At 36.0% G+C, this 71,777-nt stretch overlaps 6 protein-coding genes across 11 annotated transcripts; 2 read left to right on the top strand and 4 right to left on the bottom strand.

Moving 5' to 3' along the window:
• Positions 1-1,902: 1,902 nt before the first annotated feature.
• On the bottom strand, positions 1,903-4,569 carry LOC117628285 (isoflavone reductase homolog). The gene is made up of 4 exons (XM_034360702.1): positions 4,230-4,569; positions 2,793-3,033; positions 2,437-2,640; positions 1,903-2,151 (listed from the first exon to the last, which is right to left on the bottom strand). Exons 1-4 carry the CDS (start codon positions 4,557-4,559, stop codon positions 1,988-1,990), a joined length of 939 nt encoding a protein of 312 aa, XP_034216593.1. The 5' UTR covers positions 4,560-4,569; the 3' UTR covers positions 1,903-1,987.
• A 4,618-nt stretch (positions 4,570-9,187) lies between these two features.
• On the bottom strand, positions 9,188-10,958 carry LOC117628069 (isoflavone reductase homolog). The gene is made up of 4 exons (XM_034360430.1): positions 10,617-10,958; positions 10,241-10,481; positions 9,663-9,866; positions 9,188-9,576 (listed from the first exon to the last, which is right to left on the bottom strand). Exons 1-4 carry the CDS (start codon positions 10,944-10,946, stop codon positions 9,413-9,415), a joined length of 939 nt encoding a protein of 312 aa, XP_034216321.1. The 5' UTR covers positions 10,947-10,958; the 3' UTR covers positions 9,188-9,412.
• Positions 10,959-26,076: 15,118 nt separating this feature from the next.
• On the top strand, positions 26,077-35,321 carry LOC117628151 (protein LOW PSII ACCUMULATION 3, chloroplastic). Its single transcript, XM_034360535.1, has 9 exons — positions 26,077-26,191; positions 26,280-26,483; positions 26,820-26,867; positions 26,971-27,010; positions 27,110-27,210; positions 27,938-28,130; positions 29,386-29,484; positions 29,771-29,888; positions 35,043-35,321. Exons 1-9 carry the CDS (start codon positions 26,138-26,140, stop codon positions 35,161-35,163), a joined length of 978 nt encoding a protein of 325 aa, XP_034216426.1. The 5' UTR covers positions 26,077-26,137; the 3' UTR covers positions 35,164-35,321.
• A 613-nt stretch (positions 35,322-35,934) lies between these two features.
• On the top strand, positions 35,935-37,867 carry LOC117627792. The gene has a single exon (XM_034360033.1). The coding sequence runs from the start codon at positions 36,080-36,082 to the stop codon at positions 37,727-37,729; it is 1,650 nt and encodes a 549-aa protein (XP_034215924.1). The 5' UTR covers positions 35,935-36,079; the 3' UTR covers positions 37,730-37,867.
• Positions 37,868-38,709: 842 nt separating this feature from the next.
• On the bottom strand, positions 38,710-56,275 carry LOC117627200 (protein ENHANCED DISEASE RESISTANCE 2). Of its 6 annotated transcripts, none has more exons than XM_034359149.1 (23): positions 55,687-56,140; positions 55,576-55,608; positions 55,403-55,477; positions 52,501-52,554; positions 51,195-51,260; positions 50,935-51,038; positions 50,552-50,619; positions 50,350-50,466; positions 50,178-50,218; positions 49,978-50,078; positions 47,984-48,079; positions 47,280-47,344; positions 47,119-47,190; positions 46,837-46,992; positions 45,703-45,911; positions 45,567-45,606; positions 45,314-45,468; positions 45,105-45,206; positions 44,431-44,475; positions 44,205-44,345; positions 42,569-42,664; positions 42,320-42,421; positions 38,710-39,537 (listed from the first exon to the last, which is right to left on the bottom strand). In XM_034359149.1, the coding sequence occupies exons 1-23, from the start codon at positions 55,825-55,827 to the stop codon at positions 39,430-39,432; spliced, it is 2,187 nt and encodes a 728-aa protein (XP_034215040.1). In that variant the 5' UTR covers positions 55,828-56,140; the 3' UTR covers positions 38,710-39,429. The 6 variants fall into 6 exon arrangements, with proteins under 6 accessions (XP_034215040.1, XP_034215041.1, XP_034215042.1 ...); XM_034359150.1 differs by having other exon boundaries at positions 38,737-39,537; positions 50,558-50,619; positions 55,687-56,268; XM_034359151.1 differs by lacking the exon at positions 55,576-55,608 and having other exon boundaries at positions 38,737-39,537; positions 55,687-56,275.
• A 2,643-nt stretch (positions 56,276-58,918) lies between these two features.
• LOC117627531 lies at positions 58,919-59,347 on the bottom strand. Its single transcript, XM_034359653.1, has one exon. The coding sequence runs from the start codon at positions 59,345-59,347 to the stop codon at positions 58,919-58,921; it is 429 nt and encodes a 142-aa protein (XP_034215544.1).
• Between the last annotated feature and the right edge of the window lie 12,430 nt (positions 59,348-71,777).

Below are 71,777 nucleotides of genomic sequence, written 5' to 3'. Positions count from 1 at the left end.
CTTGACCAGGCTCCTTATCCTGATGCGCTTCCCACTGTTGATAAGAAAAGCAATCTGCACATCCTTCTCTTTGACCATCTTCGTCAGTTTCATGACCGTTTTGCTCATATGGGCCAGCTATTCTTCAATAGACATAGCTCCCATCACCATGATCTGCATGGCCATAGAATAAGACTCACCTATGGAAGCCGAGGAAATTTTCTCCTGTTGGTCGTCAGGCGAGGATCCATGGTATGAGCCTATGCTCGAGTCAGCATCTGAAACAGGCGAGAGTGAACATTCTCTTGAATTCTTCGAGCCTGAAAAACTCCTTTCTTTGTTCCAAGAGTTTTTCTCATCCGCTCGAGAGGTATTCTTCTTTGCCTTGAGGGAGGCCAGATTGATAACCGGTTCACTCCTTCGGTTCACATCTTTCGCCTTGGCTTGAGTCGGTATGGAAGTGACATGTTGAGTTGCGGATATCGCCTTGGCCTTGCTCCGAGTGATGACCCAGCAGAGTCTCCACTTGAGAAGGTGGCACTCACGCTTTTGCCTCTCGTCGCGGGAACGGATTGAATCTTCTTGGACGCCATCGTTTTTAGTGCGTTGATTGATTTTGAACTGGAGAGAGAGATGAGAGGCAGAGAGGTCCCACCGGGCGTGCCAAATTTGTAAACACGAATTTCATACGACAAATAAGACAAGAACACGTGTACAAAATAATTTTGTATTAATGAAATTTAGGGTTACAATCTCTGTATTGAATCCTCTTATTCTCTCTCCAAAGTGTTTAAAGAAAATTTGTGTTTGATGCAAGGGTCGTAGAGACTTGATCTTGATCAAACGGGTAGCACAAGGCTTGTTTGGTGTTTGGATTTTTCTAAGGTGGAGGAACCGGCACGTATTTGTTGTGCTTAGTGGCGCTTCCAAAGTATGGTGAATAATGCAGAAAGTTTTTTGTTTTTTCTGAATGCTAGGTTTTTCTGAGCCCCTTCTTTCGTCTTGAGGCCTCCTATTTATAAGCTTTTGTAGGATGCTTAACCTAAATAACTTTCCCTATTAAAACCTTGTTTTGTGGGATTTTGATTTGATTTAAATCAATTCTCATAATCTGGCAATTTAACCAAATTATCTTCAATTGATTGACCTGATTAATATTTGATTTAAATCAAAGTCAATCATAAAATATTCTTTCTCTTAATTTTGTCTTCCTCTTGAACCGTTGGATGCACTCCGTCGGATGCACTCCGTCGGATGTCGACATGTGTCACTTTTGACAGCTAACTCGATTTTGATGAGTCATGCGCCACATGTGCGAATTATGAGGCCCACAATCAATCCATCGAACCCTAATTATTTTCTCATCCAATGGAATTTATTGCACCAAAATTTCTTTGTCTACAGTTACAATGAAGAACCCCCCTTGCTCTCTCCCAAACTCTAGCTTTCGTTTCTCTTACCCTTGGCTGAAACCCAATTTGATGCTTAAATTTTTTCTCTTGCACTCGTTAGATTAAACCCTAGTACTAAATTGCCTATTTATATGTTATGGCACTTTAGTACAATCATACAAAGGAATAGGAAACTTAAAAGACCCAAAAATTAGGAAGAAATCTACTCTAATTCGCCATGAATCCGCGCTGGATTCGCACCTCCCACTTGAACACATATGTCTGCTCGAGTTTGATCTCCTCCCCGTACATTAAAATAGTGGAGCATCAGCCTTACGCTGGATGGGGGAGCTTAACATGGCATGATAGATCCCATCTTAGATTTAAAATCATGCATTAAAAATGGAGTAATCTATTGACCCAAAAATTATGTCAAAACTTGTAAATAAAATAATGTCACTAATCCGCCCCCATTTATAACAATAGATAATACATGTTTAATATGCGGTATTACATACACAAAATAGCTGCAAGAAAGCTGTAATATCCTTCATGAAAGTGATCACAAGATAAATGTATTCTTTGAGAAACTATTATTAAACACCTTGTTTTGTTTCTCATGCATAAATTTTTAAGTATTCATTCATGCGGGTGTATTTCACTTCTGGGTAAAGCTTTGAAGCTTCTTCTCCTTCTTCCCCGATTTCAAAGTTTGTCAGAGCGCCTTCATAGAACACGTGGTAGAAATGCCCCGCTCCTACCTGGCCTGCAAAGTCCATACCTGAAATATAGTATTTCATATCAAAAGAAAATTACATATATAATTAAAGATAAAATGTAACTTTCAAATAATGGCTAACAGCATAAGCACCCACAGCTCAACATTTTACGATTTTATTTTGTAATTTCAAAGTCCATACCTGAAATATAGGTGTGAAATTTCTGCTTAGAGCTTGTATTAGGTTCAGGTTCTTGGAATTTTAATGTGCTGAACAATGAAATCCATTCAAGGAGCTGATTGATTGGCGAGGTTAACCATATAGATTTCATATGATGCCATGCGTACCTTTCATAGAGGCAAGGAATTCTTCTTCTGAAATGGAGATATGTTCTAGTTTCTTGCCTATGAGGTTCTCCCACATCTCGACCAATTGTTTTTGATTGAGTTCGTTTTCAGGTGGACGAAGGTATATAGTTTTGTTCAATGTTCGCGGATCATCTATTGTTTTGATTGTATATTCTGCGATGTCATCTTCATCCACTATAGATACTGCAAGGTACATGAAGATGATCAACAAAGATGACCAATTCTATGTCATATATACATAAACCAGAGTATCTATATACTATTAGCCTGCATAATAGTAAATGCCTATGGAGGTGAACAGTGGTGTTTAATTTAATTTATTAGTTTTGGTGTACCTTTAGCGTTACCATCTCCATAAATAAGAACTTTCTCCTTTGGAGGAACGAGTGTCCCTATCTGCGAAAGGTTGCCGGCTAAATAAGCAGCGACACCGGCACCACATACATAAGTGAAGGGGATTTTAGCATCTTGTATTGCCTTTCTCACTACCATTTTATCATCAAATGTAACTCTTCCAGGTTCAAGTGCATGTCCCATACGTGGTGGATCTAGACCAAACTCTGAAGGCAAAAAACGCTACACAGAAAAGCCAAGGCAGGAAAAAAAATCAGTATGTTAATTTGATCACGAGTCAGGACCAAAAACATCAAAAAGATCAGTCACAAGTTTCATTCATATGGAAAAGACAAGTCTCACTCCTATATAAAACATTCTCTTCCTCATCATAAATTGGATGAGGTATTTAAAGTCGTACGCTCTTATTATATATAGCAATCTTCTATTATAATATCAAGGGAGCTTTCACACTCCTCTTTTGTTCATTTACACTCCCTTTTTTGTTATAGTAAAAATATTAAAAAACAAAAGAGAGTATAAGTGGACAAAAGGAAACTGGGAAAATCAGTACCCTAATATCAATTGTAATTTTGAATATTGAAGTACTTCCCAATTAATGAAAAAGTTAAACCACTAATAATTATGCTAAATCATTTTGACAAAAAAAAATATAATTAAGCTAAATCGTTAATGCGGTCTAGCCCAATGGTTTGAACTTGAACACTAGTGATTTCAGGTTCAAACCACCATAGCACCTTGATAGTGTGTGTATGTGTGAGAAACTCCTTCCCTTTGTAGTTTAGACTATCAATTGCATTAATATGAAGAAAAAAAGAAGAAGAGATAAATCATTCATATTAATTGTACATATGCCACCTAACACGATCAATAATTACAAAAAAAGGTGCTCCTGCATAAGGAAAGACCTATACGGGGAAATTAAGTTGTCTTGCTAGATTATTTGAACCTTTTTTGATGTGATCGTAGCACCGTTATGTAAATAAATGTTGTAGTGTGACCGTCCCATTGTTATGTGGTACTACCAATCTTCTCAGAATTCGTATAAACCATGTTATGTGGTCCTATTAATTAATGTTGTATTCTAAGTTCATGAAATATCAGCCATGTCATCCAACTAACACTTGAATTAAATAGTAACACCACTTGTTACATACTCAAGAAATTTTATGTCACGTAGTGTTACTAATCCATGATATGAGTGCACAATAAACAAAACCGTAGAATAACATGAGAATAAAAACCTTTCTAAAAAAAAAAAGCACATAGAGCAAATGAGCACCATCCTTGCTTAATTCAAGTATATATCTAATACAAATAGGATCTTTGGCCATAGGTTGTCTGTGAATGACACTAGCACTGGCCACGACACGAGTGTATCCATGACTTATATGAAGCTTTTCTATTAGTGTTTGTACCTTAATATTTCCGGCTCTTTTGATAGCTTCAACAAGCTGGAGCTGCAGCAAAATGTTGTGACTCCGAATATGTACCCCAGATATGGGGCAGATGACAACATCAACAAGCTTGATAGCACGGACAAGGCTTTCCAGATCAGAAAATGAGCCCTCCACAAGGTGAGCCCCTTGCTTCTTGAACGCCAAGAGCATTTGGACCTTATCAATGTCAAGGCCAATCTCTGGCCTTTGAAGAACATACGTTGGGTGGCCTTGGGATAGGCTTGCAGAAACAATCCTACGCCCCAGGTACCCAGTACCACCAACCACAAGCACCTTGCTCTTTTCCATATCGATCTAATTGTACCACTTTTCCCTCTGAATGTGTATATATATATATGCGATAGACACAAGAAGAAAAACATGGACAAAAATGTCGAGTCAACGGACTACATCATGGACTACAATATTCCACGTATATATGTCAAACGATGACATTGCCCCAGCAAAGCTTGCCTAACCTAATGATGACCAAGACAAATCCCATTCCACGAAGGCGACAATTTTCTTATAAAAAATATATATGACCAACATGCGTGTAGGGTTTGCTTTTATTTTTTTTTAATTTTGGACTGGACTTATAACTTATATAGGTTTTATTTTATTTTATTTCATTTTTTTAATAATTTGGGCTGGGCAAACACCCAACCTGCCATGTGTACATAACAGCCCTTTGCATGTGTGTCATTACCACCTGATCTTTTAATAATATTTATTTTTAATTACCTGAACTATATAAAGTGTTGCAATCCACCACCTATGTCTAACTTCGTTAAAGTTTCGGGACATTTCTATCAATTAATTATAACTAAAAATAATTAAACGTATTTTAAAAAATAAAAATAAAAAAGTTAAGTTAATTACACCAGACTTCCCCTAACCCTTACTGATACGCCAATTGTTGCGCCCCCTATGTATGTACACCGTAGTCCATATTTCTGTTTGTCTCTTGGCGTGAGTTGTCTCTTGCCTGCATTTTTTAGGGTGTGGATCATAATAGCCTATGGTTGTAATGTTTTGGGGTATATATGCATGGATATTATTCATTTCTCCAATATCTTGCAAATACAAACACCCAATTCACAGTAACCTCACTCATTTAAGGAAATGATACCAAATGCTTTTTTTTTTTTTTTCCTTCCTGTCAAAGCATAAGAGAAGAATGCAGAGTAAGAAATGGCAAATAATTAATTTTATTGAAATAAACGTTTATATAAGATTGATAATATTTCCATAACCGTACAATATTAAGAATTCCGAGTGCCACAATGTTCTATCCTTGAATATATATATTTGTTAGTGCATGAGTTCATTTTATTTTAAGCTCTTTAGGCTAAAGTTTGATTTTTATAAGTTTAGGCATTATGCTAATAAAAGTATTGGAAACTAAATAACTACTTTCTCTTAGTAGGTCATTGGTGAGATTAATACCAAAAAAAAAAAAAAAAGAGAGATAAAGAGATAAAAAGATGAAATAAAGCAAGAAGTATGGCCAGCCACTAGCAAGCAATTACAAGCACATGCTCGTTGAAGTGTGGCAACCAAACAAATAAAAATGAAGAAGAAATGGAGTACAACCAGCAAAAGAGAAAGGTGTTGCACTCAACGTAAAAGAAATGATATTGAGTACAAAAGTAATGAAAGTGGTGTTGGATAAATTGATGATGAGAAGAAACAATAATGAAGAGATGGGCTACAATAATAACAACAATAATCATCCACACCATTCACTTCTAAAGTTAAAAAAATCAAAGTTTTATTTTTCCACAACAGAGACTTTAGTTTGGCCCTCTTGATATCCTCCCTTGGGTTTTCATGCATTGCTTCTTAGGGCTCATCACTTGAGCCTCCAAAGATCACACACTTCTCTCTTGAATCCTCTCGTGATCTCCCTTGTGCTTCCTTGGGTTCTCCACGGCCTCCAGCGGCTTTTGCATGTTTTTAGAATAAAAATCTACCATATTTGATTTTCATTCTCTTCCTGCAATATTTGAAGTTGGCGTCGGTTCTCCTCTGCCGTCTTACCTTATCCCTTTTCAATCTTTTGATGTCACGCTGATAATCATCAACCAAATTCTGCTATATCACCAACTGAGTTCTCAGTACTTGCACCTCATGAGATTTTGCAATGAGGCGATACCCCACACTTGTGATAGATGCCGCTGATAATCACCAACCAAATAATCCAAAAAACATACAAACTAGCCCTATACGAATTGGGCTATAATTATTTGGACCTACCTATTTAATTATGCCATTTTTTTAAAATTTATTTACGAATTCGGCATTTCGTCGAACACTTTGCGAGGGTCAAGTTTGGCTGCTTTAATGGAGGATTTCAGAGATTGCAGGGGTCAATTGACCACCCTTGCTCCTCTGTGGATCCGCCTCCGAGAAGAATGCATGGTAAAAAATGGCAAATAATTAATTTAGTTGAAATAAACGTTTAGATAAATTGATGATATTTCCATAACCGTACATTATTAAGAATTCCGAGTGCCACAATGTTCATATTTATATGGAAATTTGAAACTCATTCATTGAGGAGTACATGTGATTCTTGTATTGTACGTACATATGACCTGTTGTTCTGTCATTTGTGTTGCATTGTCACCATGTTATCGATATCACTTTCTCAAATGTCTTTCTAGTGTTCTTTTATATTCTCCTATTTTTCTTTTGAATATTTTTTTTATCTACATACATATTAGATTTTTTGAAACAAATACCTAAAAAAAGAAGGAGAAATTGTTACAATTTAAGCATGTTCCCTTGATAATATCCTTCCCCACTCTCTCTCCTCGTATTTTTCTTTATCTTGTACTTTTTGTGTCTTCATTTTAAACTAATTCATAAAAGATTTAAAGATTACTACACATATTTCATAGAGGTTTAGGCAAAACATGATACAGAAACATTATGAATCGCGATCACCTGTGTCTTACTGACATAGCCACTAGTGACCCATCCTTGAACCACTTAATTCAACTAAAACTAATCCAACATCTCTTTTAAAGTTAGTGTTTAAGGTTCACACAGAGACGTAAGGATTCCTATTCATTGTGGATTAGAAGTTCTAAACCTAGAGCGATAAAGAAAGGCTTAAGAGTTTTTTGATGGGTAAGACTCTCGACTGATGCCTATAAATACAAGTGCTCATTTCTCATTCGATCACACTATCACAAAAACATTCATACCCCATCTAGAATAAGTGAGTTAAATATCAAATTAAGTGGATAAGAGCACTTGTTCTTATTCTTAATACTCATTTGTACATTCATAACTGCAGTCCAAGTAGCTAGAATAGTGTCTAAACAGTCAGAACCAAGGTTAGTTGCTCTTTTACATGCAGTATGCAGAGTTTACATGTGATATCAGAGCTTAGGCTGCATGTTTTAGAACCAAAACGCACTTGTTCACATGATCAAGATGCCAAGCTCTTAATATGTGGAAGCAAACATATTAGATACTCAATCTGCATGTTTTCGATTCGATTAAAATTTGCATAACTTTTCTGACCAAGTTGAGTTCAAGGTTTTGTATTAAGCACAAACTAAATGTATCAGGTTCTAAAGCCAAAAATACCACCAGAAGGGCAAAACCTAAAACTAAAAGTTATAAATCGTATATGTTGGACACCAGGGGTCGCTCTCTTGTTATGCGAGGAGAGTCATGTGTCACATTAGGGTTTGTTTTTGCGTCCAACAGCCGTCTTCTCGTGCTTAGTTGTCGTCGCTATTTCTATCCTGCCAAGTTAGTGTATGTCATTGTGCTCTTGTAGCCCGCGCCCTATTGCATTCCTCTGCTCAGTCCACCCTCGTCCACATTCTCTCTCCAGTCTGTCGTCGCTGTGCCTCTTCCCAATTTTTGGGGTCGGGTTTGATCGATCTCAGATTTCCCTCCCTTGCTGTTCGGTGGCTCGTTTTCCTTGTGTTTTGGGCCTCATCTCCTCCAGTCGCTACCATGTCTACATTAGTTCTTGATTGTCCTTATTTGATTGCGCCCGTTTCTAGTAGTGATACCTTGGTTTATGGGTTAGACTTCATGGCTCCTAAGCGCCTTTGAATTGATGCCTACTCTGACAAACCTATGGAGACCAGTCTAGTGGGATCTCTTAGGAGCCTTCCTTAATGTGTTATTGAAGCATTCGTGGGCTTGGCATCCAATGAATGCTTTTGTGCCTGATTTTTGGTTCAAGTTAATTGGCTAAGGCCAATTTTGTTATTATTGCGTCGTATTTTCTCAGTTCTTCTCTCAGCATACCTTTGATTCTTCGCCTGTCTTAAGGACTATGGATTCATTGGAGGTTTCCTTGTCAAAGTTGGGGTGAAACAGTGTGTCTTTGAGGACTTTTTGTTTTCCTTTTTTTCCTGGCTTGCTCATTGTCTTGTCTCTTATCTTGTGTTGCTCCCTGCAAACTTCGCTATTCTCAAAGCCATTCGTTATTGGAGGTGGATAAAGCTGGTGTGCTTTGTGGGTTCTATCTGTCTTTTTTGGAGCTTTGGTGTGTTCTGTGTTAGATGCTCTCACTATCTTGTGGCTGTGCAAAAGACTATGATTTCATAGCATGACTCTTTTGATAGTTGGGTTGTTTTGATGTATTCTCGTCGGAGGTCTTTGTGTTGGTTTTATTTTGCTTTGCTTTTGTACTAGTCCTACGTGACTGCATCAGACTCTCTTGTTAGTCCATGACATGAGTGGTACTCTTTCCTACCATGGGGTTTGTTCCCTATCAAGGTTTTAATGAGGCCACTGTATCGTGTCGCTCTATGTCCGTTATTTTGATTCTATGAATGGATTCCATTTCTCAAAAAGGAAAAAATTTCGTATATGTTGTTTGCTTATTTTCTTTACACTCATATGTACGTAATTTGCTAAGCAGGTCAGAATATGCAATTTTTATTTCTCATGCTTGAAAGTATTAGACAAATTTTCTTGAGTTTTTGTATCAATTGAGCAAACTACAACAGCTTGATTGATCAGAATGTGCACTCTGAATTGTTGCAGACATAAAACATCTCATGTCCACAAATGTTATTATTTTTGTTTATAACAATTGATGAATTGAATTGGAGTCAAGGACTGACAATACATGATAGGTGATTAATAGAGCTCGAAATGTCCATAAACACTTTGTTTTGTTCTCATGCATAAATTTTTAAGTATTCATTCATGCGGGTGTATTTCACTTCTGGATAAAGCTTTGAAGCTTCTTCTCCTTCTTTTCCTATTTCGAAGTTTGTCAGAGCGCCTTCATAGAAAATATGGTAGAAATGCCCCACTCCTACCTGGCCAGCATAGTCCATACCTGAAATATAAAATTATAGATTAAATAAATTTTCAATAATTTTCTATAATTTTTCTTGCGTTCTATAAATTCCGTACGATACATACCTTTCATAGAGGCAAGGAAGTCTTGTTGCGAAATGGTGATATGTTCTAGTTTCTTGCCTATAAGGTTTTCCCACATACAGACCAGTTGTTTTTGAGTGAGTACGTTTTCGGGTGGACGAAAGTACAATGTTTTGTTCAATGTTCGTGGATCATCTATTGTTTTGATCGTATATGCTGCAAGGTCATCTTCATCCACAATAGTCACTGCACAGTACATGAGGAACATCATAAAAGACGATTAATTTTATGTCATTTATACTTTCAACCACACCTAAGTTGCATTTGCATGCATAAAGAAATATAGGAAAAAAAAAAAAAAAAAAGGACACGTATTATATATATGTAGAAATTCTCCTATGCGGACGTCCGGATATTATTATCTTGCAGACGCGCCTTATATTTTCTATTATCCATCCTTGCTTTCCTCCATGTTTACAATGGCATCCGCACAATAATAATGTGTAGACATCCAATGAATAGTAAATTTATATGTTATTGACCTGCATCTGCATGGTAGTAAATTTATAATATGAATGAATATGGTGATGTGGCTTTTGATTTAATTCTTTAACTTGCACCTTTAGAGTTGCCATCTCCATAAATAAGGACTTTTTCCCTTGGAGGAATGAGTGTACCCATCTGTGAAAGGTTGCCGGCGAAATAACCGGCAAAGCCGGCACCACAGACATAAGTGAAGGGAATTTTAGCATCTTGTATTGCCTTTCTCACCACCATTTTCTCATCAAATGTAACTCTCCCAGGTTCAAGTGCATGTCCCATACGCGCTGGATCTAGACCAAACTCTGATGGGAAGAAACGCTACACAAAAGAGCCAGGGCAGGAAAAAAGTGACAAATACAATGAGCAAATGAGCATCCATCCTTGCTTAATTTGTATATATGTGCCTAACACAAACATATATAGGATGTTTGGAGAGATTAAGCTTTTCCGTACCTTAATATTTCCAGCTTCTTTGATAGCTTTGACAAGCTTGAGCTGCAACAAAATGTTGTGACTACGAAAATGAACCCCAGACATTGTGCAAATGACAACATCCACAAGCTTGACAGCATCAACAAGGCTTTGAAAATCAGAAAATGAGCCCTCCACAAGATGAGCCCCTTGCTTCTTGAATGCCAAGAGCATTTGCAACTTATCAATGTCAAGGCCAATCTCTGGCCTTTGAAGGACATAGGTTGGGTGGCCTTGGGCTAGGCTTGCCTTTACAATCCTTCTTCCCATGTACCCAGTTCCACCTACCACAAGCACCTTGCTCTTTCCCATTTCGATCTAATGTCTTTGCTTTTCTTGCAAATATTAAGAACAGAAGAGACCTATTTATATAGACACTTCTCACAATATTATTTCCTTTTCAGTCACAATATTTCATATGCAAGCTAGCTAGGGTTTTTTCACTTTTTGTAGTACAGTACAAGTTACTCTTTATCAATCAGTTGGTGGGCTAGCTAGCTATGGACACAACAACAAAAAAACATTGACAAAAAACTGTCGACGGTGCACTAGACGCATAACACAAGGGTAAATATCACACAAGTTGTTGATGTGTTAGGTCATCAAGTTATGAACCCTTCCAAGTCGATGCCCTCCATTGATTTTAAATTAATTTAGATGTCAAATTTCAGATCACGTCCCAGCTAATAATTGATGTATTGCATAATATTTCATCTCTTTTTTTCTCTCTCTGACTTTTGTGGTAGACACAGTCGGTGTTTTCCCAGGCCGTTCAACTATAATTCCATGCTGGCTGAGAGAAATGTCTTATTACATGTAATCAATATTCGTTAGGTTAAATATTGACTATAAATATTCACCAACTGTGTCAGCCTCATATAATCATTGCCTAAATGTCCTGACGCGGCATGATCGAGTAGAGGTAAAAGCTATTTAGTGGTATTCATTTTCTAAAGTTGAAAGATGATTCAAGTTTCAAATTAACACCATGCAACCCATCAAATTAATTACTTGGTTAAAGATATCCATGAAGAAATTAGCTATATGTAAAGCAAATGCAATTGTTTTCATCTGCTTCAGCCCAAGTATATATCCAAATTAAAACAGTACAGCTGATAAAGAAGATTTATTTTATTTTCAACAGTACAGCTGATAAATAAGATTTTTCCTATAAGATCTATAGGTCATCGGCCAAAAGAACAACTTTGCACCACCCCTTGCTGCAATGCACTCAACTTCTTTCTTTGCCCAAATAAAATTTTAATTAGGGTTTTTAACCATAATATAGTATCTGAAATTTATACCCGAGTTCCTTTTTGGTCGTCCGACTAATTTTCATGTCATTTTAGCCCTCCAACTCTCTAATTCACGTCAATTTCACTATTTTGTTGCATTTAGTCTCATTTCGTCAATTTGACTATATATTTTAGGGGTAAAACAATCAATTCAAACACAAGCATTCTTCTAAAACGACTTACACAACTCTTGACCAACCACTTCCCCCATATTGAAACTTTAATTCACGTATCTATCTCATTTTCCTGAAATTGAAATCCTAATTCACCAAAATTCTTAGAACCCCAATTTAGCCATAATTTAGCCTATGATGACTTAGAATGGACTCAAAAGTCGAATTTAGCGCTAAAAATAATGTCGCTTGCTATTCAGTGGATTAAAATTAACAGAACATGTGGGACAAAATGAATGAATTGGCATCAATGAGGAGTTAAGAGGACCAAAATGGCACGGAAATGAGTTGGTGGACTAAAATGTATAAGTTCAGGGACAGGGGCCATTGCGATTAAAATTCCTTTTAGTCAATATGACAAGATTAGGAGCCGATCAGATTTGTTGTTCATCATGTTTTAGATTAATTATCGATTAAACTAAAACACCTAAACGGACTGAAAAATTATAGAAACAATTACGTACCAGTTTCTTTTCTAACAAAATTATAGAAAAGTTATCTAAAGTTGGTGGACCAGCAGCTATTGAAACATAATTAAAGTAGAGTGCTACTATTTCCACCCACCAATCCTATTTTCTCACTCACCTTATCTTCCCACCCACTATGTACATTTGAAAAAATACAATTTTTTCTTTACACCCATTATTATTCCTAAAATACCCTATAATTATTAATTATTTAAGTCCTACAAATTCTCGAATGAACAACTTGAATTTTACTGTACCATCAAAAACACCAAAAAATGAAACCATCTGGCCATTAACGTCAGATATAGTTGCCTCAAAATAATCCTCCATTGAAGGCCTTTTACCCTTGAAATTGGAAAATTCATAGTTGAACCTACGACTCCTTGTGAGAAAGCTAACAGAAACAACATAAACAATTATCACCACATTCTGGATTGCATTTGCTGCACAAAAACAACAATAACAAACCAACCATCTTCATCAAGTTGTACAACGATTAAAACCCACAAACTAAATCAACCACAAGAACACTGTGCAAACTGAAGTTCCACTTCAAAGTTCAAAAACAGGCAAGCATATACAGAGAGGGAGAGAGAGAGAGGGAACATCTTGAGAGGTAGGAGGAGACTGGGAGAAAGCTCGGAGAGGGAGAGAGTGAGGACGAAAGCGTGGAGAGGGAGGAGGGGCATTTGTCCTTATAAGTCATTTTATAAAGGAATAAATTTGTCTTTAAAATTTTGAAAATAAAGTGGATGGAGAAATAGGACAGGTGGGTGGAAATACAAACTCTCTTAAAGTATTAATGATTATTCTTGAAAAGAGAAGATCATTGCATTCCCAAATTTGAAAAACATTTTGCGACGTACGTTAAATTTTCTATTTTCACATTTGGTGAAATGCACAATAGATAGCAAAACTCACAGTCGGTCAACACAGAGCTATTCAAACCTACAACAATGGTATGTAGTAGGTATAGAATAGTGACGATGCATGTCAAGGTGCCCCATTTTGGTCAACAAGGGCAATTTGTTGGTAAACGAAGAATGGCGAACGACGACATTTGGCCATCCCAAGCCAAAGCTTGTCTAATCTAATGACCAACTTAAATCCCACTCCACAAAGGCCATTTCCTTATGAAATTTCACCAATTTGAGGTAAGTGTGATACTGTAGTACTGTTTGGGATTGCTTTTTTATTTTTTGAGAGCTTCACTAATATATCAAAAATAAGATATGAAATTATAAATAAAAAAATCTTACATGGAATGCACTTTGGAAACACACCTAAAACTTATTTACTACATAAGTAATTAGTGTTGAAGTTCCTATAAATTACGTGACTGCCATTGATCAACTTAAAAGAAGCCCAACACAAAAAAACTTAAAAAGCACCCAAAAAAAAGCCCAGCTCAATTTTATAAATAAATAAAAAAAACCCAAACAATTCATTACAAATAAAACGTCTTGAAAACCGTAGCTTCATCGCGTCATGTTTATTAATGACTATAATGTTCCAAACATTTACTGTCATGTTGATTAATGGCTGTAATGTTCCAGTATATGGTAATAACACTGCTAGTTTACTGTCATGTTGATTAATGACTGTAATGTTCAAGTCTAAGGTAATAACACTATTAGTTTCCTATGGCATCCTGTTTCTAATGCATCTCTACCCCTGTAATGTTCCAGTTACCCTAGTTTCCTATGACATCCTATTTATAATGCATGTCTACCCTTGTAATGTTCCAGTCTAGGGTAATAACACTTGTAGTTTCCTATGATATCATATTTCTAATGCATATCTACCCCTGTAATGTTCCAGTCTATGGTAATAATACTGCTAGTTTCCTATGACACCCTATTTCTAATGCATGTCTACCCCTGTAATGTTCCAGTCTAGGGTAATAACATTGCTAGTTTACTCATATTGATTAATACTTGTCACATTGCTATTTCTAATACATGTCCACCAAAGAAAAGATGAGGAAAGAACATACCAGACCAACTCAAAACAAGCCGAGCTCAGATTGTTAATATTATTATGTCATAGAAGTACATTGTTAATACTCTGTCATAGAAGTACATTGTTAAACAAAAATTAGATCCATAACTAAAATAGTAACAAAAAATAAATCGATCATCAAAGCTTAAAATACATTCCGAAAATCAACTAAAATCCAAAGAGAAACACATAACTGAAGCAAAAGATAAAAAATCTCAAGTCCAAAGCAAAACGACGACGATAACGACCACGACGATGATGACGACATGGCAAAAGAGGAGTAGAGCTAAGAGCATCTAATGGAGGTTCATTCGAGGTTCCAAACAATCCGAAAAAAAAAAAAAAAATTATGAACAGAAGCACAATTTTAGAACAAGAAATCGAATGTGAAATATTGAAAATTGTAGATCAGAGATAAGAATATAGTTGGATATGAGATTGAGCTTCAATGGATGCTCCTCTTGCTCCAACACTGAGAAAGCACAGAAAAATGAGAAAATGAATCTGATTTGGTTTTTTGGCAGATCTGATTTTTCTCTCTCAAAGGCAATATAGGTATTTTACACATACAAATAAACTAAAAAATAGCTATTAAATTTAAAAAAAAATTGACAGCTGTTGATTTTTGGGATTTTTTGTTTTAGGTGTGTTTATAGTTTTTAAATGGTATAGGGTTTCTTTATACAGTCCCCTTCTATTGAGGGACACCCTTTAGGGTCCCTTACAAATTTTTTTTTAACGATCGAAACAATCTATTTTTTAAGTCTTTATTCATAGATCATCCTTGCAAAAAATTAAACAAATCGGAAACTGTTTTGATATCCAATTGTGTCCTACAAAATCAATGAACACGGTGCTTCAAGAAAGTACTAAAATTTCAATAATTCAATTGAGTGGTCCAATGATATCGGATTCAAGTGATTTTTTGTAGCGATGATGATCTTTGAATGAGTATCTACAAAAAAGACGGTTTGGATTAATGAAATACAATACGTAGTGGACCCTACAAGGGTATCCCTCAAATAAGCTAATTTGAGGAATCCCTCGATGGAAGCTCTATGTTCTTTATAAGACTATGTCTAAGATTGGGTATATAACTAAATTTGTATTGTTTTTTCACCAAAGCTTTCCCTAATTTTTTACTATTGCTTCAATTTTCCTTGCCTATAACCCTTCATTTTTTGTTCCTATAAATAATACCCAATTTTTATAAGTAAAAACTCATGACTAGGATCCAACTCATCACTAAGTTACTTATCAAACTCAAGATATGATTTATTATAATTTTTAGATTCCCGAAATACCCGTATTTAAAATTCAATATATTATGTGGTAGTGTTTTAATTTTGATTCCACAATTTATTATGGTGATTCCCTCCAAAAATTATATCTAGTAAATCAATCATTATTAACTGTCCGTTTATAATGGGGTTGATTTGCATATTTTATTATTTTATTATAGGTTTTGATTGTGAGTTTAACCGTTTGGCTCATGCTGACAAAAGAAGAAACGTTTGGATCATATTCATATGCTCTTTTATTCAATGTACCTATTTTTTTAACATAGAAATAATGAAAAATAGGTATGTTACTTTTGAAATCTGTTTTTAATTTATAAAAAGTGTACAAAATTTTCTATTACAAAGTAACATACCTATTTTCTTGCATAATAGGTACAAAAAAATTAATTTATCGAGCTATGTATTTTTTTACCTATTTTTTGTAACTATTTTATTTATTTATAAATAGTGTACAAAATTTTGTTTTATACCTATTTTTCAAAATATGTTTTTAATTTATAAAAAGTATTACAAAGTAACATATACCTCATTTATCCGGGCTAGGTACGTTATTTTGTAAATATGTTTTGAATTTATAAAAAGTGTACAAAATTTCTTATTACAAAGTGACATACCTATTTTTGTATGAAAATAATGTACCTATTTTCTTTAACAAAAATAGGTATAAAAATTTCATTTATCAGAGCTTTGTATCTTTTTTTACCTTTTTTTTATTTATATAGAAATATTGTACCTATTTTTGCCTCTCATAATCTAATAAGTACAAAAACAAAATTCATTTATCCGAGCAATGTATTTTTTTTATACCTATTTTTGTTATATAAATGTACCTATTTTCTTACATAATAGGTATCCAAAAAAAAATAGGTGCATTATTTCTATATAATGTACGAAACCAAAAAAAAAAAAAATTAATTTCTATATAATGCAGCCAAAAAATATTAATCTATTTGAGCTATATATTTTTTCTTTTACCTATTTTTATTTTTACACAGTGTCATCTAATTAACATACCTATTTTTCTATGAGTATTGTCCCTATTAGAATATATATTATACATATACATCTATAATATTGGAGGATATTAGATAATGTTTAAATATAATTGGAGGATATTAGACATAATAAAATTCATTTATTCGAGCTATAGGAGGATATTAGACATAATAAAATTCATTTATTTTAAGAGAGAATATTTGAAGTAATTTGATTGTAGCCCATTATTTATGGGAGTGAAAACATAAATGTGCAGTGAGGTATTATTCATTTGCCTTAATTAGGTGATTGAAAAATAGTTAGCATCTTGTAAATAAACCAACCTCCATATGGACACATTTTATCATAATTTAAAATTGGATTTTACTTAAACATTGTATTATTGATGGGTTATTATCTATAGTTTTTGAATTGTAAGGATTATTTTAATATGACCCTTAAAATTAACAGAAAATGGGACAAAAATGAATGAATTGATATCAATAAGGAGTTAGAGGACCAAAATGGCGAGGAAATGAATTGGTGGACTAAAATGTATAAGTTCAGGGACAGGGGCCATTGCGATTAAAATTCCTTTAGTCAATATGACAAGATTATGAGCCGATCAGATTTGTTGTTCATCTAATTTGAGATTAATTATCGATTAAACTAAAACACCTAAAAGGACTGAAAAATTATAGTAAAAATCAAGGGCGGAACTATGAATTTTTCAACCGGTGGGCTAGCTAAAGTTATTAGCTTAAAATCTAATGTTCTTTTTATTTTATTTTTATACTTACAATTTCTATATTTTTCTAGAAATAAAAGTATACATCATATAAACCACGCACATAGGGTGACACCACAATAGAAAAGTGGGCCAACTCTCCGGCCCCAGTGCACTCAGGTTCGATTCGCTAGTTCATAACTCCATTGACTAAAGTTATCAGCCATCAAATCCAATTTTGATATATATTATTTGACATCTCCATTGGAGGTGCTTTAAGCTCTGAGTAAACAAATTAAATATAAGATGATTATAGGTTGAGTGGACAAAGAATTATTAGGCTACATTTAGGTGGACTACTAATCTTTTATAGAGTAAAATCACATAAAAATACATTTAATATTTTTTAAAGACTACCTGAACTAGAGCCCATGGTAGCCTTGTTGCTAATTCCTCCCATGGTAAAAATTAGATACCAGTTTCTTTTCTAACAAAATTATCGAAAAGTTATCTAAAGTTGGTGGACCAGCAGCTATTGAAACATAATTAAAGTATTATTGATTATTGTTGAAAAAGAGAAGATCATTGCATTCCCAAAATTGAAAAACATTTTGCGACGTACGTTAAATTTTCTATTTTCACATTTGGTGAAATGCACAATTGATAGCAAAACTCACGGCAGGTCAACACAGAACTATTCAAATCAAACCTACAACACTGGTATGTAGTAGGTATAGAATAGTGACAATGCATGTGAAGGTGCCCCATTTTGGTCAACAAGGGCAATTTGTTGGTAAACGAAGAATGGCAAACGACGACATTTGGCCACCCCAAACCAAAGCTTGCCTAACCTAATGATGACCAACTTAAATCGCACTCCACAAAGGCCATTTTCTTATGAAATATCACCAATTTTGAGGTAAGTGTGATACCATACCCCCGTGTTTGGGATTTGTTTATTTTTTTTGTTTTGCCAAAGCTTTCCTTAATTTTTTGGGAGACTTTGAAAAAAACTAAAGGAGAGAGAAAATTTTTAAAAGAAGTCAAAATGGACAAAATTGCCCATATTTATTTTTTGATTTCCTAAGGAATCCTTTACATTTGCATGTCTTTGGTTTGAAAGTTGAGAGGTTTTTCTGTCTTTTTTGAAAAAGCTTTGGCTTTTTCTAAAAGTGAAAGTTTTTTTATGGGCAAAACCTAAATTTACTTAATTTTTTTACCCTTTTTTTTTTCCTTCTAAAAAGATGCATGCACTATTGTCTCGTTTGTTAGGAGAATTAGACTAGCAAAATGCCTATATTTCATATTCAATCAAGGTATAATATGTAAGTGTTTCTCTCTTTTTGGATAAGATGGTCGATGGAAGGAACTTTTGGTCCTTCTTCTTTTAGATTGCGTAGACATGCCACCACCAAGCCACTGATTGGTTGGCTTGAATGGAAAAGGTTGGATTGTTGTGTTCGCGCTTCTGAGTTCTAACCAGCCGATTGATTGGCCAAGCAAGGAACCTCCTCTTGGCCTAGGTTTTCACTTCCTCAGGGTCGAGGATGGTTAGGTTTCGTAGGGGTGTTTTAGTATTTTTGAGATTTTTGAATGGTAATAATGCAAATTAAATTAAAATATGCGATTAAACTTAAAGACGAGTTAAAGTGCGATAAAGTAAATCAAAGCGATAGATAAACTTAAATTAATCAAAGAACGAAATAAGAATGATATAAATGATAAAGGCAATAAAATAAAGCAATTTGAAATTAAATTAAGCTTAAAGAAAGATAACAATTAACAATAAAGCAAGAAAATTAAATCTTAAAACAACGTAATGGAAAATACAAGAAATTAAACTTACACTAATGAAAGTGAAGAACTGATCTAGTCTACTTAGTTGGAAAATAAAAACCTAGTCTAGTGATAGAAAATTGAAAGACAAAAAGTAGGTTTTTGTGTCTGATGTCGGGGTCCTTTACTCTTTGTCTGACGTAGTTTATATAGGGGCATTCGTAGCCCATGGGCTAGCCATTAAATGGCCAACTATCAACTTCGTTCAAAATCTTTCTTTGTGTGGCTTCTCAATCCACGGAATTGACTCGAATGAGATCATCAAATTGCAAATCTGATCACTTGATTCTCTCCTCCTTAGGAATGTTCCAAATTGACATAACTTTCTTTGATTTCTTTCCTTGGATGGGTTTTGTCACGTGCATGAAAATATTTGAAGGTTTTGGGCCTACTTCCGCGAGTTGGGCTTAGACCTCCGAGGACTTGGGCTTGACTTCTAATGAGACGTTGCAACTTCCGGGGTTTTAATCTTGATTGGAAACAATCCACCGATGTTGGGTGACTTAGAATTCCAATGAGTCCATCCAAGAAACTTGGCCAAAGTCTACATGACTTCTTAGTTTCCAATATTGCCCCATATATATATACATTTATATATTTAGATAGAGAAAGAGAGTTCGTAGGCCACTCAGTTGGCCTTTAATTATTGTCTCCAATCTACTAGACTGTAAGGCCTCCATAACATATAACATATATTTGCATGGATCAATAAACTTTTCTAGCCCAGACTATGGGTAATCAAGTTTGGTTGGCCAAACATTTTTTAACATTTCAATGTCACAAATTCTTTATGTCAGAATATTATTTAATATGTCTTATCTCCGTTCAGGAATTCAAAACAATATTATGATCAATCCAGCTCACTTTGGATTGTCAAACAGGCACCCCTCCAGCTGCTATCTTCCTAGCCACACTTCTCCAGCCAACTCTTTGGCCATTACATTAGAACACTTCATTTGAGAAACGCCATTGACCAATATACATATTAAAATATTTTATTTGTTTTGGGAATGGTCATTGACCAATCACCACCTCCATTAGTATATATGTTTGGCCAACTATTCAATTCCAACCCAAGTACCAAGGTTAGCTTCTTTAATATACTTCCATCATTTTATCAAAAAGAAACACAACCCCACCTTTGTCATCGCACACCTCCAGCCAACTAAATTACAAAACCACACAGTAGAAGACTCCAGCCATTGCCTTATCCAGCCAATTCCAAACCAGCAATGAACCTTACCAGCCGCATCCTTCTGCGAGGAAAGTCTGATTAACTTGGCCTTGCGTTTGCCAGGAAGAGAGAACCCGGCCAGCCCAATTTTTGCAAGTAGATCTAGCCACTTGTTGAAATAGACTGGTGAAAGTTCCAATTTGATTTTTCACTTGACTGATCCTCTATCCCAACTAGTTGGATTTTATTTATTTATTGTCATTTGTTTGTTGCATTTTCTTACTTGGCTAGGCCTCTTGGAATTTGGTCTCCTTGACTTGGCTGGAATTTGTTGACCACATCCAAACATTGTCCCCTTGATTTCTTGGCCTTCGATTGGTGAAAGGATAAGTGAATCAAAATTCTTACGACTTTTTAGCTTTCTCCGGATGTTTCAACTTCATACTTTATTGTAGCAATTTATGATGCTTGAGTTAAATTGATGTTTAGGGAGATACCCTAATCAATTCTTGAGAGACCTTTGAACTTCATATCCGTTAGAAAACCTAGGCATTATAAATACCAATTTGGCTCCAAACATTTCTCCATACTCAAAACTCTATTGCCATTGCTCTTAGAAACTTTCTCCCACCAAACCTAAACCTTGCTTCCTAGATTCACCATTTGATAGGCCAAAAACCGTTCGAATCATCACCAAATTCGTTATTTTGCGAGTTTTCAAGTATGTTAAACTCTTTTCCGGTTGATATTGTTGTGATTTTGATGAATGGTGGCCATTGGAATCTCATATTTTAAAATTTTGAATGTTTGAATGTTCTTCATGTTCTTGGAAAATTTTTGCTTTTTTGCCACTATATTTTTCTTGATTCAAATAATATTTGTGTTTGTAGGATGGATCCAGAGTTGAAGTCCATTATCTCTCACTTGGCCAAATTGAAGAAGACCATGGCTGAAAGTAAACAACAACTCGAGGAAGCCTACGCCATCAAATTAGAAGGTGATGTCCCAAGCCACACAACCAACCTCTAGATGAAGTGGTGAGGATTTGGGCCGAACAAAGTGATGATCCTCCGCCTTTCACCATGGAGTTCGATTGGAAATCAACTTGGGAAGCTCTTTGACCTTTCAAAGGTTGGCCATGTAAAACTTATGAGATTGACTGTGTGGCTAAGAAAGAAGTCCAAAGCCAAGAAACTTCTGGATTGGATATGTCTGCGCTGGACTGGACTATCAACACTTTCAACTATCAAGTTTCAGCTATAAATTGATACCAATGTTCGAGTTTGGCATAGATTTAATCTATTTCAAGCCCTGGAAGGATTTTTGAATGGGCAAAATTGGACCCTCTTCAGTCTGGAAGGGGCAGAAGTGGCTGGACTTGATGATTACTGAGCTGTAACTGCACTGTAATACCTGTTCTGCTTGATCATGGCTCTCCATAAATTTGTTGAGGTTTTCATATTTGTAAAACCCCAAACTCTGCTTGATTTGGCTTATGCTGGACCAAATTTGTAATGAGAGAAATCTCGTTTTGAATGACTTATTTCTTTAAGTCTGAACTAGAGTTGAAAATTTTGATTTGTAGCTGACTTCTTTCTTGTGGCTCAATGAGCTTTTGGTTGTTTTAGCGTTTTGAAGGTTTTTGGGATCAAGTGATCATTTTGAGTTTTTGCTTTGGATTGATTTTTTTTTTTTTTGTCCTCGATCTTTTCACCTCCTCTCATATTTATAGAAAATGCTGGAGTGGGGCTTCTAATCTTTTAATAATGGGCGGCAAATTTTCCAAAAACGAGATCTTTTATTTTAAATGCATAGAAAAAGGGAAGTTATTTGTTCTGGCAGAGAAGAACCATCAGTAGTCAGTTTTCATGAAGGTCTTTTCCTTGCTTTTCTGAAGAAAAAAAACAACTCTTCTTTGTTCTTTGTTTGTTCTTAGTAAGGAGAAAGAACACAATCTGACATGATGGTCAGTTTGCTTTTCTTGTTTGAATAACTCCCTTGCTTCCCACTTATCTTTTGAGATCGTAATTTGTTTATCTCTTGGAAAGATCACCTGCTCTGATGCAGAATTATATACAAAAGGATTCTGATCTTTTAGTCGCAGAGTTTCAAAGATGTCTTTCTGCTAATGACTTGCTTTCATTAATTCTCAATCGACTCTCTTGTGATAGTTGAAATTGTTGACTTTTCAAAGTCAGGTAGTCACGTGGGTTCTGAGAATAGGCTTCCCAAAAAGATCTGCTGACTTTGTACTCTAGGTTTTGAGATCAATGGTGAGAATTCAGAAGCTGGGCCTAATCCAATTCTTCTTTCAATTTCTTTATTGATCTGCTTCAGTGGTCGATTGCCATTTAATTTTGACGTTTTTACATCTCTACCATTTTCGTAAAAGATATGGGAAAGCCCAGTCCTTTGTTCTTTTTGTTTTGTGGGCCTTTCTTTGCGAAGATGGGCTTGTGCATAGATTTCTTTTTTGGCCCAAACAATTAGTAGAATTTGTGAACTCCTTTATTTCTAATTATAGGTAGGAAGTTTGTATGTAATAGAATAAAGATTGGTTGACTATGTAATAACTATTGAATCTTCAAATTAGTAATAACTATTGAATCTTCAAGTTATATTAAAGAAATAATTTTTGATTGTATGTATTCTTTAATAAAGCATTATAATTGGTTTTCTAGTTAAAAATGTTGTATAGAATCATAGGAAACAAAAAACTACATTATAACAACAAGGGAACATATTAGACGACATATTTAAAGATAATAAAACGATGATTTTATTGGAAAAACCGTTGTTTGTATATATAATCAGTGACTGTTTTTAACACAATGTTGCCGTCTTTATATACAATCAACGACAGTTTTTACAAAATACCAACGTCTTTACTCATAAATGACTACGGTTTTAACAAAATACCGTTGTATTTACACATAAATGATGACGGTTGGTTTTATAAACCGTCGTCTTTACCAATACATAACGACGGTTTTTTTAACATAAACTGTCGTCTTTACATAAGAACAGCGATGGTTCTTTTTATAAACCGTCGTCTTTACCCATAAATAACGACGGTTTTTTAACAGAAACTGTTGTCTTTACATAAGAACAACGACGATTTTACTAAAAACCGTCGTCTTTATAGATAAACAACGAGGTGAAAAGCCGTCGTAGTTTGATACTCCAAAAGATGGCGGTCGATTTAACGATGGTTTTCAAAGCATCACAATAACGGTGAATCCCCGTCTTCTATTTCGTTTTTCGTAGTAGTCCATGCTCCAACAATGACGATGATACATGTAATGGTACTAAGAATAATTGTCATTTTCTTCTTCGTGCAGAAAGAGTATCAACACAAAGAGTTAAGACTAAATTAGACTGAAGACTAATTAAATAAATACAAATGAATGACCAAATTAAGCCTAGAGATTACATGATCCACACAATTCTATGATATCAAACCTGACAAGCAAATTAAACCAAATGCACTGCAACACAGATGCAATACAACCCTGAGTATGGTAATCATACAGTTTATTAATGAAGCTGGCCTTAGCATAGACATGCAACACAGATGCAGTACAATTTACTTTCATTCCTTTTCTACACAAAACTAATCTTTCAGATGGATATAGCGATTCATTGCAAACTGAAATTCCAGAGCCATGAGCATAATGCCAAGAAGAAGAATATCATATTAACACATAATTGAATAGTGAAATGATCATACTTCAAAACATAAAATTGGGTCTTAGAAAAGCTTAATTTCTCAAGAAACAAGATTTAGCTCCAAAGTGATTGAAAACAACGTTTATCCTAATTTTAAAACTTCCCCACCTTCTTTGTGATATTGAAACAGAAAATCAACTCTCACATAACATATAAATCCAGCCTATTTTTCACTACCTACAAACTGAAATAAAACAATCACAAATATACTTGTAAACCCACAAAAAGAAAAGGGAAAAAAAAGAAAGAAAAAAGCTAACTTTAAGCAATAAATGGGTCCTCTAGATTCAATAGCGTCAATAACAACCAAAAAACAAAAAGGAAAAGGAAAAATCACATATTGTAAACTGCAACTAATCAACAATACCATCAATACAAATACGAATATAACACATAAAGCACAACCAAGCACATAGCAGGGGCAAGCACAAGGAGAACTATAGAGAATTATTATCTTGTAAACAAAATTCAATTAACTGAAAAAGGAAAAATAGATAACTCAAAATGAGCAAGTACAGCCATGGGAAGAGCAGAGAAAAATGAGTCTGGATAGTTGAGACTCTTACCTTGATTAGAGTAAATATTCTTGTCAGATTGACAGGTAGAGAGGAGAAATAAAATAAAAGCATAGATAAGATAGATAGGATAAAACCTGGTTCCATAGATGAAAACAATCAGTATAGCAGACAAAAAAGAGGCCAACGACAAGGAAAGAAATTGAAAACTAAAACTCACCAGAAAAACTAAGCAGAACACCATCAAACGAATACCCATCTATTATGGGGCGCAGGCTTGTTCTCTTTGAAGAAGATAGGTTATTCCTAAAATTTTATGGAGGAGATTTGGCGGGCGAAGATGAAAATTCCCTCTCTATTGGGAATTATACAATTCCGCCTATTACCATCTAATTTCAACTCGAGAGTTTAGATGTGGAATCCCCACGATATTTTATGCGTGTAATTTGGCAATTCTTGAGTTGATGACTTTGTACTTTCCCTTTTCCACGCTCCAAATCCCAACTTTTATTAAAATCCCGAGTTATTTTACTGCATCCAAACACACTATAGAGATTAGTTAAGGACTTCTAATTTCAGTCATCGGGTCACGTGTATAGTACAAATTAAAAAAGTATTTCACTCACTAATGTATCGAATGGATGTGTGAGATTAAAATTGATTGACTAGCCATTGACATAGCTAACTTCTAAGAGCAGTTCCACCGGTATGTATTGTTAAGGCAAAAGGCCCTGTAGGCTACAAAAACACACTCTACCAATCAAGCCCAAGCAAATGGCAGGCTCTAGCAAGACTAGGTAGGCCCAAAAGCAAAAACAGCCCAAGCTGTTGACTGAGGGCAAAGAAAATTAGAAAAAATACCAAAAGATTTAGAAATTTTTGTTATAAGTACTTAGCAATTTTTTATTTATTAATCTCATACATATAAATAAAATTAATCCCATATAAATAGTAATTGTCCTTGGGTTGCCATGGTAATGGGTAGAAAAGCACAAAAAAAAAAAAAAAAATTTACTAGGGCAGAGACTATTCACATAAATAATAATCATCCTTACTTGCCATTTGCCATGACAAATGAATAGAAGTGCTCTAAGAAAATGAAATTTCACTTCAAATTCTAGAAATATTTTTCTTTTGATGGGCTGGGCCGAAGATAAAGTAAAAGGATAGAATCGCCATTGGCTATTATTATTGTCCAATCAAACACCTGCTGATTGGATCATCCCCGCCAAGTGGCGCCCCCAAACTCGACTGAGATACGCGCCTCTCTTTCCCTCTCTGTTACAGAAGAGAAAAGTGATCAATGAAAAATGCCTTTATCTGAGGTTCCGTTTTCGGTGGTGCCTTCTCTTCCAAGTCGCAAGGTAATTTAAATGAAACCCGTTGGTAATTTCGAAATGTGCAACCAAAGTCTTGACCTACCTCTTTCTTTTGTATTGCCGCAAGCTGTAGGTTGCTGCTGTTACTTGCAATTGTTTGCCACCAAAAACTTATGGCTGCAACTTTAGTACACGCAAAGTTGCTGCTGCATTCAGTGTCTCTAGAAATCTCAAATTTGTGGCAAATTCGGCTTCTCGGGATGACAACGATGCTACTGCTTCGGTTGAGTTTGATGACGTCTCAATTCCTAGCGACTATTCTGAGCTCCTTGAACAAGTAATCATGCGCTTTCTACTTTGCCACTAGTCTGGTGTAAACTTATATTTTTTATTTGAATTTTTATTTGGGATATTTGCATGTCTTATTCCACCTTATCTGAGTTATTTTATATTGAAACCTGCGAAGAATTTTGATTAATACTTACTTCATAATTATCACAAGCAGCACCTCTCTCTCTCTCTCTCTCTCTCTCTCTCTCTCTCTCTCTCTCTCTCTCTCTCTCGTACACTGTCAGCATTTCACTTGATTTGTTAGGTGTCAGGTGTGGCTTTGATTTCTAATTTACAACTATTTGGTGCTAAGTGTTTTCTTGGCCTACGTGACAATTGATAGGCTAGAAAAGCAACTGATTTGGCTTTGAAGGACAACAAGCAGTTGATGGTGAGTTAGAATTTTATTGAGAAATAATGAAAACGTAATACCAGGCCATTTGTGAAATTTTATGGAGTATGTTTGTTGGGATGACGACAAGTCACTTGTGCAGGAGATTGAGTTCCCTACTTCTGGACTTGAATCTGTACCAGGTTCATTCCACCAGCTGATATATATGTTTACATCTGTTTGTTCCTTCCACCATCAACTTGCATTATGTTTTTCATCTTAATCCATTATACACATTTCAGGGGATGGCGAAGGAGGAATAGAAATGACAGAAAGTATGCAGCTAATTCGAGAATTTTGTAACCGCTTAATAAACCCAGAGAAAGCCACCCGGACCAGAATAGTAATTTCTTCATCTTTAACCTCTCTATTTTTATTTTCTTTTTCTTTTTCGGAAGATAAATAACTGCAGTTTCACATTGCTTAGGGGACTGTAATGGACTCACTTATGTACATGAATTTGTTCTTGTGAGAAATTATACTACATTAATTTCTAAGAAGCAGAAACGGTAACCAAAAAAACGGAACTCTTCTAAATTAGTTTGTTAAAAGGAAGCATTCTTTTCTGTTTTAACAGTTGAAATCAATCTGTTACTGAAATTTGATGTTCTATTTTGTGGATTCTTCAAGATATAAGTGTGAACTACCATAAACTACAGGGAGGGGCTTTCGAACTCAGGTGCAAAGGGGCAGCACCTGCCTTGGCCAGCTGGCCTAACCCATGTCTGAGAATATGCAATACCTGTACATGCGTTGGTAGATGCATGTGATCACAGTTGAGCATAGATTTCTAAGATTTGTTTTCTATATCAAGTTCCACATGATACAAGCTTTCTGGGAGTGTTGCTGTGAAAGGTTTCACAGGATAGTTTGGTTCAAATGGCTTTATCTTTACTCCTTAAGGTGTTTGCTTGTCTTCTTGAACCACATAGTAGCATATATCATTAAAAATCCTTTTCTGTGATCCACAACTCTGTAGCAACCTAACTACTCTATTTGTTCCTTGGTTATCTTTTCTAAGTACCTAGCCTGTAGGTGAAGTGTATTAACCTTTTTATGAAAGCTTTCAGTTCTTCCCTGAGGCCAGCGAAGTTAAATTTGCAAGAGAATCAGTTTTTGAAGGAGCTTCCTTCAAGCTGGACTATCTGACGAAGCCATCATTTTTTGAGGATTTTGGTTTTGTTGAGAAAGTGAAAATGAAAGACCGTGTGAAGCCAGAAGATGAACTTTTCCTGGCTGCCTATCCATATTTTAATGTCAATGGTAGTTCCAAATATCCCTTCTTATAATTGTTCTAAAATCTAATGCAGAGGGAGGGAACACATTTTTCTTTATATGGGATGTGTGTAGTATATGATCATAGCGAAGAAGCAAAGACCAAATTCGAACCAATAAGAAATGGAAGAGAAAATTGAGCTCCTAGATATATAACAATAAGATGTGCTTTCAAACTTTTAATTCTCTTTCTTCTGTTCCTCTTATCTTCAGTGGATTACATGAAGGTTCTTTATCTAGACCATTAGCTAGGTTTTCCAATAACGCTGCATTTCTAAATACATGAGTTTACAATTTTTCAAATCTGAATGTTTTGGATTTTCTCATCACCCTTTTCTTGATGTCTGAGTTGCGTTCTAGTTCTTGCAAATTACCTTCAACACTTTCCTAATGATTTCTCCCTCTTTCTTGCAAATACGTCTATGTTCTCCACAATTCCTGCAACAAATAATTTATTCCAAGGCCTTCAACATATCCTTTTCTTTTTAAGGCCTGCAATCTCTCTTTACTTCTTTTTCTTGTTTCTTCTTTGACCGACTGGTAACACTATTACTTCCACGGCGATATGAGGATGGCCATGCTCAGGATGAGCTTTTACCCTTATATCCCAGTATTCTAAGCTAGTTCTTTTTGACTATTTGGTGAGAGTTCCAAACTAAGCTACATTGTTCTCATTCCTGCTTTTGTTTCATTTGCATTTCTTGGATTTAATGGAGGGTACATCTCTAATTTCAGCAGTTCTTGTTTTACCTCTTTGCTAGTCTTGTTCTTGTTCTTGTTCTTGTTTTACCTCTTTGCTAGTGTTGTTTTTGCTGCTTCTATTTATTGGCTTTGTCTCTTTTCTTGTCTTTTGGTGGCAAAACTTTTATTTTGGAACGGCCATTATATTTTGTGCTCTGTTTGGATGAGGGTAGGATTCAAACCATCAGCTCTAACATGTTAGAAAATATAAAACAGCGAAAACATAATCTACATAATGATTTTGTGGTGGTGTTTATAGCAAAGAAATATTACATCGACATATATCTAACAAAGACATAAATGATATGTATGGTTATGGCTATACAGAGTTTCTAGACAGCACTAAGATGACTTTTGAAACTATTTATCCTCTTCTATTTCTCTTCTCATATCAGTAAACCTCACATAATTGAATATACATTTCTGGACACATAATTGACTAAATTCTGAATTAATCTCCCAACAGTTAGTGATCAATTTGTACTTATTTCTTGCAATGCAGAAATGCTCGTGGTCGAAGAACTTTACAAAGAAGCTGTTGAGAACACTTCCAGGAACCTAATTATTTTCAATGGAGAACTTGACCGCATAAGATCTGGGTGTATCCTTTGCAAATTTTTTAGATGCTCTTAATATATATTCTCCATCCAATATAGTTATGCAAATCATTATTTATGCCCACTATTATATCAGTATTGGCGATTTTCTTTATATTTTTGGTATCAATCGATCAGTGCCATTGCATTCCTATTACAAGCCATGAATGCATTACAGCATTAGGATAATGCATTAAGATTTTTGAGAATCAAAACCATGAAGCATAATTCTTGAAACCATTAGTGATCTTTTCCGTGACATTCATGACCGGTTTTCTTGCATGAAATAAGATTATCCGCCTTTCTTCTACCCGAAGCTCGCTGCACTTTCCCAGACCCTATTTCCAGTTATGGAGACTGTATACTACATTCACAATTTTAAGGGACGCAATGGAGGGACCCTTTTCAGGTTTGCTAGCTACTCATAATCTGTTTCAGTTATGTACAAACCAAGAGATAGTTTGCTAAAATATGAAAACTATGAGAGAATATTTGTTTGTGGGAATTTTCTGTGTATTCTTCTCCTTGTAGGAGGTCATATTTATAATACAACGAAACCTGAATGGGCAAGTCAATAATAAATTCCTAAATCTATTTACAGTAGGAAATCAGGAATTAAAGTAAATCAATTACAATTATAATAGGAATTCTTGGTGTGTAAGGAAAGTAAGTCAATATCCACAAGTCACGCTAACACTTCCTCTCATAGGGATGGCAAAAATCCCCGCGGGGGAGGGTCCCCGTCGGGTCCCCGACCCTAATGGGGGGAGATTTCGGGGCCAAATGGTTATCGGGTATGGGGATCCCCGAACTTAAAAAATCCCCGACGGATATGGGGAGGGGATGGTATTGGCGTCCCCATCCCCGAATCCGACCCGAAAATATATATGTTTATATTTAAATAAATAAATATATAATTATAATATTTATGTTTAATCCTAAGCTAACCTCTCTCTCCTAATTCTTCCTAATCTTTTCTAGAATTTCATATTGATGTGATTTTGAATAGTTGAGTTGAACTTTATAGTTAATTTGGATGTGTTGAATGATAATTTAATATGAAACTTAATGTTAAAATATATGATAAATATTTTTTGTGCAAAAAAAATCGGGGATTCGGGGCGGGTATGGGAGATAGTCCCCCGACGGAAACGGGGACGGGGATTCCCCGAAACCTATTAAACGGGGATTGGTTCGGGGATGGGGGCGGGGATGGAGAGCGGGGACGGGGATGGTATTGTCATACCCGGCCCCTACCCGGCCCGTTGCCATCCCTACCCCCTCACGTTGGTGCATAGATGTCGCCAATGCCCAACTGATCCAGTGAATTGTGGAATGCTTTATTGAAAATCGCCTTTGTCAAAATATCCGCCAATTGATCCTCAGATTTCACAAAAGGAAACTGAAACACTTTAGCCTCAAGCTTTTGTTTGATGAAGTGTCGATCCACCTCAACATGTTTAGTACGATCATGCTGAACCGGATTCTGTGCAATGGCTATAGCAGCCTTGTTGTCACAAAAGAGATTCATTGTGGATGTAGGTTTATACCCAAGTTCAATAAGCAACTTTCTTAACCAAAGAAGTTCACAAATCCCTTTAGTCATGCCTTTGAACTCGGCTTCTGCACTGGATAAAGCTACTACATTCTGTTTCTTGCTTCTCCATGTCACCAAATTACCTCCCACGAATGTGAAGTAACCCGATGTGGATTTTCTATCTGTTACATTACCTGCCCAATCTGCATCTGAATAACCATCAATATTTAGATGACCATGCTTTGAGAACATAAGTCCTTTTCCAGGTGCAGACTTCAAATATCTAAGTATCCGAAGAACTGCATTCATATGGTCTTCACTTGGAGAGTGCATAAATTGACTGACAACGCTCACCGCATAAGCAATGTCTGGTCGAGTATGTGACAAATAGATCAATCTTCCCACTAACCTTTGGTATCTTTCTTTGTTAGTTGGAACTTGATCCGGATATTCTCCAAGATGATGATTCTGAACAATAGGAGTGTCCGTAGGTTTACAATCTAGCATTCCTGTGTCTGTCAACAAGTCTAAGACATATTTCCTTTGAGAGAGAAATATGCCTTGCTTCGATCGAGCCACCTCAATTCCCAAGAAATACTTGAGTCCACCTAGATCCTTCATCTCAAACTCCGTAGCCAGATAGTCTTGTAGCTGTGATATTTCCTGTTTATCATTCCAAGTAATAATCATATCATCAACATAGATTATTAATGCTGTTACCTTCCCTTTTCGATGTTTCAAGAACAGAGTATGATCTGAGTTGCACTGTTTGAAACCATTGTTCTTCATTGCCATGGTGAACCGTCCAAACCATGCACGTGGTGATTGTTTCAATCCATACAATGCTTTTCGTAACCTGCAAACTGTTCCAGTCTGAGTAGTATTATATCCAGGAGGAATGTCCATGTACACCTCCTCCGTGAGTTCGCCATGTAGAAAAGCATTCTTTACATCAAACTGGTGTAGTGGCCAATCAAAATTAGCTGCAAGGGACAATAAGACTCTGACGGTGTTTAACTTTGCAACTGGAGCAAAGGTTTCTTCATAGTCTATACCATAGGTCTGTGTGTACCCTTTTGCCACAAGTCTTGCCTTGTATCGCTCGATAGATCCATCTGCATTGTGTTTTATAGTAAACACCCATCTACATCCGATAGTCTTTTTTTCTCGGGGTATAGTCTCCAATGTCCAAGTCTGATTTTTCTCAAGGGCTTTCATCTCCTCTTTTATAGCTTGGACCCACTTAGGATCTTTCAATGCTTCAGAGACCTTGGTTGGAATATGGATAGCAGACAACTGATGCACAAAAGCCTTGAGTGGTTCAGACAGCTTCTCAGTGGATACATGATTTGCAATTGGATACTTGGATGTCTTGCCAATATCAGGTGAATAACGGTTTGGTGGCTTCCCACGATTTTGCCTGAAAGGTAATTGATATCCAATAGTTTTATCATCTAAATGCACAAGTCTAGTAGGAGTAGTTACCTCAAGGATATTCTCAGGAGATTGGTCTGTTGGTACTGTTGAGTTAGAGGGGGGTCTTCATCTTGTTGTTCTGTATTGTCTGTAGGTGTGAGACTCGGATCAGAAATATCTTCGCATGGATCAGGTGGGTCAGGCAATTGATCGCTATGAATGGGCGATTGGTCGCTTTTCGACAGAGAGTAATCTCGTGCTCCAGACTCGGAATGATCAATCATTTCTGTACAAAGGAGAATTTCTTTATTTTCCAAGTTGCTCCAATTCTGCTCTTCACTTCGTATCTCCCCCTGAAGTGTAGAATTGGATGATGGGTCATGGAAGAACAGCTCAGATTCCAGAAAGGTCACATCCAAAGTGACATAGGTTCGTTGGGTAGGAGGGTGATAACAGCGGTAGCCTTTCTGATGAGTGGCATAACCCACAAAAACACAACGAAGCACACATGGATCAAGTTTGCTACGTTGATTTTTGTGGAGATGAACGAAAGCCACACATCCAAAGATTCGGGGTGTGAGTACCAAAACAGAAGGTAGAGGTCTGTGTTGTGCAAGCACCTGTAAGGGAGTTTTAAAGGTCAGTACACCAGAAGGCATGCGGTTGATCAGATAAGCTGCGGTGACAATAGCATCATCCCAGTGATGGCGAGGAACATGAGCGCCAATCAGAAGTGCTCGGGCGGTTTCAAGAAGATGTCGATTCTTTCGTTCAGCAACACCATTTTGTTGTGGTGTCTGAGGACAAGTCGTCTCATGGATAATTCCATGTTGTTGGAAGTAAGTCTGAAAGTCATGATTGACAAATTCTCCACCATTGTCTAAGCGAAGAATCTGGATTTGAGCATTAAACTGAGTTTTCATCTGTTTGTGGAAGGACTGAAAAGGAAAACACTTCGTTTTTATTCTTCAGCAAATAAAGCCATGTCATCCGTGTACAATCATCGATGAATGTGACAAACCATCGAACACCAGAAGGAGCAGTGATAGGAGAAGGTCCCCGGACATCAGAATGAATTAACGTAAATGGAGTAGTACACTTGTTCGTACTCAACGGGTAGGGCACACGGTGACTCTTGGCCAAAATACAAGTATCACATGTGAAGTCGGAGTCCTTGAAACCTGAGAATAAATCTGGTATAAGATGCTTCATATAACTAAAAGACGGATGTCCCAATCGACGGTGCCACAACCAGATTTGTTTTTGTTTGCTATCAAAGTGATGTGTCACGCTGTTAGCCATGCCGGGACTGAAGTCATCGACATAATATAGCCCCCCTCTCTTAGTACCACGACCAAGAATCTCCTTAGTGTGAATATCTGAAGCAAACAAAAACTCGGGTAAATGAGTACACAACAATTCAATTGTTCAGTAAGCTGACTAACTGACAACAATTTAGTGGATAAAGATGGAACAAGTAAAGTATTAGACAGTGTGAGAGAGGATGAGAGTGCAACAGTGCCAGCCCATGTCACAGGATAAGTAACACCATTGGCATTTGCAATACAGGTTCGTCGAGGTTGTGTAGTATTCAGAAAATCATCAGGATCAAACGTCATATGATCAGTTGCACTGGAATCAATTATCCAGCTCCTGGAATCAATCTTATCAGAAGTATGGAATCCATAACCAGTACCATTACTGGTCATATTGCATTGTCCTCGATCTGTAAGAGTAGCCCAACAATTGGGGTAGCCATGCGATTTAAAACAAGTCTCACAAGTGTGTCTCGGATCACCACAATATGCACAATCTGGTCCATGTGTCGGGGTCGTTAGTCTAGAAGTCATAATCTGTGCAGCGGAAGATGCATAGGATACAAGTTGAGTAGGAATTGGGATCGGAATCTGAGCCTAAGTCGGGGCCGGAGTCGAAGTCGAAATCGGGATCAGGGTCTAAATCAGAGACAAATTCGGGGTTGGGGTCATCATCGGAGTGGGGGTTGGGGTCGTCTTCGGAGTCGGGGTCGGGGTCGTCGTCGTCATAGTCGGGGTCGGGGTCGGGATCGTCAAAAGAGGATCCTGATTCTGGATCGGGTTCGGGGTCAAAGTCTGCATCTGTAGGAACGGAGCCATCTGGGCACTCAACTCAACGATGGTTGGTGGAGAATGAGAGAAGGAGTCGGTGGTGCTACCGCCATGAGGGTTGAAAAAAATCATCAACCCCCATAGCAGCGGCGGGGGTTTGAAACTAGAGTCAGCAATTCCAAGATCGCCGCTCTGATACCATGCTAAAATATGAAAACTATGATAGAATATTTGTTTGTGGGAATTTTCTGTGTATTCTTCTCCTTGTAGGAGGTCATATTTATAATACAACGAAACCTGAATGGACAAGTAAATAATAAATTCCTAAATCTATTTAAAGTAGGAAATCAGAAATTAAAGTAAATTAATTACAATTATAATAGGAATTCTTGGTGTGTAAGGAAAATAAGTCAATATCCACAAGTCACGCCAACATAGTTGTGTGCTGTTTTTCTTTTCAACAGGTCTGTGATACGAAAAACTTATTAACCTTTTATGTATTGATTTATTATGCTGCATTTAGGTGCTACCCAGGTCCATGGAAAGTGTTCAGAAAAGTGAGGAACAGATACGTTTGTTTGCACCAGCAGGAAGCTATGCCATCGCTCAAGGAAGTGGCTTTAGATATTCTTCCATCGGCTTGAGTTTTTGTTGCCTAATCAGCTCATTCGGTGAGCCGTAAAGCATATCATCTTTGTGCCTTCTGTATTATAAGAAAAGTAGTATAAAGCTATTACTTACAGCATTTGCTTCAATGTTGTCAAAATTTGATGAGTATTTGAGAATGAACTACTAACAAAATATGCAGGATATGCTAGTTGTCTACATAAATATACATAAAAACAAGTTTCATCCCAAATCCGTGTTCAAAACGTATTTAAGTAGCTTGTATGTGTAAACTAGAGGTCGGCACATTTCGGTTTGGCCCACCTCCACGGTCGGCAATAACTTTGTAAATTTGTAGCTCAAGTAGTTAACATCTTAACCTCAGAAATTCAGTATTTAAATTTCCCTTCCTAATATCGCTTACGTCAAAACAAACCAATATAGCTGCTTTGACAAATCGATCATGGAAGCCAATCCATAATACACTACAGTCAGAATCTTTTCACCTAACTGTCTCTCCACATTATAATATGAAATTCACTTTTACATCACTTGTTCATGATGAATCGACATTCATTGCTTATCGGTGTACACCGACCTAATCTATATGGTCGGTTACTCGGTTTTAGAATTCCACACTCACAGCAATTAAAATAAAAATTAATAATCTAAAGAATAAAATAATAAAATAATATCACCGTTGCCAAGTGTCCTCGTTTCAAAGAGATCTCCTGCATGTTGGAAGTTTCCCCTTCAACTGTTTCAACGAACCTAACAGTCAAAACCCTCCTTTTTCATTAAAAACTTCAAAATCCCACTCCTACCAAGCAGACAGCCCGTGTCATCAGAGCTCTCTTTTGAACATCAATTCCTTCGTAGCTAAGCTTTCTTCTTCTCCATTCTTCTATAAAAACCCAGAACCATATCCAAATCCAAAACACAACCAAATTGAAGATGGCAAATGAGATATGGATCGTTCCATTTTTTGGGCAGGGTCATCTGTTCCCATTAATGGAGCTCTGCAAGCAACTAGCCTCCAGAAACTTCAAAGCCGTTTTCGTCATTTCCTCCAACCTCTCCTCCTCTGTCCCTTCATCTCTCCGCCAATTCCCACTTGTCCAAATCGCTGAAATCCCAGATGAAATCCCACCACCATCGTCGTCTGGTTCATCTCCGCTGCCTCAGCCCAGCTCTGGCCCGCCCCGCCCCCACCATGATCACCATAATCAGATGGGCGTTGGCCTTGAAAAGCTGCTCTCGACCCGATCCGATAATCCGGATTCTGCAACACCCATTTGTGCTGTCCTTGACGTCATGGTGGGCTGGAATGCCGAGATTTTTAAGAAATTTGGAATTCCAACTGTGGCCTTCTTCACCTCCGGTGCCTGCTCTGCTGCCATGGAGTATGCCATGTGGAAGGCCCAACCCTTGGATATCAAATCCGGGGAGACCCGTTTGCTCCCCGGGCTACCCGAAGAAATGGCCCTCACGCTATCTGATCTGAAACAACATTCTCGGGAGCCTCCGCCACCCATTCATGGCGGCAGTCCACCACCAGGGGCAGGTGCAGGTTTTCCTCCACCTGGTCCACCTCTTAGTGGGCATAGCGATGGCCCACCACTAAGCTTGGGTGGAAATTTTCCTCCACATGGCCTGCCTCCACCGTTAGGCCCAGGTGCAGATTTTCCCCCACCTGATCCACCTTTTGGTGGACCTGGGCAGCAAAGAAGGGGCCCACCCAAACCAGGAGGTCGACCTCCTTGGGTAGATGAAGCAGACCGCTCTATTGCCTTGATGATCAACACGTGTGATGATTTGGAGCGCCCATTTATAGAATACCTAGCCAAACAAATTGGGAAACCGGTTTGGGGAGTGGGCCCGCTTTTGCCTGAACAATACTGGAAATCAGACGGTTCAGTTCTCCGCGACGGCAAACTCCGAACCAGTAATCGAAGATCCAACATCAGCGAGGACGAGGTGATTGAGTGGTTAGATTCAAAGTCAAAAGGATCAGTACTATATGTGTCATTCGGAAGCGAGGTTGGTCCTACTGTGGAGGAGTTCTCAATACTGGCAGAGGCATTAGAAGCATCAAACCGGCCATTCATATGGGTGGTCCAATCCGGTTCAGGGAGACCGCCGGGTCCGCCCCATGCCGGTTCAAAAGCTGAAGAAGGATATTTCCCTCATGGATTGGCAGAACGGGTGGGTAAAAGGGGTTTGATAATACATGGATGGGCACCACAGCTGTTGATACTGAGCCACCCATCAACAGGAGGATTTTTATCACACTGTGGATGGAATTCAACTGTGGAAGCAATTGGGCGTGGGGTCCCATTTTTGGCGTGGCCAATCAGGGGCGACCAACACCATGATGCCAAATTGGTGGTGAGTTTTCTGAAAGTGGGGTATCGGATTTCTGATGAAATTTCAGAGAAAATCAAGAAGGATGATATAGTGAAGGGAATTGAGATGCTGATGGATGATGAAGACATGAAACAACGAGCTGTTAGACTTAGTGCCAAGTTTGAGCATGGCTTTCCAACAAGTTCGGTTGCTGCTTTAGATGCTTTTAGGGATTTTGTTGCTCAAAAAGCAGCTTAAGCTTACTGAATTTTCATGTGTTGTGTTTTATTAGTTGCTTTTAAGACTTGTTTCTCAATGTATCAATGTATCAGGGCATACGTATCTAACCAAAATTTACCTTATTTCACATCAATACCATCGTTTTTATGTGATTAATGAGTAATTTCCCTTTATTTTATTTAAATGATTTTTTATCATTTATTAGTTTCCTCTTTTATTAAAGAAGAAGTCTCGTATTTTTATTTTTATTTTCGAGGAACCAAAGTCTTGTCTTTCAATACGCCTATAACGCAGAAATAAAGGAATCCAATTGATGGGTAAGAAATCAAGAAATCTAATTGAAGTTTCTTTTCATCATACAATAATAAAAAATTATTGGACAAAGGCAACATGGTGGATTAAAGACTTTTAACATCCTCCACCAGATTCCCACTCTTTAAAATTAATATGTAAAACCTTTTTCTGTAATTCAAAATTAAAAATGAACATAATTATTTTTACATAATTCCACTCCAGTTTCCCATGCAAAGAGTACCAAAAGGATCCTTGTGCTTGAAGATATTAATATTCTTGGCATTGCAAAGAAATGGTTATCAGCATTACTGAATAAATTATAACTTGTGACTTAAGTAACCTAACTGCCAATTTGTGGCAAGCTGATTTTACGGTTTGGTAGTGTTATTTTCTTTCATCTTTTGGTCTTATCATTTATAAATTCCTGCAAGTAGAAATGGTTCCCTCCCATTAGATGTGCTAGTATTTAGATCAAGTAAACTTAAGAATAATGATCTTAATTTAGGAATAAGAGGCTTCTAATCAAGGTTTATAATTTACTACGAAACAACATAAACAAGACAATTAATAAACAGATCAGGTTTATAAAACTAACCCGAATGGCAAGTCATACTAATGCTTTTTTTCCTTTTTTCTTTTTAAAGAAACCCACAGAATTCAAGAGAATTGATAAGTGATACTATTGTAATAACGAACAGAAACAGTACAACTCGAACAACTCAATTGGCATCTCTAATTAAAGGAAAACTGTTTTTTTGGCAATCCGAAGAATACAATAAACGAATTAAACAAATGAAACATCTCCTGTTGGCTAGGGAATAGAGTTCTCTTATTGAATTTTGCGGGTAATGTACCTCAAACTCAATGACCAGGGTCAGCTGCTGTGCTATAAGTATTTACTGCAACTAACCTGTAGCCAGAACTCTCTGGATAAGTAGCCATGTCAAGAACTGGTTTGTGCCTCGGAACATACAAGGGCCGAGAGAGTCTGCCTTAATACATTATATGCTAGAGCACAAAACAGTTCCAAAAGGGACTTTATAACGAACTAACAGCCCTATGCGGTTCCCATTTGGTAAAATGTCCCACGAATACGTACTAAGATGGGTATCCCGCAAACCCCAATCTAGGGCCCTCAGGAATGGACATAGCCATTTCTTTACCAATGAAGATCACTCAGAAACACCTCAAGTATGCAACAGTCTTGAGAGGCTCGAAAGAGAAAAAAGAATTTACTTCGAAAAAAGAGTTACAGAAAACAATTTACCTAGTTATCATAACAGTCTGTCACTATTTTATGCAAAAATTGCACTTGAAACAGACGATCTTCATTCCTGAAATGGAATATGGCAATGAAACCCGGAGGCATGCATATCTGAACCAATGATTTTGTATGAAATCAGTAAGGGTTAATTGTCTGTCCGTCATGATGGATCCGGTTCCAGCTTTGGTACTATGGCAGATTTGAGATCTATATGAGAAACACGGACGGCACCAATTAGCCGCTCTGGCAATTCATCTGTAGTGTTTGCCTGTAGGTAACCATTTCCTAGTCAATATACAATGTAACATAACATTTGCCAACGATTGCTCACATGCATTAAATCAAGCAACGAAATACCAAGAAACTTACTATCTTCACGCCTGTGACATCTGTTCATTAGTCAATCAAACTTTTTATATCAACCAAGATAGAATATTAGCAATCAGAAATACTAAATAACTTAAGCCACCACTATTATTCTACTTAAATATTCATGACATCTTATCTATAAGAATCTTCAAGACATAAAAGCCTTAAAGCTCTTGAATAGTGCTTGACAAAATAGAATAAGTGAGCATTCTGTACAAAATGAAAGTGACAAACTAAGAGCATCCTATTGATATCAATTTCATTCGAAACAAATTAACTGAGGTTGTACGGAAATTGCCTGTGAGGATTTTAAAAAAAACTTAGAAAAACGAAAAAGACTAGTTAAGAAACTGCTGGTCTCTGTTAAGCGTTCCTTCTTAGCAATGACACCTTACGAAAGGCGATACAAGATACAGAGCGACCAAGCCAAAGTTACACAAAAATGTGGATCATTATGTTCTAGGAAAACCAAACAAGAACTTGATAGGAATTTTTTACTGGAACATCTGAGCCTTAATTAAAATTTCTGACTCCTTTTTTTTAGAAACAAAAGTTTATAGCATATAACAATAAAATAAAGTGGTGGCCAAGATGGCCACAAAAAGAAACCTAAACAGAGCTAAAGCAGCTATACAAAACAAACCCCTAAACTTCTAGCAAAACAAAACCATGGAAAACTAGTGAACGGCTGCTTTCCTAACCAAATAATCCATAAGGATAAATCTCTAAAGTCTGCAGAAGTCGATGCCCATAGTGAAGACCATAATCTAACTTTTTCCCATAACTCCTGTCTTTTGCGACAGAGGTAGGTTCTGTTAGGTGATCCTATTAATCCAAATCTAACAGAGGTAGGTTCTATTAAGGAAAAAAGACATTTATGGTCCCTGAGATTCCCCGAGTTTCCACTTCAGTCCATGTCATCTCAATTTTGGAAATTCAGGGCATATATACTTGTAATCAACTTCAATCCATGTAGTCTCAATTTTGGAAATTAAGTGCATGCATGTTACTTAAACTACAATCAACTTCAATCCACTCAATCAGTCAAATGGGAGGATGGAAAGATGATATGATGGATACACTCTTAGCATGTGAAAAGGGTGGGTCTTATGGAAAGCGTGTGTAGGTGCTGAGAACGTTATCTTTCCATCCACCCATTTCATAGAGTTTACAGATCGGAGTTGATGGCAACTTTAACTACGTACCCTTAATTGCCAAATTTAAAACTACAGGAATTAAAGTGGAAAATCAGAGAAACTACAGGGACTATAAATGTTATTTGGCTTCTGTTAAATGCAAGCTTTTGAGTGTGAAATTACATATAGAACATTTTATTTTTCTTGTATTGGATAAAAGACTGATGACTTTCTTTCTTTTAGATTAGGTCTCTCATTTGATGATTTTTCTATCTGTCTTTCCTGGGTTGACAATAGATTCTCTTTTATATAAAAATGCGCCAATTATAACATTTTGATTATAATTGGCAAAGTATGAAAATCAATTACTGCTACATTTCTCAAAATTCATAATACAATCATTTTCATTTTAATTGTTTGTTTTACATCAATATTATACTTTTGGTAGCATTCGTCAATATCTATCAAACAAGAACGATAATTAATATAGAATCTGTAGGCAAAGCTGAGGATAACGTATACGTAAGACCAAGACATCAAAAAAAAACCTATACTACAGATAATGCATCTGTGAGAAACATTGTACAAGGATGGTATGAAAAATTTAATTATATTGCATAAGGATATTGGAGACACATGCATTAATTCATTTTTTTTCCCACAAAACTTAATTTCCATCATCAGTTTGCTTGACAGATAATAAAAAAATGTTTCCTGAAAGTAAAAAATTCAAGTAAAGAAAAATGCAAAGAATGAAAGTTATGTTAGATTCTCAGAAAATGCAATAACAACTATATTTCATACTCTAAAAGATGAGAGCAAAGATTTAGCTACACTCAAAAGATTTACACTGGGCTAATACAAATAGGCAAACAAATCGTTGAGCGAGGGACCAAATCCATTCAGAAATAAGAGAGAACTATATTCTAATATTTATGGACTAGGGATGGAATAAACAATCCCAGAATTAATTGCATACAACGGTACCAGGAAAGACACATTCATAGGACTTTCTTTGATACCAAACTCTTATAGAACCAAAGATTGTTCAGAGACTGACTAGTTGGCTTCTAGCTTCATGGGTATTACAAGCTTTTGAAAATTGAAACTAGAGAACAGTTTCATCACATATAGCAGGTGGAGATGACTCTGTTGGCTGCTTCAGGGCATGATAGGAAAGCCTAATGCGAAACCATATCTAAACCAAATCTACCAACCTACTGAATTAAATTTGACCTTGATATAGTATTTAATAATATACGATACCAAAATTTATTATCTCTAGATCATGTAAATTAACTTTAAAATATATAACAGTAACTATGATCAGGTCAAAACACTACAGGAAAGAAGTTTACATGTCCCGTTGACTACCTGAGTGGGTTTTAGATTATTTTGGCCCCATAAACTCAAAACTTGTTTTTTATTCAACCCATCACTTATTCACTAGTTCAAATGTATTGCTGAATATGACGATGGTACACGGTACAGTATTCCATGGCCAATAAAAACTCAGATGATAACATTATATTAAGAGAAACATACCTGTACAAGGAAAGCCATGTCAACCACCAATGTGGTAATTACACCAATTACCAGCCCCAAAACCCCATTAGCAACAGTAGACGAACCAATATCCACATCAATCTGCAAACATATGAACCAACTTAAAACATAATAATGGCGTCAACCAAGCACCTCTGGGTAAGAAATTATAATCGAAGAACCTTGCCGAGCACAAGAGCTAACAAGTTATTTTAAAAATTCTGATAATCTCTGGCCAGAATATATTACTTCTAAATACTTAGGGCCACGGATATAGTTGCAATCAACAGCTTTTCCCAACAAACAAGGGGTGCTCCCAACACTCTGGCGGACAATCCACGAACCCTGCATGGTTCCATAAATAATATTTAATAACATACATCCCACAAAATAACCTCGTCCTATGGTATAAACAGAGATAAGAGAACGGGAACAAAAAATTATATATCAGAATTTACATCAAAACAAAAGAAAAAATTGTGGTAGGGAACACGAAAAGAACAACACCGTATTAAGGATAAGGAGAAAAAAAAGTACATATTTATCAGTAAACCTGCAGCTAAGATTTTATTAGCTGAAAGTGTATTCCAAGGGTTCAATCCATAAGTCACCCGAAGTTGACATTATCATTGACATATTGAGTATCCTAATACAAACCAAAGATGAACATATCAGTGTCGCTAGAAAGATTAGTAGTCCAGATTTATGAATGTCGGTGGAAATATTGCTATCAAGGAAAATATCAGTTAATATAGATGGACTAAGGACACTGACTATAAGATTATGACAGGAGTCAAATTCTGCAATATTCCTCATTCGCTTTGAAGAGGTGGTTTAAGCTACATTTCTAGAGCTGTGGGACACCATCTCTTTGCTGACAGGCTGACAGCCACACTTAATCTCACAAGAGGATATGAAGATATCCTATGCTGGGATATGCAGGGCAGATGGATGCTTCTGAGAAGCTTCTTGACTCTATTGACCTAACTTTTAATGGAGGTAGCTTGGATTGCCCCTCTACTCTAGTTGATATTATGGTTGACTTATTGAAGACCTAAGACCTAAGACTCTGTGCAGTGCAGGACCTTTGACCACTCAATTGTTGGAACAATGATAGTAACAAGGTGGCTCAGCGTAAGGAAGTGGATGTAGGAAGGGAAGCATCTTTTTGCTATCCTTAAGAAGTTATTTTTTGCCACAACTTTATGGAATAGCCAAATCTTTAGGGGAGTGGTTGAGAGCTCTTTCTTGTGGTTTTACTCCCCTTTCTTGATTGTGTTGTAAGCTTTGTTATGATTGTGCATGCTGTTTCCGCCCCCCCAAAACAAGGTGACCTGTCCTTGGTGCTGTGTTGGCCTTCCTTTCTTACCCAGGGGTGTGCCCCTAGAATTTTTGTTTCCATATACTTTTATTTTCCAAAATAAAATAACAAAGATAAGAATGATTTTCAAAGTGGCTCACTAATGATATGGTACAAATATGTCATCCAAATTAGCTCCCATTTCTATGCCCATATAATCCTGAAATTATGAACTGACATGTTTTGCAACCTTCATACAAATCCATCAAGATAATTATTTTTTTCCAACATTTGAATTGAAAAAAAAAAAAATCAAGATTAATGACAGTGAACAAAACAAGAATACAAACACATTGATTTATCTTTCTATTTTAGAGTGGAAAGGAAAATACAAGCCCACATACAATCATTATTGAAATTGTACACGACCACATTCTAAAGAAATTGAATCTTCTAAAAGTTATCAACATTATAATTCATATTCATATAAAATTCATGAGCCAAGAATGAAGAATGGCTGCAATCGCCCTGAATTTGACTGGTGCATATTCTTTTTTTCATATATAAAGAAACAGAGATTAATACCTTTGGAACAGATGGAATAAGCTTCAGTCTACTAGTACGAAATTCATCGTCGCCATCAACAAACCGTTGCAAGAGGGATCCAGGTACTAATTCTTTAGTTACAAAATAAAATACCATACTGTAATGTGTTGACCCCGGCACCTGTTAGAGTACAGCATTTCGTCACTTGCTGTCTCCCTGTAAATCAGGTGTAAAATTTTGAACCAAATAAAATAAAGCTACTTACTTGCAGATTAAAGATGATAGAGAAAAGCCCTTTCTCTGAAGCAACCTACACAAATTCACAAACAAGGCTTAGATGCTATTGACAACCTATAGAGGACTTAACAACAAGATAATATGTAATCAAACAATCATATACACATATTTGTATATATAACAGATTGATGGGCAATCTTCATGAGTAGGGTCGAGCTTTGATTTGATTGTCATTTGAGTTTTTTTATTTATAGAAATGAATACTCCTATTTACAATAATCATTGCATAGAAATTTCAAAGTGGAGGAGACAATACACCTAAACAACAAACCCCAATAAATAAACTCTAACCATCAACTCAGAGCTGCCTTCCAATCTAAATACCATAGAACGAAACTGGGGCCATCCTAAAGAGAAGGCCAATAATGAAGCCAAAATAAGGGCCCAAATGGACTGACTTTTGAGTTTTGGATCGGCTTCTTGCTCATCCTACTTAAACTCTTTCTAGTCGAACAAAATTTGAGCTTCTATCATTAAAAAATAGATTAACAAGGTCGGTAACTCATCAGGTGGCAATACAAGACAAAAAACAACCCAATTGAAGACCTCATTAAAATTTCATTGTTTTTACACCAAAATGCAACATCAGTTAAAACATGTTGTCAAATCAATCTAAGAAGGAACAGAGCTTCTAATACATACTTGTGCTGCACATCCTTGACGCCGAGCAACATGGTCCATTCTTTTTGTGTCTTTGAACCAATCAACAGCAACGAGATCCATTAGATGCTTCCCTGCAGGAATCTTCAGATACCAACAACAGTATAAGGGAAATTCTAACCGTCATTAATCAATAAATGTTGCTTCCCAAAAATCACAAACTACATACGATTGGGGAAAAATAAAAGAACCTTGGTCTTATCATAACAAAAATGCTTGCTACGAACTCTGAAATTGCTCCCATCAGAAACTTTCCAGCAATCACGAGCCTTATCATGGTCATCATGCCGTAGATTACCAGAGAAGCAGGATAAATCCATTTGATCGGCCGGTTCTTCTTCTACAGCTGCATGTCATGAGAAACATTGTGATAAGGTGTTACACTCAAATCCACAAAGAAGGATCTTAGACCAATAGAATGAAACAGAAATAGTAATTGCCTACCTGTCTTCTTCATATCGTTCTCAAGGCCATTTTGGTATGCCTGAAAAATGTAATAAAGAAAATCATAGTAACTCTAATAAAAAAATAACCTGAATTCAAAAAGAGGAAAGCATAAGAGCACCAGTTTGGATCAAACCTCTTGTTCAGCCTCAGCAATTTGAAATTCTTCATCCTCGTCCGAGTAGTCATCCATCATCACAGAATTTCTGTTTGCAGAATTAATAGAAGAATCATGCAACTTTTGCCCCTTTCGTGAAGAAACAGAAGCTGAGGACATATTGACCATCACAGGGATTCTTGGAGGAGCATTCCTTTCATCTGTTTGGGAAAACCACTCACGTAGTCCTGTCATAAAAAAATATATAAAAAAATACAAAGATTCAATTATACAAGAAAGAGATGACTTTCTGCTGGACTGTCAACTCAGATTGAAACAAGCTTTAAGAAAAACAGAATTCCTACTCATTACAACCCTTTTATGATTTGTTTTTTCGGCATCCAAGCAGTTTAAGCAGGAAGATTTCTATTGTTCTTTTTTCTTTTTCTTTTTTTAAATGAAAGATTTCTATTGTCCTTTGATGAAGAATATTGGGCAGTTTAAAAGTACTAACAGAAATCCATAGAGCATCAAAACACAATAAAATATAATAAGGAGAAACAAAACAATCGTAAATACAAATACACACCAAATACTGCCATAAAAGAATAAAAGTACAATATTGCACCAAGTATAGCCATTTTCTGTGCTAACAGAAATTCATAGTCTCAAAGCACGATCAAAATATAATTAAGGAGAACAAACAATCATAAATACACACACACCAAATACTGCCCCAAATAAAAATAAGTACAATATTGCACCAAGCATAGTGAGGAGAATCACAACTCGAACTGACCAAACTATCTACCAAGTTTATATTTTCAACCACTGCTACCTGTAGACTAGTCGAGGAAAATTTCAAATTTCATAGATCTATTGAACAATGAGTTTCATATCATATTCATGTCAAACCATTTCTTTAATATGTGTTGTCCAAAAGTTCATTTAACTCCCAATATAGCATAATAAAAGAAAACATGTCTCAGATGAAAGCAGAATGGGGATATAGACAAAGGGTATCTAGTTAGACAGGGCATGGAAATCAATGAGGAAAGTGATACCAAACTACAACACTCGAAACTTTGTGTATTATTAACGATTTTAAAAAAATAAAATAAAACACACAAACATAACTCCAAAGAAGTTATAACAAGTAAACAACGAACTTACCAGCAACACTATTTAACACCTGAAGGAGACAATGCTGTTGAAAGGATGGGGCATAACCCACACCCCATCCTTTCAGATCAATCTGCATCAGATGCTGCACCTGAGTTCTGGGTCTCCCATTTCGAGGTTTTAGAGGGGAAATGTTGAAACCCCCGCCTGGAAAAATCAATATACATGTTGCTGAGATGGCTAACTACAAAAATTAAACAATAAGAACAAAGATCCCAAATAGTTCTCATCCCTTGAATGATATAAGACCTCAAAAGAAGGTACAGAACTCACTCTCAATATGTGCCCGCACATATCCTGGCTGTGGACCACAGTTCTCATGCTCCCTAGAACGAAATAACACAACTGCAAAACAACAATTGAAACAACAATTTAAAACTTATATACACCAATTAACCAGAATTTCAAGCAAGGGAAGAAAGAGAGCAAATTACCATAGCTTCCATCATCATTTCGACGCCAATAGCGCACATAGCAAAGGTCACGAGGCCACACAAACCTGTAATATAAAGAATTCTTGAGAACCACTGCTAATTAGCACATTAGTCAAGCACCTTGCATCCTCTATGTCATAACATTTCTCAAAGTTGATCAGAAGAAATAAAGAGATTCATAATAAAACATGAAACATAAGTCATAATTCACAAAATTAAGCTCCCTTTTGGTAAAGAATTTAAAAACTGCTTTCCATTTTTTAAAACAAAACTTGTTTTTGGTAGAATAGTTTGTAAAAACAAGAATCAAAATGGACCCTTTTCATATAATGCAACAACAAAATTCAAAATAAGAGAAGTTATTTTAAATGGAAAAGTTGTTTTAAATTCTGAAAACCGGTTTCAAAATTAATACCAAACAAGTTTTCATATTTTAACAAATAAGATAAAATTTTGAACACAATAAGAATTTTCAGATTGTAACTTAGATTTTGAAACTTAATAGCCAACCACGAACCAAGCAGACCCTAAATTTTGCCAACACACCCATCCAGAAAAAAAAAAATCAGGAGGAGCCTGTAAGAAACAATCTACTCATAGACTGTAGTAAATATTGTCTGCTACTACATATTACTTGACAGAATATGAAACTGCAACCATGAACATGGTGACGGAAGTAATAGGGAATAGAAGTTAGAGATTACATTGGGAACCAGTCTAGCTGAAGCCTATGATAAAGTACTGCTGTATGTCCATCAACCTCCTCAACTAAGCTACCATACTGGAAACTGCAATCCCACCTGCAATGGAAAAATATGACTGCTCATGCTTTCTAAACTAGAAACACAAAAGAAAAGAAAAAGAAAAATGAACAGCGAACAACGAATGACATAATTACATACATAAAATATTATACGCATTTTCACTCATTGCCAATTGGTTTTAGGTTAGATGCTCTAACTTTAGTGTGGTACCAGAGCAGCGTACTCCTGAGACCCAAAAACAGCCACCACAAAGCCCTCTTTTGCCACCAAAAAATAAAAAAGAACAAAAAACCTGAACCTTACAACCACTAAACCCACAACTCACTCAGGCCATTTGCTTGTCATGCTTTCTCTCTAAAACAATGACTTTAAACATAGTGTTGCAAACAAGAGTTTAACCACCATCAACCTACTGCTTGATGCCACTTCCCTGTTTTTCTGATTCATCAACCCAGTGCAGCACAGTAGCACAAACAATGACGTCATCACAGCTCTCAGCAACCAGCCCGCCACTCACTATCAGTCTCAGGTATTTTTTTGCCTTTATGGATCTTTCAGATGCTCAGGTGTTGTAGTTCTATTTTTTTTTATAAAGAAGCAAAGAGAGCAGCTCTGATCAGGATTTTATGATATATGTTCACCTTGAATCTTCTCATCTGAAATCTCAGTTCTCGTCTCTTATGTTGTTTCAGATCTCATCTTGGCACTCAGTTTGCTTTTCCTATGGGCGATAAACGGACAAGAATAACTCATTCTTCACTAATACAAAATTAAAGGGCTCCAATCCTATCAGTTAGCCAACATCATTACTATTTTGGAGAAAGCTGGGAATAGTTAATATCTACTCTCCAGCTTGAGCACAGTGCTGGTAACATAGACGATTTACCTCGATTTTGGTCCTTAATTCTTGTCCCCATGATTCAAAGTTTATTTCTGGAGAATACTATTAGAAGTGATGTATTGATTTTCTATATAATTGATGCACATATTTAGCTCAATACGGTTCACACGTGAAGCGGTGTGTTCACAATATAAACTCCCACATCAGGAATTATAAGCCTTGGCTCGGGCCTCTCCATTCATTGCCAAAGGGTTTCTGGTTGAATTGTCTAACTTTAACCAAGACCATTTGGGAATTTTTGGACCAATGAAGATCCATAATGAATAAAAATGGTACTCTTAAAACAAATTACAACTTTAAAAGGGGGCTCATTATATGGCAAATCGTAGAATTTTGCTACAATAGGGAAACAGCAAAATCCTTTTTTTTTTTTGGGTATGATTAACCTCTTTCAAAAAATAACCCAATATAATACACCAATATTTACTCTTTCTTTCAATCTGATACCATTAGTTCAGGCCAATCAAGTTTAAATTAGATAACCAAACCAAAGCATGGTTAGCATACAAAGTCAAGAGCCTGATGCAGAAGCGTCTACAAAGCTCTCTAAGATTACTTAGGCCCGTCAGTCAATTAGGCTAGGGTTCTATTTACTTTAAATTATTAGTTACTTCTTTTGTTTTCCTATTCTTACTAGGATTTGGTTTAATTTCCTGTTTAGGTTTTTACTTTCCTATGTCAATTAGGTTTTCTGTATTCTAGTATAAAGAGGCTAGTTAGAGACTCTTGGTATGGAGTTTTTGTTGATGAAAATAATTTCAGACATTAGTCTATAGAGTTTCGTTGGGATTTTGCCCTAGAACTCAATTATCTTCATTCCAACTTCAATTCTATTGCTTTATGCTTCTATTATCTGTATTTTGGGTATGTTTGGGTCACTGGACTGCAGCTTATAGCCGCTGCCCTGCATCAGAGCCGTTTTATACTTCTGTTCTTATTGTTTCTGTTTTTTTTTTTTTTTTTTTCAAAAAAACAAGCTATTAGAGCAACTCTATAAAAATAAAAATAAACATTGTAGAAGGAAAACACCTACTCAAACCGTGTTCCATCCATGCTCATCACAAGCTCAAAAATTTCTTCACAAGTAGCCTCCACCACTCCAACAGCCTTCATGGCCCTACTACAGCTCCTTGGCTGCATATACCGAATTATAATTGTGGTTGCAACCTAAAACAAGCTGATATATAGAAATAGCATAACATACATGGAGTAAACAAATAAAGAATTCCATACAAGGTAATCTACTTCAAGAAGCTCTTCAAAAATGCGCAGGCCTGCCAAGACCAGAACAGAAAATAATAATCATTAATGCACCATGAATACCATTACCAAATAGTTGTAGTTTATGTTCCCAAATTTCATTTCTAGCATAATAATAAAAGCTCTACGACATGGCAGTGCTTACCATTTTGGCATTGGAGGAGACGCCAGTGCTTTCTTGAAAATGCTTGGTTGTTATTACTCTGGTTTGACAGATCTGAATCTAATTCTCTCGTCCAGTCAAATATTGATTCTGGAGGACCTGCACTTAACAAAGACAGTGAGATTCAGAAAGAGATGACACCAATCTATCTCGAACTCAATGGCGGAAAGAAATCAGTTTAGACCATTTCCAATTGTTGTTCTCCGCGACAAATTTGGATGGGCATCATCTTCATCTTCCTGGGCACTAAACCTGCAAAAAAATTATGAAACATAAAATAAATTAAGACTACACAAGTTGCATCCACAACTGGGGCACATAGATGACAAGCACAAGCATATCAATTTCCAAAAGTATATGCTGAGACATAAATTAATGATGGAACTGCAACCCACAAGTGAACAATAGGAACACTTTGAAGAAGTAATCCAAGAATAAAAAGACCACAGTTAAAATACAATACATCATTAATCAACTGCACACGTAGTCGCACAATAAAATACCATATTTGCATCCAGAAAATTAAAAACATTGCTGTGGTCATATTCTATAAGTTATATTACTCACTGGCTTTCATGGTCGGATGAGGAAGCAGTCCTCCCATTATCCATTCCAGATTTGTATTCGAAAGAAATATATTTGTTACCATTTGCAACTTGTGAACCTTGATGCTGCACACAGATCAAGATGCAATTATTCCTGTATCCATTAGCCCATAAGATGCAGGAAAGCATAGCCTATCTCTAGTTTAAATGAATTAGATATGGGGGGTAGAGTGGGAGGAAAGACCTTGTCGAACAAACAGGAGCTGGTACAAAAATAACTACCTGATCAATGACGTATTCAATTTTTTCCTTCCATATTAGTGCCTCCTGAATGTTAAATGCTGCCATCTGGAGCAGGAACATTACCCAAATGAATAAGTATTCCCCACAAAAATTCAAGCAGTATAACTTCCAGCACTCAGAAGATCAAAACGCTGTGTGTATATGTGAATGTAGGAGTTCAGAAATCCTGCCCAACAGCTACTCTTATAAAAAAACTAAATCAATATGTTGTCAATGAAATAAAGCACAGAAAGTGCTCTAGCTACTCTTTGCATTATGCTATTCCCAGTAAAATAAAACTCTCTCCCGTTTTAAGACTTGCTACAGAATTTTTTATTGGGCCCATTGATAACGTTCATGATAACATAATTTATAGATAAGCAGCTAGGAAGGATCCTGCACTATGATTACAAGTTTAGGAAGGAAAGGATATGAGAATAGGTTTTATCTCAAGGGAAGAGGAAAGGGAAGAAAAGGTGTTATCTCTCCTCTTCGTTGAATATTTAAGGAGAAAAGGATAGGTGTGTAACCACTCCTCTTTGATTAGATAGATAACTAAAGCGCATGGAAAGAAAAGGATTGTGTATATTTTACTTCACAATCAAACCCTAATAAATAAAATAAAAAACAGACTAAACTAAATAGAGTGTTTTTAGGTAATACAATATTCTTCATTAGACCACTTTCCTTTCCATCCAACTTTGAAAGGGAAAGTTAAAAATCAAATCAAATCAAAAGGTGGACACAAGAGATGCACCCTCCCCCACCCTATTATAAAGAACACCCTATGAATGCATAAGAACCATCCTTCCTTTGTTTTCCCTTCCTCTCTGCCCACCACCGAACCCTACAATCTTTTGGGGCAGAAAACACAAGCAAATTGCTTGATAGGTACCTTGATGAGTGTCAAACCCCGACCCCAAGGGGGGCCCAACTAGTCCCAACACCACGGGACTAACAACTCATTGGAATCATATTTTACCTCTTTTCCATAGCTATATTCGTCAGCAATAATAACAGAAAGGGAAAAGAGATGATTTTAATTGTAACCCCTTGAAAATGCAAGTTAAGTTGACAAAAGAAAATGAAAATATATGTACAGTAGAACCAGCTTATAAAACTCGATGTGCTCAATGAAATCAATTGTAAATGGGCATGAGTAAAAAGAAAATGAAGTTTATAAATGTACAATATACCAACTCCGGTAATTTTTCAAACTACACATACATGTGCATAGAAGATCAAAAGAACATCAAAAGTAGTATCTTCATTTAATTTTGAAAGAGTTAAGGAAAAAGGCCCTCACCGTAATTCGAATGTATTTCTCTTTCTTGTTGTAAACAGACAGAACATATACCATCTGCATCAAAATAATCTCTTTCAGAAACAGCTTTGGGAAGAATATGGAAAGCACTATAAGACTATCAGGGCAGAATGTAAATAAAAAAAAGTAGATGTATCAGAAGCAGAGATCAGCATGTGGCAAAGCCAACGATCAATTATAGCTAACTAAGTTTCTTCGAGGGAAACATGAACCCGCTAGTTTTCCAAAACAGATTTACATAGAAGGTTCAGCTTTCCAAAGAATCAGAAAATTTCAAAAACGATCATTTCTTTTTTTTTTTCGTTTATTTTTTTAGTGAAAACAATCTAAGGATCGGCATAGGCATGTTCACCCAACTGCCCCAAACTCATATGCATGGCTCAGAGAACACTGTACTTTGCTGGCATGCTCTTTAAAGGAGTATGATTATACATAGCACTCAGAGAACACTGTATAATCAATTACAACACCACTTTATACAAGATCATCCAACAGGATAAAAAAACAATACAAAGTATTTAGCAACCATCACCTAAGACCACATGATTTGACAATGAAATATTGGTTGTATTAAAAACCACAAAAAACCTAGCATATAGGCAGCACTTCCACCCTTACAAAATAAGATTTAAGAACTCACCACTTAAGCAACAAAAAACATACCAGAATTTCTTAAAATTGCAAAAAATTCAGAACATTGTTGAAGAATGATAGCATTAAACATGTTTCTTTAATTAATAAAAATAAAACATTCAGTTATACTACAGCACATTTTGACTGTTCTCTCTCTCATTTTTAAAGGCTAAGACCTGAAGATCACAAATTAGTATTGCAAAAGGAAGCAAGCATCATCAGTGAGAAGCTTTTAGCCTGAGCTACTGGATGCAGACTTCAAAAAAAAAAAAAAAAAAAAACAGACTTTATTAACTAAAAAGCTAAGGGCAAACTGGGGATGAGGCATCCGCAGCCAACTTGAAATAAGAAACAATATGACCAAACACTCTAATCTAACAACGTATTACAAGCCATCATGAAAAAAACAAACTGAACCTCAACAAGCAAAACATCACTCCACCACAGCTCGCAGATCCAACAAAAAAACTTGAATATGGAATCGCCCAAAAATCTTCAGAAACCGACAACCACAATGCAGACCAAATCTAACTCAATCCCAAAGATCTTCCACCACAGCTTTGTAATCCTCGAAAGTTCTCCTAGTATGCTCCAAAATAACCCAAAAGATGCAAACACCAAACAACCACCCAAGGTTTTGGCTTTCCTCCCATTCCAGAAGGCCTTGAACTGAATACTCAACAACTCAAAGCACCACTTTCGAATGACCCAGCACATATTGGCTTACTTAAGCAGCTTCCACTATAAATGTTAGAAGTAAGGACAGTGAAGAAACACATGATTCACACTTTTCTCCCCCTCTTTACAAAGGATGTGCCAGATTAATAAATCACCTTTTGGGATTCTAATCTATCCTTTTTGGACTTCTTGACTCCTTACATGACTTCCGCTTTAACCTGAACATGCCACAATGGGTCATGCTTGCAAATCACGTTGATATGCCCAAAACTTGTCTTCAATTACTAGAACCACAACTTTCGCAATAATAAATTGATTAAGAGGAGGGTGGCTCTGTTACGGATGGGGTAGTGGAGAGTTCTTTAAGAGAGGGAAGTCATTTGGCACGCTATTATTCAAAGTAGATGTGATCTTGATGCTAGCAGGCGGGATTCCAATATGGTGTTGAGAGGCTTGCTTATAAGCCTTTGGGAAAACTTTTCGCAGGGAATTGATTATCTCAAAATATTCATCTTTCCGTAGGGGATAGGGAAAGAATTAGATTTTGGGGATATAATAGGGTTGGGGAATTTCATTTGTGCTTATTGTTTTCCCACCTACTTATACTGTGTCAATTTCCAATTTGTCACTCTCATTCACTTAAATTTTAACTTTTGAAGAAACTTAAATGACATTGAAATTGTGGGGCTTTCCAGCCAATTATCTTTTATCAAAAATTTACTCTTGTATCCCTTCAGGTTTGGTAGAAGGGCTTGGAAACACAAATCTTCTAAAACCTATACTTGCAAATATTATTTGAATTGGTTAACTGATGGACCCTTTTACCCTTCTTCAAATCCATCTCAAATGATTGGAGGCTAAGGAACCTAGTGAGCTACTAGTGATTTAGTCATAAGCCATATTCCAAGAACAACAGAAGATAATATTATCCAGTGTATGCATTACATATACTCCATTTCCCCTAAGATACAACAAATGTAACAGAAAGGGCGATGCCCATGCCCCTAGTATTGTTTGTGTTAATTTCATCATGTACTCAACAGAACCAATGGTTCCCATGTCTTTGGGAAGTCCAGCAATTGAAACTCAGATATATCTATATATTCTTCATAAAAAGAACACCATGAGTATATACATGTTAGAATAGTACATGAAGTTCAAAAACTATGCCAACGAACCACACTTCCAAGTCAAAAATTCAACTATTGAAACAAGCAAGACTTAGAACTTCTAAATAAATGGCATATTCGGTATTAAACTAACTGACATCAAGTATCAAGCGTGCAAATATTCTTTATATGCATCTACATATATATTGGCTAATGTAAGACTTTTTAGCAAGAGAAAATATTCAACAATTAAAACAAGCAAGGGTTAGAACTTCTAAGTAAATGGCATAGTCGGTTTTAAACTAACTGACATAAAGTATCAAATGCGTAAATTTCTTATATGCATCTACATATATATGGGCTAATGTAAGACTCTAGCAAAAGAGAAATTCCTCATACATATACATGATGTTATTATATATACTAATATACACAGATATAAACAAATATATTGATCAACTCACATGCCCATGGTGAGTCTTCAAGCCTCGATCCTCCACTCTACAGTTTCCATCAATTAAAAGTGTCTTGATCGGAACCTAATCAAGCACACAGAAACACATTTACAGTCTTGCAGAAAAGAAATGGTTTGAATTTATATATAACAAAAGAATTACTAAAAAGGAAATCAAACCACCTCTTTTTTCTCTCCATATACTACCAACTTCAGCTGAAAGTTCACTCACCTAAACATTCAGTGCATAAATTAAATATGACAAAAAAAAATTAAAAAGTGAAAGAGACTTACCTGATTATCTTGAGGCTTCCTCTTGTAGTAGGCGAGAAGCCGAGACTCAAGCACAAAATACCGCATGTGAATAAAGGACCGGCCGAGCTTCCTCCGCCCATATCGTACCATCCACCCTTCGTACACGACCTTGGTCGACATCGTTTCAATTCAAATGCTACCAGAGTCAGGCTTGGAAAATCTACTTCTGAAACCGAAATCCTCACCGACTCGGAAGCTCCGATCGCAACCTTCGGTTCCAGCGAGACCACTCTGAGCCTATGTAATCTGATCACTCATGGTTTGGCTCCTGGCTCAAACCAGAACCAGATAATCAGCGAATCAGTCAAGACCTAGCAATCGAAATTCACCATTGGCATGAATTGGAAGTGGAATTGGAATTCCTTGAGATCTAGAATGTCAAATTCCACGTTTATATGAATCCAAAAGCTAGAGAGAGAGAGAACGAGAGAGAAAGAGGTGGCGGTGTTATTCAGAAGTGGGTGAAATGCCGGGATCAGGGACGACGATGCAAAACGACGACGTTACAAGTTTGGGATGTCAGCGAGGGAGATAGCGATGATCCCACGACAGTGAATTGAGGGTGCGATTCTGACTGCCAAAAGTGGCAGATCCCACGTAAGTAAGAAAAGGTGTGTCATCGAGAAAGTACGCCACGTGGAATAAATTGATTGGCTGGTAGAGGTTTCGGTGTATCTTGGCGCCGTGGACGCTTTCGCAAATTTTGAAAGAGTGTTGTGCCCCCTCGGTTTACTTAGAGCGGTTCTATCCATCAGCCCGTGCCAGGGCAGCGGGGGCCCAAGCCCCAAAACGCTCTTCTAGCGAGCCAAAGCTGTCCAAGTAGCTTGTGGGTCCCATGAAACAAGGCTGGCTAGAAGGCAGAACGAGCCCGTGCTCCAGTTCAAGGGCGAGCTGACGTCGGTGCACGGGTTTAAATTTTTTTATTATTGGCTCATGAAATGCCAACAGTAAAAAAATTTAAATTCAATGCGCTGATGCCAAGCTGGCGTTAGCCCTGTTTTTCCTCCAACGATTAGAAGCCAGGTGGTGGCCTCTGGGTTCCCCAATCCAGTTTTCTCCTCCAATCCAATGGCTGCCCCTTTTTTTGCATTAAAAATATGAAAAAAAATATTAGAAAAAATATTTTAAAATTACCAAAAAATTCTTGAATTTTTTTCTATAAATACCTACTAATATTCTTCACAACACCAAATCCTCATACATTTTCTTCTCTTTCTACTATTATTCACTTTCTACACAACATTTTATTCACTTTCAAATTTTATTTTTATTCATTATCTTATAGCATCTTCCATAGAAACCAGAGGGCCGTGGAGCACCATGGAAGATGTTTTGTTATGTGAGTGTTGGGTCCAAGTTGATCATTGTCCAGTCACGGGCAATGAGATGAAATTCTCTCATATGTGGAGAAAAATTCATGCCAAATTTTGTGAAAGATCGGGTTCGGCTCGTACAGAAATAGCCTTGTCTAGTAGGTGGAAAATTTTGAATAAAGAGTTGGGGAAATGGAGAGATGCATTGGCAAAAGCAAGGGACAACCATCGAAGCGAGGAAAATCTTGGCAATGAGGTAAATTATTTGTAATTTCCATTTTATTAATTTTAATGTCCTAATTTTTTTTCCTTTAATGTTTCTTGAATTTCCAATATTTTGTTAATGTTTCTTACATTTCCATTTTTTTTTTTAATGTTTCTTGCATTTTCAATATTTTTTTTAAATAGATTATGTAAGCACAAATGTGGTTCGGTGACATTGGGCAAGGCAACAATCTTTCAACCATGACCAATGTTGGGAGGCGGTGAAAAATTGTTTGAGATTTAGAATTATTTCCATGGGTCCGACTGTTGTGTTGAACAAGACGTCACTCCATAATTCAACGGCATTGAATTCCCCAATGAGTCAAGATGCACCAATCCAAAAGGAGCCGAGGCCTATTGGTCGAAAGGTGGCGAAGGCGAAGAGAGAGAGTACTTCCAGCAATGATACTACAAAAATTTTACAGCAAATTGCAAGGAATGGCACCATGAGAATTGAATTAGACATGAAAAAAGATGCGGACGAGAAGGCAATGAATGAAGAATATGCAAGAGCAATGAAGTATATATGCAAACACGACATTGAGAAGAAGGATCGGAAAACCATGGTCATGGATACAAGCCATATGCCCCCTGAAACAGAACAATTAAAAAAGCTAGAACGAATGGATGTTTTGAGAAGAAGACTTTTCTATGACGATGGACCTAGCAACACTGATTGATTAAATGATCAAAACCATTAAGTTAGTTTGCTTGTCCTTTATTTAATTGTATTGTAATGTTTTGTATTAAAGTGGTTGTAATTCTTGTCTTTTATTTAAGTAGTAGTAATTCTTAATTAGTTGTATTGCTTTTATTTGAGTGAATAAAGAAATCATTCAATCAAATACCTTTTTATTCAACACATTGCACACATCAAACAAAACATAATTATAAAAAATAAAAATAACCACAACCAAAGCATAATTTTAAATAAATAAATAAAAACCACAACCAAAGCATAATAAAACATAAAACATCAACACAAAAGCATTTTCACTTCACTTCATTCACCGTCATTGCCTCTCATCGCCCATAAATGCTCATCAAGTCAACTTGACGTCGTTCATGAATATAAGATGATTGCATCTCCATATATCAATCAATCATACGGTTCATGAAACGACCGTCCCGAACCAACGATTCATACTCCAGTGGTTGTCCATTTGAGCCCATGGGCCTTTCATAAATTCTTGTAAAGGCTGTGTTCATGGGATCCGATTTGAACACGTCTAGAGCATCATAATCATACTTATCCTTCACAATCATATTATGGAGGATGATGCAAGTCATCATAATGCTCCTCAACAACTCATCATCAAACATACACGCAGCACCCCTAATAATCGCTCACCGAGCTTGGAGAATACCAAAGCACCTTTCAACATCTTTTCTGTAACCCTCTTGATAGGCAAAAAATAATTTTTACATCTCAGATCAGGGATACCGAATTGATTTGACAAATGTGGTCCACCTTGGGTAGATGTCGTCTGCTAGATAATACCCATTCTAGTAGACGGTACTGTTGATTTCATAGGTGGTATCGGGCCTTCACCTCTCAAGACATCATTGAATACTGAGGATTGACCCAGCAAATTCAAGTCGATTTGAGTTCTAGCAACTCTGAAGAAGGCATGTCAAACCCATGTATCAAATCCAGCAATGGCTTCGAAGATAATACTTTTTTGCCCTTTTCTATTTCCATTATCTTCTTGCCAGGCAGTTGTGCAATTCTTCCATTGCCAGTGCATAGAATCGATGCTTCCAATTATGCCTAGAAAACCTCGAGCTTCGGCTTTCTGTAGAAACCTTTGGAGGTCCCCAGGCGTAGGTTTACGGAGGTAGTCCCTAGTGTAGAGAGTTTCAATTGCATCACAAAATCTGACCAAGCTCTCTAAAGTAGTGGACTTCTTCATCCTAGCAATCTTATCCACCTGATCAGCATATGAACCATACGCCAGCATTCGTATAATAGCTATAAGCTTTTGCTCTAGAAAAAGCCCTAAAATCCCAACATCAACACACTTCTGAACAAAGTCTGCATCGTAATTATACACATCATGCATGACTTCATTGAACAAATAGGATTGCATTCTATATCGCCCTAGAAAATCAACATTAGAGTACACATAAATTGGGATAAAGTAATCTTCCAAAAGATTCTTACCCCGAGAACGCCTATGTCTGTCCACATTCAGGCAACGGCCGACTTGTGAACCACGGTGGCGGCCATGGCTTGGTAGATCGAGCAAACCCACTGCCATGGCAACTTGTTCATCTTCTTCTTGCTACAGCATTTTTTCTTCAGCTCGTCTACGCCTTTTTTCTTTAATTTCTCACTCCTACCTCTCCAAGTATTTTCTCAAATGTGACATTGAGAGTGGAGTATGAAATCTAAAATCTGATAAATGAAAGGACAGAGAAGATCTTGTGTTAGAGGTATGAGTTGAGCCTCTGTTTTTATAGAAGAATTTAAAAGATAGAGATGACATGTGGTGCGATTTAGAAGGTTAAAATCTTATTTGAAATCTGAGATTTGTATTTTATAATATCGACAAGTGGCACCTAAGAATCTTATCCTAAAATCTTATTTGAAATTTGAGATTTTAAAAAAAAAATAAATATAGACACATGGCAACCAAAAATCTTATCCGAAAAATTCATTCAAATTATGAAATAGGAATTTTATAATAAATATTGACACGTAGAAACCCAAAATCTTATCCAAATTGTTTAGGTAAAAAAATTATTTTAAAAAAAACGAAAAGTGAATAGTATTTGCCATTTGCCATGGCAATGGGTGGAAATACACCTTACTTTTTGCAAGGGCTATACTATTCACATGAATAGTATTTGCCCTTGCCTCCCCGTGCCCTTTGTCATGCCAAATAAGTGGAAGTGCTCTCAAAGCTAGACTTGAGCGGGGTTTGATTCGGTTCAGTTTGAATTTTATATCAAAATTAGAATTGGTGTTATTCAATTGGTCTGATTCGGTCTAATTTTTAGGAAAAACAGGAGGAAAATCGAATTAAGCTGAACTGGCTATTCCAAGTGCGATTTTTCAGTTTTCTGATTCGGATCGCTTTTCTTTTTCTTTTTTTGCCCCTTTGTTTGTGTTGGACTTTAGTATCAAGACCATGTTTCACATTTGTATAACAATTGGGCCTAAACTTTAATAATTTCAACATGCCATGCAATCTATTTCATTCTAATTTCACATTTCAATTGGGTCTAAACTTTAATTGAATCCTATGTTTCACATTCAATACAATCCAACAAAGCAAACAACATACATGATACATGCATATGCATTTTAACTTCCAAAACAAAATATGGTCATCCAATCCAAACGTACAATCACAATATACAATCTTAAGAATTACAACCCAACGTAAAAATTGATAATTAAATTACAAACCAAATTAGAAGTTCGAAACATAAGCCAAAAATTAAAACATTACACCACCAATGGAAGCTTGACATATTAATTAATCACTAGAAAATAGCGGGACTTGAGTTGGTAGGTGCAAATAAACTCGTAAAATCAACAAATAGAAACATAAACTCATTAAAACATTAGGCAAACATGCAAACTATATATATACATATATATATAGTATACATCATTAAATTACATAAAAATAAAAATAAATACCTGATTTAATAGATTCATAAAACTTCATCTCTTGAATAGTTAGTTTATATTGTATAGTGGAGATGTCATCGGACCTTAACCAATTTTGAGAACAAATTAAGGCCTCCATAATCTTAGAAGTTAAAGAAGCACCCAATGAATTAACCACCCGACCACCCATACTAAAGCATCATGATTCCGAAGCCACTATTGATATCACGGTGTTACTTGCTTAAGATTCCTTTATCTAACTTTTCTCCATTTCCTAAAGGTTCTTTCCTCCTCCTTTTTAGCTAGAACTTGACATAGTAGTACTAATAGTAGAACTAGTATCACCATTAGCACTAGTACATTGAGTATGAGGTGGTGGGATAACATACTTCTCATAAAGCTTCATTAAAAGCTCTTTCACTTCATTCTTCTTCTTAGTAGCATCTTGCAGGTTTTCAAACCTCTTCTTTAATACAAACTCCAAGTTCCCCAACTTGTACTGAGGATCAAGAACAAGCGTTACCATAAAAAGTTAGTTCACTTTATCAAGGTCACCCCAATACTTCTCAAATTTCATTGTCATGCTACATGTCATATCTTTCAAAACTATGGAGGTGTGAGTTTGACTTTAGTAATTGCTCTCCAAAGAACAAATCACCAATTTCACGCTCCATTGCAATCAAATTATAAAGGTGGTGTGGGAAGTAGGATGCGAAAAAGCACTCATCTTCAATGTCATATCATAAAAGATCTTTAAAAATATGACAAAGGTAAGAGCATTATTCGAAGTAATTTGGGATGTCTCCTTGATATGTGTTTGTAAATCCTTTTGTTGCTGTGTACTTGTATTGGGAAGCTTCTAGTTTATGTTTAATTTGTTGTGTATTAGAGCTCCAGTTATCATCCTTTTGCCCATGTGCTTGATAAGGTGTCATATCGAAATTATTTAATATATTTCACAAAAATTAATCGACATGTTTGTTAGTTACTTTTTTGCTTTCTTGCCTTCAATCTCGTTAGTGCTAGTTTAGGCCTTTGAAGTAATTGCTCTTAGACAAACATGATTATGAATACAGACTTGCCTTATGAACTTTATCCAACAGAGTACTATATATGTAGATGGATGTTAAACTGTGGGATTGGAAGATGGTTTATACATAGTTAGAATAAGCATATCAAATTTGCTTTTTTTTTTTCCTTTTCTTTTTCTCATTTTCGCCCTGATCTACTGTCATTCAAATTCATTGATTTTTTTACTCTATTCACAGAATTGGGCTGGTAGTTGTTGCCACACAAAGGGTTGTTTCTGAGGTTGCAATTGATGCTCTTCAGTAAGCCACTAAATTCTTCTTCTCTTGGCTCATGACTCAAGTTCATAGGCAGGCACATGTGTAAAAATCAAATTGTTTGCTGAGTTAGGTTTATATGATTGAAGACCATTAAATTTTTAAGTGATTTGTTAGAATTAATATCAGAAATCATTGGTGTTCTTAATCTCTAACTGGATATAACTGTTTTTTAATCATTTATTGTTTGATTGGAAGAATGGCTTTATTTTTTATGAATTTATGAATTTACATGTTGATAATTGGAATGTGGTTTCCGAAATGGCTTTAGTCTAATCCGTTTGTGAGAACAAAAGCATGAATGATCATTACTACTCTTCTGTATTGGTTGGCTTTGGAAATTGTATACTCAATATTTGACGTTCCTTGGGTCTGTGAATTTGACATACTTTTGCTTGCTTTGAGCTGTTGTTTTTCCTTGTAGTTGTCGGAAAACATGTATAAGAGTGTAGAATCACTGTTAGAAATGTGACATTAGTAGGCAGAAAAGAAATGCAATTATCTATACTAAAATGGCACTCTCTCTTTTTGAAATCCCAGTAATTATATGTATGACGGCTTTGATATTTATTGCTGTTTTTTTAGTATAAAATCTTTGGCAAGTTAGCAAGAAGTCTTCAACAAAAGCAATTTGTTAACAAGAAGACTCTCACGAGGAGAGAGAAGTACCTTTTTTGTCTCTTCAAGCAGTGAAAACTCTCACAAGGTAAAACGAGTTGATTTTTTTTAATCAAACCTTTCAGAGTTGTCTATTTTTTTTCTTTAAGATTCCTTAGTGGGTGACCCTACCCTCTTTTTAGGCTTATGAGATGCAATGACCCTATCATCTTTCCTAACCGGTTCATCTTCACCATATCAAGACGCAAATGGGGCATCATCATCATCTCAAATTCTCACAAAGGCTTTTTCAAACCTCAAAGCGGCATCCAACATCATATATGTTGAATTCCACCTAATTGGAACATCCAACACCACAAGCCCTTTGCATTCAATTCGCTCCTTCAAAACAAAGTTTTAAACTCCTCTAACCTTTGCGGAGAGGATCTTACATACCTAACCACATTCCTTATTAACAATATGAGCACAACACCTCACATGCATGTACTTTCCTTACAACACAAGACTACCATTTTTTCAATGGCCAATCTTTGACTTCAACTAATCTATTGTCTTCGTGTTTGAAGAAGCATTATTGGCCATGATTGTGAGTATCTTCTTCAAGTCTCAATGAAGCAAACAACTCTCAAGGAGTTTATCAATTGAGCTCCCCTTGTGGTTAGCAATGACACAAAAGTTCAAAACTCTTTTGTGCAAATTCCATTCACCATCTATAAAGTGTCTCGTAATCACCATGTAATTTATGTTTTAAACACTTGTTCAAGCATCCGTTGTGAGGCACACTCTATGTAATGCTAATTCTCCTTTCAACCGTTGTTTCATCTCATCATACATAACTATAAAATGTCTTACAAGTGTCCTACGAGATGGCACTTGGAAATGAGGGTTCAATGATTCATACAATTATCTAAACCTTTTACCTTTAACCATGCTAAACTGCAACTCATCCATCACTATTAGTTCTACGCAAGACCTTAACCAATCTTCTTTAGTATGCCTGATTGTTGAAAGACCACCAAGTACTTGGTCAAAAGTTAAGGTTTTTTGCCTTTTATCATTATCAACCCTCCTGGGGTATTTCTTACATATAGACTCAATATGTTTCTTTAAACCTGACGTCCCATTCATATTAGGGTCTCCAACATAAGTAGTAGAGCAATACTTGCACCTATCTTTCTTTTTACATGTCGAAGATTTGCTCCCATCCTTCTTCACAGTCTTAACCACATCATCATATTTTTCAAAGTGATTCCATACCTCTAATTGTTCTCTTGATGATTTTCTAGTCTCAAAAGGAGGTATGGTGGAAGACAACTCAATTCAGGAGGTGTTTAGGCTTGAGGTTGGGTTATTGGTAGAGTAGGTGATGTGATGATGCGGATGCGAAAAAAAAATGTACTTCATTACTACTACTAGGCATTTGTTCAAATTGATCCATCCATCCATCCTTTAATATTCAAAAATCAGAAACTAATTATCAATACAAAAATCAGAGCCTAATATCAAAAACAAAACCAATATAGCAACAACATATCCTAGTTAATCAGTATGCAAGTAGAACCTAAAAACATACCTAATAATCAATTAAACAAAAATCATAACCTAATTTAACAATCCAAAAATCAGAACCAAGCCAACAATCCAAAAACTAGACTAAACAAAAAATTAGAACCTAATTTAACCAACAATCAGAACCTAATTTAAGCCTAATTTAACAGCAAACAAAATCCTAACTTCAATTTAGAACAATAAACAGGATGCTTACAAAGAAACCAGCGAAGATGGGAGACGAAGATAAGAGTTTCAAAGGAGAGGAATCAATGATGTCGGCAACTGAGACTGATAAGGCGAGTCGGCGACTGTACAAAGAAGAAATCACGATTAGAAAGAGAGAGATTTCAATTCAAAAAAGGAGAAAGAGAGGAAGAACGCTGACTTACCCGAGAAGAAGACGTGAGTCGTTTTGTTATCGTCATTGGTAAAGAAATAGTGGCGAGCGAAGGCTGAGGCTCTGTGTTTGTACGAAGAGGGAGAAGAGAAAAGAAGAGAGAGAAGGGAAAAAAAAAAAAAACTCAAGTCGTGTTAATCAAAGGCTGAGGTTGTGCGTTCGTGTTAATCATATGCGGCCAATTCTTCTTATTGTAACACAATAGAGCCGACCTATATAATATATAAAATAATATATATTAATACATATTATATATTATATATAATGTAATATAATATAATATATATTAAATACAGTAATCGGTCCGGTCCGATGTTATGAGGTGTGACACTAAGACTGAGACTGGTTTAAACCAATCCGATTCGATTTGGTTGTGGTTCGTTGACTTTTTAGTCAACTTGATTTTTGACCCTTTTTTTCCATCCGGTTCTACTTGGTTTCCGATTTTGCTGTCTCGATGCCCACCCTTACTTAGAGCATCCATTGTGGAGGCTCTAAATTTGTGGCTCTACCACTATTTTTAGAGACACAAATCCTCAATGGATTCACTATCTCCGAACATTTAGGCATGTTTACTTATTATTAATGGGAGAAGTCATGAATTGAAGAAATTAATAATAAGAAAAAAAGGAATGGGAATAGGATCAACTACTGCCCTAATCAATCTAATTCCTCATTTTTCAAATCTTTGATTATGGATTATAACATGGAACCCATGTAATTTTTGACTCCTTATGTATTAGTAAAAGCTTGAAAAGTCAGAAATTGGAATAATTATAATACGCACATATTAGTATAAAAAATAAATAAAAATTAGAAACATGAATTGGAATAATTTTAATATCTATTTCTGATAAGTAAACATGTGTGATGACTCATAATAGGCTTGAGACCAACCTAGGAATTTCATGTCCATTATCTAGTCACCACCTAAAACTCATCTTATTACTATGATTGAAAGCTCAAATGAGAGCCCCTGTTTTTTTGATTTCATAAACTAATTTACATGTACAAACATTACTTTGTAGTATTACAATTTATAGAAATTACAATCGCTTCACACCGAAAAGCCAAAGTATTTTTAATCCATTTTCAATTCCCTTCTTATGAAGCATACAATTTGTATTAACTTCATGTGAAATCTTACACAGAAAATTAAGATAGATATCTCCCAACAAAAACTAGAAGCTTTTCAAGTTGTGAACAGTACCAACTGACATTTGAGGCCCAAACACATGAGACTAAACCCATCAATTTCTCTAACAAAGTGATTTCAATGGAGTTTTTTTAGGTAAGCTTTTTAAAGAGAGAGGAATTAAACTAGGGTTTGGCCTTCTGAATGATGAGAATATAAAGTATTTTATTTGGTTGTCTAAGTAAGAGCACAAGGTTATGCCTAAAGGTCCTCACTAATTTTTCATAATAGATCATATCGTTATGGTGCAAAGCAAATTGTTCAAGATCTTCATATTGTATTAAGATGGATGCATGTAAGAATGACTGCGTAATTTATTTATTACAAGTATGCATATACATGACAATGTCCAATACATAAGCTTTTCAATATAAACAACACAAGAAAATGGTAGAAAAAGAAAGGTAAAAATGTTCCATAGATGATTTTGCACGCCAACAACTCATAATTATTTAGGCAATCGAGGACTAGTACGTACATATATGACATCAAATTTTAATAATTGTGTGAAAGATGGTATGTTAAGTCATTTGACTGATTCTAAATTGTTATTTTAATAGAAGAAGATTGTATGGAATAACAAAATGCAATTGCAAACAAGTTTTACAAATTGCTAGTAGAGGCAAAACAACCATTACATGTAAGTTTTGGAATATATTCACTTCGATGCACATCAAGTTGAAAATTATTCACTTCGATGCACATCAAGTTGAAAATTATTTGGAGTAACAAACCATTTAAAAAATGTTTATGAAAGAGTTAAAAATTGTTGATGTGAAAAGCTGCTCACATCCAATCTTGGTGACAATCTAATCCCTTACTGTCTGACAGATCATGCAAAAGCTGCTTGTGGGTATTAGAGAGATTACATTATCTTAGAACCTTGCTGAAACTGTAGTATCACTATGTCACGCTTTACTTCTACAACCTTGTCTATCATGATTGCATCAAGTTGGGTCATGCTCTGACCTTCTCTTTTACTAAATTGTAGGTCATTGTCTCTTAGGATGGTCACCTTAGGTTATATCGTATTTCGATCTTCAACCTCGACCAATTGCTTGGTATCATCCTTTTGGTTGGACTCATTTTCCTCAACTAATGTGAAGTTTTCAATAGGAATGTGGACTTGAGTATCCATCTGAGGCTGACTCATCAACAACCTTAACATTTTATGTGATATCCTGTTCCTAAATTAATATTTAATTATTACAATATTTTAGTAAAAGATAATTTTACACTGAGGATATTTTGATGGGTTTAAAGTTGAATTTTTGTTCGGGAAAGAATTTGGGGATTTGGGTGGTACCGTTGCGTAGAACTCGACGATACAAGTTCGTAGACATGCAGCAACCCCTGATTCCAAGTTGTAACGAAGGAGAAAAGGTTTAAAAATGAAAAGGACGTAATGGAAATTTTCAAATTTGTTACTGTAGCAACAGTGCCGCTACAGTACCCGAGTGCTACAGTACCCCCGGTCCTATTTATCTTTTTCTCTTTAGCGACACTCTCCCTCTCCTTAAGCATAATAGGCCAGCCACTTTGGCTAGCGATTTTTCCCAACCTAGCCTCTACCTAACCCAGCCCATTTTCCAGCTCAAAAACCAAGAATTCGCGGTTGGAACGACTAGAAGTGTCTGCGATTTTTGAAGTTTTCGACGCTGCTCCGGCTACTTCGGCCACCGTTCTCGTCGAGTGATGTATAAAACTTCATCTACTCTATCCATTTATGTATGTATTGTAGATCGATTTTGAGGTTTTAGAGATCGTTTAAAACACCCATTTAGGGCTCATGATTTTGGCTTCATTCCGGCTAGTTCCGGTTAGTTTTTGGCCATGGTCCAAGAACAAAAGTTGCTCTATTCATTGTTTTGATCATATAGGTATAGGCCTTGACCGGCGGTTTGGAGATTTTCCTATCGTGGGAATCGCTTTGACACCTACGCGCTTTCGGCAAGTTTGGCGGTGCGTGGGCCACTTTATGGCTAAAATGATCCACATGTCGTCATGAGCACGACGGAAATCTCGGATTTGAAATTCGTTATCCATCGAATATCGCATATTAGGCGTTATCGGGGTTCGATGTGTTTGGACCGTTGGATCGACTTCATTTTCAAATATGTTGATCTACGCACCTTTAGGATCGTGTAGAAATTCGCGGATCGAGAATTGTTGTCCCGGATACTATGATTCAATAATTCAAACTTTAGATAAACGGTAACTGTCCAATCGCAAGCGATCCGATCGTTCGATACGGACCAAACTGGCAGGACATATTTATTAAACAATGTTGAACCCATAGGAACTTTCGGATCAAAAATTGGAGGTCGTGGGCCTCGCGGGCCCGGTTGACCAGATTTGGGAAGTTTGACCACTCAGTTGACTGAGAGTCTTCCGAGGTAGTTTCATCCTTTGAGAAGTGCAAGAACGATCCTATAAACGAGGCTTGACTATTATGTGAATTATTTTGATTATGGTTGGACTTTGAGATTATAGTATAATATTTTATGGTATTCTTGGGTGTTCTTTTTGATATTCGAAGATTATGCATTATTGGAAGTGATGGGATCGTTAAGGGTTATTATTTATTTATTTATTTATTTATTTATTATTATTGTTATGATTATTATTAAAGTATCTGACTGAGTGTTATTGAATGATTTAATGTTTATGAGTTACTATGTAATCGCTTTTACTTTCTAAGAATATTATATTGTGTTTAGCTGTGAAGAGTTGGGAATGGTTCGTTAATAAATTAATTAAACATCTAAGTACATGTTTATATTTAATATATTTAATAAATTAATTAAACTTCTTCCTCGAACATTAGAATAGTTTAGAATATCGCATTGTCCCACCAAAAAAAAAAAAACTAAAAACTAAAACAATTTCTTTTGTTTTAATTAATCCAGAAATGTTACCCATATAAATTGTCAAAAATAATGGCATGTGACCATAGTATTGGATATAAGTATGTATATGTATCTTGAGAAAAAGAAAAATAAAAGGAAGAGCTAAAAAACTGCATAAATATCTTGAGAAAAGAAGAGGAAGACTATTGTTTTGTTATTTCATTTTTCTTTTGGGTCGGTGAAACTTAATTCAGCAAGGGTGCGAAACAATGAGGGCCTAAAACATAACAAGAGACGGCCCAGAAAAACTAAACAAAGACAACTTACCTCCCCCTACATGGATCTAGGAAGCAATTTAATTTCAAAAAAAACTTCGTACAAACTAGAACCACAGAGAGAGAAATAAATAAGAAATTTTGAGTAACCCACGTGTTATATAATTTGAGTGAGCGACAAAGTTGATAAATCATTGATATAGGTTATAGAGACACATGTTGTAGTAATATCATATAATAGTGTAATCGTCACACTGAAAAATTACTCAAATTAAGAAACTATATTTTCTTCTTTAATATTGAAATATAACGTGGTAAAGAAAACCTTATAATTTTACTAAAAAGGTTTAAAATAATTCGACAATAATAACAGAACTCTCATTGTCAACTTAAGGCTATGAAATGTCGATGTTGTCATATTAATTTTAAGTAAATTCAAATAATAAATCTTCAATTTAAGGGTAAGATAGTAATCAACAGCTATTTATTACAAACTTTTTCAAATCCTGTTGATGAAAGGAAAAGCATCGGGAAATGGGATAGAGCTTATCACATCCAGGTAGCAATAGGAATTGTAATTAATAAGGGATTGGACTTTGAACCCCTTTTGAATGTACGTAATTTGGGCAATTTATAGATGGAATTTTTGTAGATGATACATGCAATTTTATTTCATTCAAATTACAAAATTTCGTGATTGATTAATTTCCTTTAGTTGCTGTACAAACCACAAGAACTGTCCCTTTCTTTTGGTTTTAGGTTACGTTTCCCATCTCAAAAAGAACAAGAACCCAAAACTCAAAACGGAAAGTTTATAAAGAACCATTAGTAATATATGTAGGTCCAGTTTTGAGGTTCATATTATGTCTTCAATCTCCTTAGTTTGATAGGATTCCTAACTCACCCTTAATTACTAATGCATCAAGGAAATTGCCCATAAGGCCTAATCTGATACATATATATAAACACAATCCTATGTAGCTTTCAATTCATCATAAACTAATCTAGTTTTCTGGAGATATTCTCAACACTGAAAATATGAACATGTCCGCTATGAGGAGTAATAATGTTCCGTTGTTTTGGCTCATGATTGTTCAGAGCATGCTCAGATTGTTCTACTTTCTGCACTATGTTAGGATGATTCAAAAGCCTTTCTCGCGTGTCGTCAGCTACTCCCAATTCTGTGACAACTTCATTGATTTAGTTCTCATTGATAAAGTGTTTTTTCTTTGCTCAAACGCCATATGTTGGTTTTAGTGGATAGTTTCATGTTCATTGAAATGTTGATCTTTTATTTATTTTTATTTATTTTATAGTTTGAATTATACATCCCTCCTTTTAAAAATCCCCAATTTGTGTATGAATATTAGAGTCCCTAGTATAAACTAGCATGATCTAAGTATTTATGCTAGATAACACATTTATTTCCGTAGAATGAATTGGTATGTTATTCATTGTGGGCAGGAACGTTGAGAAACGATGATATTAACAAATATCAAACACCCACCACTCCATAGTCCACAATAGTACTATACCTATGGGCGGGGGCCTATGAAAGTTGCATCGTACTGTTAAATGTGTTGTAGGCAATGTCTGAATTTTTTTTCTTCTTATTTTTGAGTTTGTATTTGATAATGCTTTATGATTTGTTAGTTAAAATATTTTCGTCCATTTCCAGGATTATGCATATTTCTTGATTTTGTGATGCATGAAGTATGTCAGGATATCAAAAAATTTCGGAGACAAATAAGGTTGGTGGCAAAATTGTGCAAGAGATTTGAAGAGAACGACAATGGTTTGCTTGGGGAAAAAGAAAACCAATTGTAGTTTTTGAGAAGAAAACTGAACCACGTAGAATACGAACTTAGGACCAAAACCAAAGAGCTTGTTGTTGCATAAGCCGATAGTTCTTCTCTAAGTAACTTATTCAATAAATTACATATTGAGCAAGGTATTGTAGTGCAGGAAAATCAAAGTCTGCAGAATGAGTTAAAATCATCAAACATCAAACTTCAATAGCTACAATATGAACTTGACGAAATGACACAAGAGGTTTTGGCAGGAAATAACTATGTTAGTGCGTTATAGAAAAGATCCAAAGAGGCTTTCCTCAACCACAATCGTTTATTTGCTGAAAAAGAGAAGCAATTGCAGTCATTGAGAACAAGGCTGGATCAACTAAAATTTGAACTTAAGAACAAAGAGAAAGAGGTTAATGTTGCAGAAGCCAATAATGATGTTCTAAGGAACCTATATGGAGAGTTACTTGAGGAAAACCAGAGTTTGAAAAGCCAGTTGCAGTCATATGACAACAAGTTCAAACAGCTAGAATCTGAAATCGAGAAGAAGATAGAGTTTGATCATGTTTGTGAATTGCCGTTCTAGAAAGCAACCCTCAGCCAAATAGAATATGAACTTAGGATGAAAACCGAAGAGCTTGATGTTGGGGAAGCCAATATTACTTCTCTAAGTAACTTATTGAAAGAGTTGCATATTGAGAAAGATATTGTAAAGCAAGAAAACTAACAACTACAATATGAAATTTACAAAAGGACACAAGAGTTTTTGGCTAAAAATAATTATGTTAGTGCTTTACAGAAAAGATCCCAACAGGCTTCCCTCAACCACCGTGGTATTCTT

The sequence above is a fragment of the Prunus dulcis genome, chromosome 5 (assembly GCF_902201215.1).
Source record: "Prunus dulcis chromosome 5, ALMONDv2, whole genome shotgun sequence".
Taxonomy (NCBI): domain Eukaryota; kingdom Viridiplantae; phylum Streptophyta; class Magnoliopsida; order Rosales; family Rosaceae; genus Prunus; species Prunus dulcis.
The sequence above is the reverse complement of the archived record's forward strand: the minus strand, read 5'-3'. Positions and strand labels throughout refer to the sequence as shown.

Coding starts and splice junctions, on each gene's coding strand:
- LOC117628285 (XM_034360702.1), bottom strand. CDS start 4,559: ATGGAAAAGAGCAAGGTGCTTGTGGTTGGTGGTACTGGGTACCTGGGG. Junction 3,034..4,229: donor AAAGAGCCGGAAATATTAAG/GTACAAACACTA, acceptor TTTTCTGTGTAG/CGTTTTTTGCCTTCAGAGTT. Junction 2,641..2,792: donor TGGAGATGGTAACGCTAAAG/GTACACCAAAAC, acceptor TGTACCTTGCAG/TATCTATAGTGGATGAAGAT.
- LOC117628069 (XM_034360430.1), bottom strand. CDS start 10,946: ATGGGAAAGAGCAAGGTGCTTGTGGTAGGTGGAACTGGGTACATGGGA. Junction 10,482..10,616: donor AAGAAGCTGGAAATATTAAG/GTACGGAAAAGC, acceptor TCTTTTGTGTAG/CGTTTCTTCCCATCAGAGTT. Junction 9,867..10,240: donor TGGAGATGGCAACTCTAAAG/GTGCAAGTTAAA, acceptor TGTACTGTGCAG/TGACTATTGTGGATGAAGAT.
- LOC117628151 (XM_034360535.1), top strand. CDS start 26,138: ATGCCTTTATCTGAGGTTCCGTTTTCGGTGGTGCCTTCTCTTCCAAGT. Junction 28,131..29,385: donor TCCATATTTTAATGTCAATG/GTAGTTCCAAAT, acceptor CTTGCAATGCAG/AAATGCTCGTGGTCGAAGAA. Junction 29,485..29,770: donor TGACCGCATAAGATCTGGGT/GTATCCTTTGCA, acceptor GCATGAAATAAG/ATTATCCGCCTTTCTTCTAC.
- LOC117627792 (XM_034360033.1), top strand. CDS start 36,080: ATGGCAAATGAGATATGGATCGTTCCATTTTTTGGGCAGGGTCATCTG.
- LOC117627200 (XM_034359149.1), bottom strand. CDS start 55,827: ATGTCGACCAAGGTCGTGTACGAAGGGTGGATGGTACGATATGGGCGG. Junction 55,478..55,575: donor TATATGGAGAGAAAAAAGAG/GTGGTTTGATTT, acceptor GTGCTTGATTAG/GTTCCGATCAAGACACTTTT. Junction 42,665..44,204: donor TTATTCCATCTGTTCCAAAG/GTATTAATCTCT, acceptor GGAACCATGCAG/GGTTCGTGGATTGTCCGCCA.
- LOC117627531 (XM_034359653.1), bottom strand. CDS start 59,347: ATGCATGATGTGTATAATTACGATGCAGACTTTGTTCAGAAGTGTGTT.